This window comes from Sciurus carolinensis, chromosome 1 (genome assembly GCF_902686445.1).
Source record: "Sciurus carolinensis chromosome 1, mSciCar1.2, whole genome shotgun sequence".
In the NCBI taxonomy this organism is placed as follows: domain Eukaryota; kingdom Metazoa; phylum Chordata; class Mammalia; order Rodentia; family Sciuridae; genus Sciurus; species Sciurus carolinensis.
The window spans coordinates 59940163-60012251 of NC_062213.1; positions in this window are offsets into that span (position 1 = coordinate 59940163).

Here is a 72089-nt window from a genome sequence, read left to right on the forward strand (position 1 = left end):
CATCAGTCAGGACCTGTGGCTATAAAAAGAGATAGCTACTGCCAGAAACAGCAAGAGAATGACAGAGAGGTGAAACAGTGCCAGAACTTTCTTTCTCTCCTCCCACCTTCTGTTCTGCTGCCATTGCCTCACACCAGCCAGATCAAATAAGAATATAGAAGACAAGAGAGCCCAAATGAGGAACATGTGGATGTCAATCTCTTAGAGCAGAGTAGAGAAGAGGAGGGCAGTAAATGATTCATCGAGGCCACTGAGAAGTCATCACTCCAGTAAACTAAGATACACAGATAGGGAACATAGTTTTTATCCAATTTAGCCTTGACTTCCAAGTTTGCTGGGAAAGCAGCTATATTGGCAAATTAATAGCCAATGATGAGACATTTCCCACAACTTATAATCCAGCTAAGATTTGGCTTCATCATTATCAGCTAGGACGTGGAAGTGAAATTATGTCTTGGGACTGACCAACAGTCAGGGTCATTCAGTAACAACTATGCATGCCCCTATAAACCACAAGTTAAACAAAGAACATGGTACCATTTGCCCAGTTGGTGTTATGAAACTGATTTCCCTTTCTTAGTAGCAAACTAGATCTTATATTATGCCATAGAAACTGAAGGCTTTCGCTGAGATTTTGATAAGAGTTACAAAAACCATTGCAAGCTCAAACCTTACATTTGCTTGATGCTTATACTAACTGCTGTCAACATTAGCAGCATTTATTTTTTTCAAAAGTGAGAACTGTTTTCTAAAGTTACTTTTGTGTTTTTCAAATTCATTTCAGAGAAACATCATATCTATGAGGTAAAGGAATGGGTCATATGGTATGATGGGATCCTAATGTCTCATTATGCAAAATATGAAAGTGTAGGTCTATGGTGTTTAATGAGTAATGCCCAAAACACCACAAAAATTCAGAGACCACAGTAGAAGAAATAGTAATTAAAATTTGTATCAAATAATAAGGCAAAATCAAAAGTTTACAAATTATTTGTAATACAAATATGGTGAAGGGATAATTTGGACCAAAGTAAATATAACTACAAACTTTTTATTTTTTTTTTAAACATGTGTCCTCTGGCTTTAATATTAGCATATCACTAAATAAAAAAAAATTTTATTTGTGATCTCTTCATAAACTCTGTGCAAAGTCTCATATTCTAAAGGAAAAGCAAATCAAATAAAAAACAAAACTAATAATGAAAACAAATCCTGCCAATGTGCTTATTCATATCTAATTCTGATACAAATAAAGTAACCCAGTTTTTGCTTTCGAAGTTAATTTTAATGAATAAAATTAGTTCTATCCAACATGTGGTCTAATGCCTGACAATTTTGTATGATTCTTATGAACCATGCATTCTTGAGATCATGGTATGTATATTTTATAAAAACATGCATACATTACTATTAAGTACCTACAGACAACTTAAGAAAAATGACACACATATACATTGTAACATGGGATACATTATTGTAGGTTTTGCATTGTCCTATTGGTCAACTTAATGTCACTGTGAGTCCTTTAGCAGTATTGATGGTGTGGGTGGGGGAGGGGCACCTATATTCTTTAGAACAAGTCCCAAGAGGGCAGCTACTACAACTTCTAACACTTTATTATTGGTTAATTTGGGGCTTCTTTCACTCAGATGACATACTTAGAAGGATGTCACTGCACAAATCAATACCTAGTGGCTTGCATTGATGTGCCTGCTACCTTAAACAACAGCTGTGTCTACAACCATCTCCTGAGTCGTAAGGATACTAATTATGGTAAGCATGCTATACTGAGAAAGTGACTCTCCAAGAAAATTCTGAGCTCTTTGTGTAAAACTCAGACAGCTTGCTGCACACTCAGCAGCAGCTTTTGAGGTTTCTTTTCCTGACAGGCTAGACTTTGTCTTTCTGTTGTTAAGAGTATGCAGATTCCATTCACAGTGAAATTCCAATGCACCCATAAAGGACCTTAAGCAATAAGAACAGGTAATGAATTGATTAAAAGTAGATGATGCCTGTAATTTTGATGTCACTTAATTCTAGTTATGATAAATTCCTCATGAAAGTTTCATCTTTTTTTCCTAGAGTTTACTCTTATAGACTAATGCTTTTTACAAATAGTCAAGGACATATTTGAAAAGAATACGTTGTAATTTTCTTAAAATTGTTTTCTCAACAGATGTTTAAAAGGGTATGATGACTCATTTTCCTATTATAGGACTCCAAACCACTGGATTAAGCAACATAGTATAAGACTGCTCAAACAGTGCTTCTCATAGTTACTTGTATTACTCAACCCTACATTGGTCTTCATTTACTTACTCAACAGTGGATGTAAATTAAAATAAATGTACTAGTATATAATGGGATATTAAATATAAGTTACAAATTAATATAAGAAGCAAAAAATTAGTAAGAAATGTGACTACTTTCATCCTATAGAAATTTTATGATAATCCTTTTTGAGCCATTAAAAAGATTGCACCTTTAAAAGTTATGAAAAAAATAATCATACATAAGATGGAAAATACAAGAGATTATATAAAATTAATTGCATAATTTAACTCGTGTTTTTTCTTTTACTTAATCCTAAGCAATATTTTTGAAGAGTAAAGCACATATACTGCATGATTTCTATGTGGTTGTTTTAACATTTTCAATATAACCCCTTTAGCCCTGGAACTAGCTATCAAGTTTTCACATCTTTTTTTTCTTTTTTATCCTAAAATACATGACTAAGAACCTACATATTGTTTGCTTGTTTCTCATTGATTTTTTAAAATTCATTCATTTAATATATTATAGTATAGTATAATTTACATACAATTAAATACACAGAACTGAAGTGTTTAGATTGATGAATTTGAACAATTTTATATACCCATGTGACTGTTGTCCCAAACCAAGTATAGAATATTTCCAGCATCTCAGAAACTTTCCTTATGCATATTTACAATCAATATCTTCGATGCTGAAGGCAACCATTTTCTGATTCCTATCACTTTGTTATTTTTTTTAATTTTTAATCTCATAAAAATAAAAGCAAACTATGTCGTTTTCATGTTTCCCATCTTTTGTTTAACATGTTTTTTTAGTTTTTCCATGTTTCATGTATTATACTTTTATTCTTTTTATTGCATGCCATTATTTCATTATTTTAATCATTTAATTATTCATTTATCTATTTAATTATTTTAATAAACAATATTTATCCATTTTCCACTTGATGGACACTTGAGTGTTTTCAGAATGAAATGAGCACATTCTTCTACAAATCTTTTTGTGTATATCTTGAATCAATATCTAGAAGTAGAATTGTTCAGTCTTATTCTCTCTCACTCATTCTCTCTTTTGATTCATTTTTGTTGGGTTTATCATTTATACAAATCGTTTCAATGACCTGACTTTTTTATTTGTTGATTTTCAGTATTTTCTTTATTGTACGTTTCCACTCATTTTTACTTTCTTTTAAATATTTTTTTATTATTAAATGTATTTAATGGGACAAAAGATTGAGCTATCCATTTTGGGGGGTGTTGGTTTAATTTTAAGTATTTAGATTTAAAATGTATTTCTAACCTTTTTAATTTTTAATTAATTCATTATAGTTACACATAATAGTTATGCATAATATTGGAGTTCATTCTGATATAATTTTATAAGTATGGAATATAATTTGCTCCAATTCAGTCCCCAATACTTCTTTTCCTCTCCTCCTCCATTCCCGTTTCCCTTTGTCTATTCTAAGGGTCTCTCTACTTTTTAATTAGTGCATTATAGATATACATAAAGGTGAAATTCACTGTGGTATATTCATGTATGTTTCATAGGATAGTTTGGTTTGTGTCATTCTAGCATTCCACCCTTTTCTCCCCATTCTTCCTCACTCCCCTTTCTCTACTCCATTGTTCTTTCTTCTATTTTCCTGTACTTTCTCTCCCTTCCCTTTTTTTCCATATTTTGTTCTTGTCACCATATATATTAAAAAAAATTCAATCCTTGGCTTTTTGGGTCCGGCCCTTAGCATTATGTTCATTATGTTCCATTCATTTACCAGCAAATGCCAAAATTTTATTCTTCTTTATGACTGAGTAAAACTCCATTGTATATATAGACCACATTTTTTTTTTATCCATTCGTCTATTGACAAGCATTTGGGCTGGATCCATAATTTGGTTATTATGAATTGCAATACTTCAAACATTGATGTGGCTATATCCCTAGAGTATGCTGATTTTAGATATCTTGGACACATAACTAAGAGTAAGATAGCCATGCCATATGTTGATTCCATTCCTAGTTTTTTAAGGAATCTTCATGCTTATACTCATTTGCAATTCCACCAAAAATGTATTAGTATACTTTTTCCCCACATGGTCACTATTTGTTATTAGTTGTATTATTGACAATTGCTATTCTGACTGCAAGATAAAATCTCAATGCAGTTTTAATTGCATTTCCCTGAGTGTTAGAAATGTTGAACATTTTTTTTATATGTTCATTGGCCATTTATGTTTCTTTTTTTGACTAGAGTCCCTTTAGTTCTTTTGCCCATTTATTAACTTTTTTTTTTTTTTGGTGTTAAATTTTTTGAATTCCTTATATATTCAGAATATTAATCCCCTGTCTTAGGACCAGGTGGCAAAGATCTTTTCCATTCTGTATCCTCTCTCATCACCCACTTATTTTTTTTGCTGCGCAGAAGCTTTATTAACTTGATGCCCTCCTTCTTATTGATTCTGGGTTTAATTTCTTAAAAGTCTTTTTAAGGAAGTTGGTGCTTGAAAGAGTATGTTGAAGTGTCAGGCCTACATTTTCTTCTAGTAGTTGCACAGTTTCTGTTTTAAATCATAGGTCTTTGATCCACTTTCAATTTACTCATGCAGAGTGAGAGATAGAGATCAATTTCATTTCTAGCACCATTTGTTCTAAAGTCTGTCTTCAGCATATGTTTTTGGCACATTTGTTGAATTTCAAGTGACTGTATCTTTGTGGATTTGTCTCTGTCTTCTATAACATTCCATTGGTCTTCAGATCTCTTTTGATATAATACCACATAGTTTTTGCTACTATAATTTTGTGGTATAAATAGATATTTGCTATTGTGATGGCTCCAGCATCACCGTTCTTACTCTTATTGCTTTGGTTATTATGGGACTCTTTTTCTTCCAAAGAAATTTTAGAACACTGTTTTCTAGTTCTCTGAAGAATGTCGTTTGTATCTTGATGGGGATTGCATTGAATCTGTATAATGCTTTTAGTACTACAGCCTATCCAAGAATATGGGAGGTCTTTCCATCTTTTAAGATTTTCCTCACTTTCTTTCCTTTAATAGTTCTATATTTTTATTGTAAAGGTGTCTCATCTCCTTTGCTAGATTAATTCCCAAGTATTTTGTTTTGTGTGTGTGTATGTGGATATTGTGAATGTGATAGTTTTCCTAATTTCTTTTTTCAGCAGATTCATTATTGGAAAGTGATTGATCTATGTATGTTGATCTTGTATTCTAGCATTTGCAAAACTTGTTTATCAACTCTAGAAGTTTTTAAGTTTTTTGGTTCTTCTAAATATAGGATCAGGTCATCAGCAAACAGAAATAGTTTGACTTCTTATTTTCCTATTTGTATCTCCTTAATTTCCTTCACTTGCCTGATTGCTCTGGCTAGAGTTTATGTTCAATAAGAGTTCTGATAGTATACATCCTTGACTTCCTGGTTTCAAAGGAAATGCTATCAGTTTTTCTCTATTAAGAATGATGTTGACTTGGGTTTGTCATAAATTGCCTTTACAGTGTTGAGGTATATTCCTTTATTCCCTAGTTTCTCTAGTGTTTTAAACATGAATGGGTGCTGGACTCTGCCAAATGCCTTCTTTTTGCATATATTGAGATGATTATGTGATTCTGGTTCTTAACTCTATTTATATGGAAATTCACATTTATTGATTTGTGTATGTTGTACCAACCTTGCACCCCGGAATGACCCACTGGATCATGGTTTTTGAATTCAACTTATCAATATTTAAGTGTTTAAGTGTTTATGAATTCGATTTATCAATATTTTATTGAGGAATTTTGAATTTATATTCATCAGGAATATTAGTGTGACATTTTCTTTCTTTGATGTGTCTTTCTCTGGTTTTAGTTTCAGGTATTACTGGCTTCATAACATGAATTTGGACTATTCCTTCCTGTACTAATTTCATGGAATAATTTGAGGAGGATTGATGCTAGTTTTTATTTAAAAATCTGATAGAACACAGCTGAGAATCCACCTGATCCTAGGGCTTTTCTTTGTTGGAAGGCATTTAACAACTGCTTCAATTTCATTGTTTCATATTGATCTGTTTGATTTTTCTGTAGTCTCGAGGTTCAACTTGAACAGGTCATATGTCTGTAGGAATTTGTCAATATTTTCAAGATTTTCTCAGAGTACAAATTTTCAAAATAGTTTCAAATGTTTCTTTGAATTTCAGAAATATCTAGTTATATCTCCTTTCATTTTTAATGGGTAATTTTAATCTTCTCTCTCTTTCTTTAGTTTGGCTAAGATTTTATCAATCTTGATGATAGTTTAAAAAAAATAATTCGTTGTTTCATTAGTCTTTGTATATTTTTCTGTTCTCAAATTCATTGCTCTCAGCTCCGATTTTAATAGTTTTTTGTCTTCTACTGATTTGGGTGTGTCTTAGTTCTAGATTACTTATTTGGTATCTGTTTTTTAAATGTATGAACTCAGTGCTATAAACTTTATTCTAAGAACTGCCTTCATACACTCCCAGAGATTTTGATACATTGTATCACTATTCTCATTTATTTATGATTTTTTTTTATTTCTTCCCTGACTTCTGTGATCCATTTCTGATTCAAAAGTGTATTATTTAATCTTCAGGTGTTAGAATGGTTTCTGTTCTTTATCTTATCAACTTCTAATTTCATTCCATTGTATGATAGGACACAAGGAATTATCTCTATTTTTGTATTTGTTAATATTTGTATTATTTGTAAATATGATTTATTTTAGAGAAAGTTTTATATGCCACTAAAAGAAAGTGAATTCAGTGAGTGAAATATTACATAAATATCTATTAGATTCTTTTGATTAATAGTATTTTTTGGATCTGAAGAGTATTTACTTAATTTATGCCTGAATTATCTATCTAATGATGAGATAAGTGTTTTGAAATCACCCAGTATTTTTTTTTTTTATTGTGGTCTGTTGTTTTTTTTTTTTTCTTTGTATTGAGAAGTATTTGTTTTATGTACGTAAATGCACCATTTTTTTGGTCATAAATTGTTACATTCATTTTATATATATATTTGAATGTTCCCTTAACTAGTAAGAAGTAAGCTTCTTCGCCTCTTCTGTTTAATTTTGGCTTGAACTCTGCCTTGTCTGATAAGAAAACAGCTACTCCTGCTTGCTTTGGATTCCATTTGCATGGTATATTTCTCTCCATCTTTATACCTTCAGTCTGTGGATGTCTTTGCCTTTACGGTGAACCTCTTATAAACAACATATGATTAGGTCTTTTGTTTTCCCCCCCATCCCATCTGCCAATCTGTTTGTTTTGATTGGAGAATTAAATCATTTACTTTTGATGCTATTATAGAGAGATTATTCTTATTTCCTGAAGTTTTGATGTATTTCTGATGCTTAATTTAGACTTGATTCTCCTTTAATTGACCATTATTATTCTAATATAATTCAACCTTATACTGGCTTTTATTTTTCATTTCTTCTGCATGAAATATTTAACCAAATATGTTTTGCAGTGCAGGCTTAGTAGTTATTATTTCTTTTCATTTCTACTTGTCATGGGAGGTTTTAATTTCATCTTCAGTTCTGAAGGAGAGTTTTGCTGGGTATAGTAATCTTGATCGGCACACATTTTTTTCAGGTCTTGGTACATATTATTCTAGGTTCCCTGGATTTTAGGATCTGGATTGAGAAATCAGTTGATATTCAAATTTGCTTACCTCTAAATGTTACCTGCCATTTTCCTCTTGCAGCTTTTAAAATTCTAACCTTATTCTGAATATTAGGCATTTTCAGTATAATGTGCCTTGGAAAATATCCTATTTGATATTGCTTATTTGGGATTCTTTATGTATCTTGTACTTGGATTTCCATCTTGTTCCTATGATTTGGAAATTTTTCTGCTATTATTTTTTGGAAAAATTGTGCACTCGTTTAGTTTGTATTTCAGATCCTACTTTTTTATATAATTAATTACATTTAATTTATTGTTTTTTTTATTTTTATTATTTGTTCTTTTTAGGTATATGTGACAGTAGAGTGTATTTTGGCCTATTATATTAGAGCCTTTTTATATCCCAGTGAATCTTAAATTTGGGCTTTTGATGTTATCCCAGATTTCTTGAGTATTCTGGTCATGGTGTCTTAACATTTTTCTTTATTATTATTTTTAAGATTATATAATTTGTCTTCAAGGTCTTATAATTAATCTTCAAAGTACCCTAACTTATTGGTAGTGCTTTCCATTGAATTGTTAATTAGAATTTTTAAATCTTTCTTTTCTAGCATTTCTATGTGGTTCTTATTCAGAATGTCTATTTCTTTCTCGAATCATTTTACACGCTGTTTTCTCTCTAAATGCATCCCTTACATCTTCTTTTAACTCATTGAACATTTTGTCTATAAACTTTCTAAATTATTTCTCCAACATTTCCTCCCCCATGGTAACAATGGGATCTATTGTTGAGGTGTTGTGGACTGTTTGGGGTAGTACATTCCCTTGCATTTCCATAGTGCTTATATGACTAGCCATCTGTTGGGATAATTATCACTTCTTCTTTAATTCAAGGGACTATTTAGTGAGTTTCTTTCTCTTAAGAGCCCCAGATTGAGCAAATATCTATGTAAGGGTACTTTTATTCAATGTGTGTCCTTTGTTATTTCTAGTATCAGTACTATTTTGAAAAAATATATTAAATTCTATTTGCTACAATCACTTCAGAGCAAAGTCACATACTACTCAACCTTAGAAAAAATAAAAACTTGTTGATATTGTTCCTCTAATTCAGGTATAAATTGTAATGACTCAGATGGAGTGAGCGGTTCACTTGGTTTTACATCCCAGATGGTACCACAGGCATCAGGTTCTTCTTCATACATAATAGCTCCACTTCATCCCATGACCTTTGGGTTAAAAGAAACGGCAGTAACTCTCTTTCTCTGCCAGTTTGGTAATGCAATAGTGAATACAAGCTAGTGTGTGTATGTGTGTGTGTGTGTGTGTGTATGTGTGTGTGTGTGCACATGTGTGTGTGGGCACATATGTGTGCCCAGCACATGCATGCCTAGCCACTCCTGAACTCTCTTGTGGAAAAACAGTCCTCCCTAGTAAATAAAAAGTCAACTGCCATCCCTGCAGGTGGTATGTCCTACTTGCAACCCCAGATGGCACATCAACCAGGAGATGCCATTCTTTTTTTTCTTTTTGCTTTTTTCTTTTTTTTTTTTTCTCTTTTGAAAACAACTATATTATTAGAAGGTTATATTTGAAATAGATGAACTGGATTTTAGGCTATAAATCCACACATCATATGATCTTGGGCACATTATCTTAAACTCTCCAGGCAGCTGTGTTTCATATAAGAAATGAGTAAATAGATTACACAATCTCTAAAAAACCCCGAATTAAAAAATTCTAGAGCTTTGTCACTTTGTGGTCAGGATTAGTTCTTTTTTTTTAATAATTTTAATTTTTTTTTTATTTTTACAGACTGCATTTTGATTTGTCCTACATAAATTGGATACATCATTTTGCTTCTAGGGTTGTGCATGATGTAGATTCATAACATTCATGTAATCATACATGTACATAGGGTAAAGATGTCTGTCTTATTCCATCATTTTTTATATCACCCCCCCATTTTCCTTTATGTAATCTAAAGTCCCTCCGTTCTTCTCTCACCCCCAACTCCCCACCCCATCATATATCATCATCCACTTATCAGGGAAAACATTCAGCCTTTGGTTTTTTGTGATGCCATTCCTTACCTTCGCAACAATCACAATAATTGTTACATTAGTCAAGAGCCTTTAATAGAAACGAGTTATTGGGTCAAAGTGTGATGAGGAATAGTTATTTGCAGAGCTTTATGGATCACTTATTAATTGCAAAGAGTACTTGGTGATTTTATAGTGAAGAAATCTGATAGAAAACTCTCTGTGTAATCTATTTAATAGCATCTTCTTGGGTATAGTAATAGCATATGCTTCCTAATATGATTTACTAAGAAATGGACAGCACTTATATAATATTTCTGGCAAAATTTTATAATTTGATGCTGATTTTCAGAAAATATCAGAAAAACCTAAAATGATAGTCACAAAATACTAACTTATACTTTTAAAAAAAGGCTGAGAATTCATTCCAAAAGAAAGGAGATGAGCCACAATCCATGAACTTGGATTGTATCCTAGATCAAGGGCAAATTTCTACAGAAGATATCTACTTTTCCTGTTGCATGGAAAGCATAATTTATCACAATATACTCAAACACACAAGTGCAGAAATGATTTTTAAATCCTGTCTGATACCTACTTGACAAATCTGGCCTGCATCTCTGCATTACAATTATTTTAATCTATTTCTATAGTCATTTCCCCTCCTGCCCAAAGTACTGGTAGGCTGAGCTGAATAAATGTCCCACTACACTGACCACATAGTTATGCAATGATCTCATCACTCCCTAGCTGTTTTCAATTATCATTTTTTATGCACGTTTCAAATCCCCTGTCCATTGATATTTTGCTATGCTAAGGAAGAGCACTGATAGAAGTTTGAGAGTGAGTTAGCTAAGTTAAGAAAGAGGAGTAGGCAGAACTCCAGAAAGATGATAGAACCACATATCAGGATTAGGTGGGTGAAAAAGTGAGTCTGTTAAGAAGTCATATTCAGAGTGATACAAAGGTAGTAGTTTACATTCTGAAACACCATGAAATCTAAAGATTATATCAGTCAGCACACAAAAACAACCCTGCCAGCTGGGCACAGTGGCACATATCCGTAACCCCAGCAGCTCAGAAAACTGAGGCAGGAGGATCGCAAGTTCAAAGCCAGCCACAGCAACAGCGCTGTGCTAAGCAACTCAGTGAGATCCTGTCTCCAAATAAAATATAAAATAGGGTTGGGGATGTGACTCAGTGGTTGAGTGCCCCTGAGTTAAATCCCTGGTACCCTCCCCCAGAAAAAAGCCCTGCCAGACTGATGAAAGGAAGTCAAGGATTGGACGACATTAAATATGTGTAACCTTTGAGAGATATCATTCATATAATGTTTAAACTGAAGCCCGCTTACAAATGTTACTTATAATTAGAAATGAAACCAAAATTACTCTTTCAAAAATGTTAATGATAAATGGTTATAAAGAGATAAGTTAGTCATGTCTTGAAGAATTAAATGCATTGCAAAAACATCTTTTCATTTCAGTGTGAGAAAGATTCAACCATGCTGTAAGAATTATAAAATCAGGCATAATAAGAAGTAAAAATCTGAAATAAGGTTGAGTGAGAGTCTGACAATAGATAGTGAATAGGATAGATGGTCATCAGAATGAAAAAGTCCCTGGTTTTTAATCCTAGCTGTATGCCTGCTTCACTGTATGACTTGAGGAAGTGTTTTAGTGACCTTTCAATCTGAATTCCTTCATAAGAAAAATCTGGAAATAATCACCTCTCTTGATAGGTTTTGGTAATGAGCTCAAACTCTTCCTAGCAGTAAAAGTTGCTAAATAGATCTTTAATAAAGTGTAGAGTGGGTGGTCTTGGCACATTGTGAATTAACATAGGGAACAGTGTGCCAGTTTTAGCTTTTGAGTTGAGAGAAAACAGTAGGATTAGATGTCAAATAACTTTAATTTTCCCAAAGGAGGAGGAGATAAATAAGACTGCTGAAGGTCGGGTGCTGATGGAAAGTAAATGTTTGAAAAAATTACTAGGAAAATTTGGCAAAAGGTCAAAAAATGATTAATTAAAAACTGTTAAGTGGTTATAAAGTAAAATTTATAGTAGAATATTTTTGAGGTTCCCATATATGCGCATTAAACCAATAAACCATGTCTATGTAGTTGCTGAACTTGAAATCCAAAAACCACACCCAAAGATAAACATAGAGACCAGTTCCAAAATTTGTGTGGGTTGGCTGAAAATTGCCTATAAATGTTTTGGGAGGAAATTTTTTTAAATCAAATGTAAAGGAGATGATTTCTCCTTAAAAGTCCACTTAAGTTCTTAAGAAAAATTACCTTCCTTAACATTGTACAGAAAGCTCTGTGTTCAAAGAATGTTTACTGTATTTTTATTTTAGTTTTGTTTTAATTTTAATTTGGCATATATACAATTGTGAATATGCAAATCATATGTTCTGCTTCAAATCTGTTATTTTAAAACTTATATCAAACTATCAAATAGAAAAATAAATATGCTAACTTGACTTTTTATTTAACTAACCTTGAGATATTTGAGAGTTTATCTATGGAAAAGTTAGGCAAAGGTATTGCTATGATTATTATGTTAAGCATGAACTAATAAAACTAATAAATGTTTTCAGGTTAACTTAACTAGTTAGATCATGGTAATTAGCCAGCTAAGCACAATGGTAATTGAATTAACTAGGTTCTAGCTAGGTTCTTTTACTATTTATGGGGACTAAATCCCTCAGTTCTTCAATTTCCACATCTATAAATTATAAAACAATAATAATAATGTTTATCTCCTAAGGGTATAATAAAGGTGAATCCACACATTTATGCAAACCATTTAGAAAATGACCTGGAATATTACATGTTATTATTATTATCAGTTATAGTTACTCTGTTCTCTGACCCAAAATGCAACTCCAAATTGTGCCACAGATTTCAAATTTGAAGTCTATAGACCATGATTAAATCAACATATCCATCTTTAATATGTACAAAATACACTGCCAAAGCAATGAACAGAGGTTAGTAGAGTGAACTCTGCATTAAGATATCAAATATTTATGATTGATTATGCAACCAACTATGTTTGGTCTTTATTAATTATAATACTGACTCTTTAAAAATCTAATATTGAAATAAATGTTCAATAAGTAGTATAGTTATTTAATTTATTATTATGACTGCTAGCTAAGAATTATAGAGGGAAAAACAAAATAAATATGTTGTTTTGAAATGATCATCGCATGAACTTAACAACTACTTTTCTCCTTCCAGAGACTAAAAGAGGCTTATCAACTCACAGTCATAAAGCAGGTAATAAAACAGAAACTAGACTTGATGTCACATGACTGCAGTTTAGGGTTCATGCACAATGCTGCCTTCTAATTTAGAATTTACAATTGAACTAACATATGATCTCTTGTTTTCACAAAATATCTATAATATGAGTAGGCTGTTATTTGTAACCAATATATAAATATTTTGGATGTTCAGGGCTCACCCATGTTTTACCATATCTGGTAAGTGACAGATCCATTTAAAACTAAAACTAAACACAAAGATACAGACACACACACCCACACACATGGGGGTGGGTAGCAAGCACAATTAATAAACAGACCCATTCAACTGTTTCTGAATCCACTGGCTTTCCCAGTTACAACATTTTCTTCACTGCTATATAATATCTGAGTATCCAGAACTACGTTCTGTAATTAGCAAACATATATGAAACATAAATAGCTAAATCTGGAAGAAAACCAGGGTACTGAAATTTAGAATTCAATGGAATTTCAGATAATAACAGCTCAGGCCTGCAGGCTGTCACTTCATGTGGGAAACAATGATTCCCACTGTTTTCTGGTTGACACAATTTATTAAAACCTCTCAACATATACAAAATAAAATTATGATAAGCCCCCAAATCCAGCACGAAAAGCCTAGCATGAAACATTTGAGTCATAATTTACCTTAGAGTCAGAATAAAGAAACCCAAGAAAAATGGGAAAAGTTCAAAAAAGTCATTTCAACATCCCACCAGAGTTAAAGATCATTTTCAAGTATTCCCATTCAGATGTTTTTATAATTGCACGGATCCTACAGAGCTGCACATTCTGCCAGTTCTCAAGTGGCTGTACCCAGAAGGTGGTGACTGTTTCTGACTGACTGCTTGCTCGCTTTTATTTTCATTTCCTGTACGAGAGTGAGATTGCTGTTTGGGGACAGTTAAATCTACTTCAAGCATAAGAATCATTTATCCCATGTGGAGGCAGCTTCCATGAATAGCTTTTCATTTCTTCTTACTCACCCTGACTTTACAATTGCGATGCTTAGCGTGATGGGGTTTCATTTGTTTCCCCCTCTGTGTTACATGGTTTTCTTTCCGGATACTCAGGCCAAAATCTGAAGTATCATGGTTCAGAAGGCATTTTTGACAGAGATGGTCATATGTAGAGTGCGTTTGTCTCTGCTTGGTGTACTTCTTGATTTTGGTTTACTGTTAAATATGCACTGTTGTTCTCAGGTGTGGGGAGAAAAGGTTTCAGTGCCATACTGATATAAGGCAAAGCTTTTGCATTTGTTTTCTCAGCAATACAAAATGAAGTAAAAAAAAAAAAATGGAATCGATTTCTTGATAATAGTTTCATAGTTTTCTCTGCAGTGAAGAAACACTCCTTTGTATAATGGCTGAGCTTTGGATACAAATTAGCTCTGAGCAATGCATGATGGTACAAAACTGTGCATTATATTCAAAGCAATGGGTTTTGATTTAATAACAGCAGTGAAACAAAAGAAAACATTCATTGAAAAACTAATGAAGTTAGAGGCTCACATTATACCAATGAGATAATTCAGAGGGAAGAAAGAGTAGCTAGATGTAATTTTCTTTTATTAAAATCACAATGTAAAGCTTGTCAGAGACATAAGTTTGTAAGAAAGCATAGCTGTAACTACAAGCTGGAAGCTTCCCTATTTGGAAATTTGTATTTAAAACTTTGAAAAAATATTCACATGAGAGATGACATTTAAAACATTCTTCAAGGATAAGCAGATATTCTCAAAAAAATAAACTATTAGTGAGCAGGGATAAAAACATTCCCCCAATAAAGATTCTAAAAAAGCATAGAAATGTTGGACAAGTCATGTTGGACAAGAAAATATAAGCTTTTTCTATGTTTCTGTGTGCAGAACAAGTATTTAGAGAAGATATTACTGGCAAATATAATTACATACATTTCAGAGGTTCATGTACAAGATATTAACAGGCAGGAAATTCTTTGACCTTTAGAATGTTAAATTTTTTTGTTTACTTATTTAGTACATATTTAAAATTTTTAATTGACATAATAAGTGTACATGGTTTTGGGTACAGTGTGATATTTCAATACATGCATACAATGTGCAATGATCACATTGGGGTAGCAGAACATCCATAACCTCAAACATTTATCATTTCTTTATGTAGGAAACATTCAAAATTCTCTCTACTGGCTATTTGAAATATACAATTGTTGTCAACCACAGTTATCCTACTGTGCTGGGATAGAAATTAGAAGTTATCCTTCCTATTGTTATGGTTTGGTTGTGAGGTATCCCCCAAAAGCTCAAGTGTGAGGCAATGCAAGAAAGGTTAGAGGTGAAATGATTTAGTTATGAAAGCCTTAACCCAACCAGTAAATTAATCCCCTGATAGTGATTATCTGAGTGGTAACTGAAGGCAGTTAGGGTGTGGTTGGAAGAAGTGGGTCTTGGGAGGGATGCCTTTGCATATATTTTGATTCTGGTGAGTGGAGTCTCTCTCTTTGCTTCATGCTGGCCATGTCCAAAGCCACTTTCCTCTACTACACTCTTCCATCTGGCCTCAAGCCCCAGTGAATGTAGTTAGCAATCTGTGAACTAAGATCTCTGAAATTGTGAGCCTCGAAGTAATCTTTTCTTCCTTTAATGGTTCTTGTCAGGACTTTTGATCACCACAAAAAAAAAAAAAAAAAAGAAAGAAAGAAAAAGGATAAAGAAAACTGACGAAACATATGTCCAACTGTACCCCAGTTCCTATTACCGTCCTCTTTCTTTCTTCCCTCCCAGCTTCCCAGCTCCTGGTAACCACTATTCTTCTCTATACTTATAAGAGATCAACTTTTTAGCTTCCATGTATGAGATGTTAGTGAGGCTGTGACTGACTTATTTCACTTATATTTGTGGGATTTTTTTTTTTTTTAATCAGGCAGTAGTGTTCCACATTATATTTTAGAAAAGTATCTCTGACAATCGCCTGAAGAATACTTTGGTTTGAAAGAGATTTTGGTGACCATACCTGTTTTGAGCTTACTACAATAATCCACATAGAACATGTTAAAGAACTGAATGAAGACAGTTTTAATGTAGGTAGTATGTGAGACAATGCATGACTTTTAGAAAGTTGTTCAAATTTGGTAACTAACAAGAGTTGGAATATAAGAAAGGAGTTACGTATGAAATATATTTCAAACCTGTGAAATAAAATGAATAATTATATTGAAACAATATTTATAGAATATTGGAGGAATTCGATGAACACATTTGAGAGTGGGGCTGTCTTCATTTGGAAATATTGATATTGTGTAATCTTTCAGAAATGCTCAGAAGAAATAAATTATAGGAATGGAGTACAGGAACTGAGAGGGCTGGGAATACAGATTTGGGACTTTCTGGGCATAAATAATAGTTTATATCTCAGAAGTAGAAATATTTTCCCAGGAAGATTGTACAAAATAGGAGGAGAAATAGGTATGGCATGGAATCACAAATAGTCACATTGTGTGACTGAGAGAGAATAATTGAGAGAAAACATCAACCTAGTAATTAACATGAGTTGGAATATAAGAAAGAAAGGAGGAAGAAGCAGTGTTTCAAGGTGTTTTACTCAGTTTTTTTTTTTTTTTTTTGATGCTGTGACCAAAAGACCTGACAAGAACAATTCTAGGAGGAAAAGTTTATTTGGGGGCTCATGATTTCAGAGGCCTCAGTTTACAGACAGATGACTCCAATCCTTGGGACCTGAGGTGAGGCAGAACATCAGAGTGGAAGTGTATGGCAGAGGAAAGCAGCTAGAAACATGACACCAGAAAGCAGAGAAGCAGAGGTGGGGAGCTCCCCTCACCACTGACAAGATATAAATCCCAAAGGTATGCCCCCAAAGACCCACCTCTTAGCCTACCTGCCTATTGTTACCATCCAGTTAATTTCTACCAAGGGTGTTAATGCATGGATTACGTTCAGACTCCCATAACCTGATCATTTCACCTCTAAACCCTCTTGCTTTGTCTCACACATGAGCTTTTAGAAGACACCTCATATCTAAACCATAACAGAAAAAGAGAAAATTAATAATTTAAGGTCTCTGGAGAGAACAAGTAAGTAAATAACTCTTCCTCCTTGAACAGGTCTTCCCTTCCCTGCTATTTTCCTGTGGTTCTTTTATTGTAGTCCATTTCTTAAAATCTTTCACAGTATCATCTAATTTTTATCTCCTTCTTTGACAGTTTAATTAAAGGTCTTTTTTCTTTATATTCAGACATTCTCCACTGTCATAGCTTCAACTCCCATTTCATATTATCTTTTCCTAAAAATAAATAATTTTATTCATTCAAAAATCCTTAAGGATTACTACTCCTGAAAGTAGTAATAATGAAAAACAACAATATAGGTTGTTTCTTCTTTCAGGAAATTTAACATAAGGAGAAACATAGTTGAGCGAACAGATGGTTAGGTGGTTGACTGTGAAATGACCGTATTGGCATTCCATATTGTCACTCAGGTAATTGTATGGGAAGCAAACTTAATAGTGTAGGTGCAAGGACTTCTGGTCAAAATTTGTTTCTGTGATCATAATGGAAAAAATTAGGGTGTAGGCTAATAGGACTCTCGAATGATTCACAAGTTTGCGTATGTGTGTTTTGTTTTGTGCTGCTGTGATTTAAGTTGCCTGTGTCTGGGTGATAACAATGACATTTGTAGGCACTTCCATTTCCTAGACTTCAGAGCAGAATTAGCTGGAGAAATAAAAATGGAGGCATCCATTTTGGATAAGCAGAATTTGACAAATTTTTTAATCTCTGGGTATGTCAACAAATAGGTAATTGAAAAATTGGGGATGAGTCATGGAGATACATATTGGGGAGTCATTCCTACAAGCATGAATAGGAGAGCTTCTGGGTTGTTTCCAGGTAGGTAAAAGGACTGAGGACCAAAACCTAAATATCACCATATTTGCAATAGTCAATCACAATTTCAATCTCTCTCCTGAGCTGCAGGTTCATGAACTTTATATATACATATAAGTACCTATGAATATTCCTAACCTAATATATTTGACTAATTACCTCCACTCTATAAAAATATATTACACTTATTAAATGGTATGTGTACTTTATACTACTAACATTTTCTCAGTCACAAATTTCTGAAATTTTGAAAATTTTTTCTCTTTCTACCTAGAACACTTAAAACTCCAATTACTGACTAGGTCTCTTTGATTCAATTTCTAGAATGCTTTTTCATGTTCTTTGTTCTTTCCTTTCTCACTTCTATCAACCAAGTCTAATCACTTTTAGTCCATAGTGTGCCTTTTCCTAAATAAAGTTCTGAGGATTCCATGTTGTAATCCTACAATTAATGTCCCAAATTATCTTCTCAGATGTACCACTCAATTAATTCCACCAAGAAGTATAAACCCCGATCCACACCAAGTGCTTGTGGCCTCCAAATGCCCTGTACACTTTTCTGAGTTCTTTTGTGACTTTGATTGTTTTTATTCAGACTGATATACTCTTCCTATGGTTTTCATTCTAGTTAAACTTTACACATATTTTAATTTGATCTCAAATCTTCACCAATGATTTAATCAGAAGTAAATATTTCTTTTGCTCTAGTCTCATAGCACTTCTGTTTAGGACCTGTTTAATTCTCTATCATATTATACATTACAATTTCGATCTTGTGGCTAATACCTTACCTTTCATTTTTCTCATTAAGAACACAAAAGAGAATAAAACTGTTTAAGATTTAAAGTAACTTGGTCCAGTCTCATACCAGAATCTAAGTTAGGGCAGGGTAGGGGTAGAGTTCAGTGGTAGGACTCTTGCTCAGCATGTATGGGACTCTGGTTTTGATCTCTACCAACAAACACACCACACACATGCACACACATACACAAACACACACACACACAGAATCTAAGCTAACCTTTACTGTAATTTTAATGTGTAGTGAAAAGAATTCTGAATCCTACGTATTTTCAAGGAACAATGAACCTTCTTCAAATTGCTTAAATACTTCTGTATTTAGGAAAGCAAGATTATGTTTGATAAGAGATAATTTAACCACCTCACCTAATAACTGTTTTTTTTCCAATCAGATATTTAATATATATTTTCTTGATGTCCCAGAATTTCCCTGGAGTAGGTAGTTAAAAATTAAAGGTGTTTGGGCTAGTGAGTCCTTGACTCTAAGGGGAAAAAAATTTCCCTTGAGGTAGATAGCTAAAGAATAATAAAATATTAGAAGAGAATTTTGCCTATCCCAGATCCCATTGCATTCTGGTCACTACATCTAATTCACAAATGAAAAGGTCTTTGGGAAACTGGATTACTTCTAGAGCAACAATCTTGGACACAGGCTGTGTTCTTTTCTCTCTTAACATATCAAACCAAAATTTATCTTAGATGCATACAGTGGTCTATGGTTCAGTCCAAGTGTTCCTGTTTGAGTAGAGCTAATTTATTCTTTCCAACCATGCAAGATGAAGTTCTCTAGATTCCCAGGTTGTTAAAACAGAAGACTGTTTTTTCAGGGGACATGAAATCAATTTTTCTCTTCTGCAGACATAGGTCCTGGAGTTGAATACATCATACAGACAAAGTACTGCAGGTTTGTTACACATGAAATGCAGTAGACAAAAGATGTGTTGGTAAGTGTCCTTCCCAGAACAAAACATGCATACTTGGCTATAGGCCACTGTAGTCAAGGTTCAGGAAGGAATAACAGACAAATAATTTAGATTCTGAATGGGTATTCCCAGGACAATCATGAATTATCAAAATAGAAGACCCGCATCCTCATGAGTTGTGGAACGGCAAGAGTGTATCTATGATCCCCAACTTACTGGCCTCCACAGGTGGAAAACAGGCCCAGGTTGTTTTGGTTCCTTGTTCAAACTGAGGGCAGAAAGAAAATCCTCAGTAATTGGAAAGTTCCTTCTGATTCTTTATTCTAATCCCCTGACTGTAATGTTTATACAACAAATCCCTCACCCTTTCTGTTACTTGTCTCCCTCAGGACTTTTGGGATTTCTTTGTTTTATTTCATCCATATTAACCTGGCATACATCCTCTGAGTCACATATTTTCTTAGAATAGGACTTCGTACATTTACCTAGAAAATAACATCTGCCATGAAATAGTTTCTTAATTATTTATTAAATCTAATACAACACAACTTCAGAGAATAAACAATATAGTGACGTGCACATAAAAGGTAAACATTTTCTAAGATTTTTCTTTGTTACCTTAATTTCAAATAATCAATTAATTTTAGCTAATATTTACTTAAATGTTGCATAGCATATACAAGGAGGGTGAAAATCCAAGTATTAATTAACTAATCTATGCCAGACATTATGTATGTATTTTCATACATGTTTTTTAATCTTCAAAGAATGCTATTTGATTATTGGTGAAAAAACTGAGACTGACATAAATATTTTTTCCAGCATCAAAATGACAGTATTTAAATCCAAATCTGTGTCATTCTGTAATTATCAGGATCCAGGAAAAGAACAGAAGCCACTTTAAATTCTCCAAGAAAACTTCATACAGTTGAATCACAGGTGATGGAAATTCTCAGGAGTCAAATAGGCAACTCAGAAATGACAATTTATGAGAATACCCATCTCTGCAGGTTAACACTACCCTTAGGTTGGAGGGAAATAGAAACAGATAACATGACAAGATTCAAAGACACAGAGCCCCCAGTAAAAATATGAGGCCATAAGAGGAAGGGGTAAACTGGTTGAATCAGGGAATGTGGAAATACAGGTCTTTCTCTAGACTCTGCTTGAGAGAAAGAAAAACAAAAAGTGCTGAAGAACAGTTACTTTCTCCCTCCTTCCACTTTCCAGTTTTCTGTCAGTGCCTCCCATTGGTTAATTTTACTTAGAATCACTTACTAAAGGAATCTGGGAAATATAATTGTCTGTAATTTAGTGCAAAAGAGAGTAAGGTCAGGAAATCAGTTTGAGAGCAAATGAGCAGATGAGCAAATGTCAGCACAGATTCCATGATGCTATGTACCACAGTAGAGAGGGCAGTGGAAACAAATATATACAGGGGAGAAAGTATGCTCTATGTTCTGGAATAATAAACAGTGCGATTTGGCTATTACATATAGAACGTGTGGAATCATTAGGCTGGGAAAGTAAAGTTATGTAACAGCATAAGGAAATACAAATAGTGGATTAAGCTGTTCAAATTTAATTTAATGAGAAGACAATTTAGACCAGGATCAGGATGCCACTAGCATTTGTTTGGAAAATAATAATTTGGAAATTGCATGTAGAATGGCATTAAGAAAAGTGGAGAATATTTTGCAGCAAGGAAGTAATTGCAATAGTTCCAGGTATAAATAACAATGACAATGTGGTGGAGAGCTAAAATTTATTATTCATCTTATATATTGCAGCTACTGTTCTTTGTAATTTATACATAAACATTATCTCAGTTGATTCTCATGACAATTGTTCAAGGTAAACATCATTATCTGACTATACAAACTGAGAAACAGGGAATTGAAGTGAGATTCCCACAGTTACATAATGAGTAAGTACCAGAGTTTAATAAAAACTACTGGTAATGACATGAAATAAATAGAATCATTCTGGAAGATTAAAAATAGAGGTGTTTATGAATACAATGCTTGGTTCAATGTTGATACATAATACTTTGCCAGATATCAATTATCTGCTTTTAACCTTAAATTTTTTGAAATAGTATTACTTCAAAACAATTTTTTGGTTTGTTGTTGATTTTGTTATTTAGTGGAAAAATAGATACTATTCCAAATTGCTGTGGCATTTCCCCCCTATTTTCTATGTAGTCATATTATTCATTTAATTTGAAGCTGTCTTATGACAAGTGAAATATGTGTTACAAACATGTTCATGTAAAATTAGTATTTTCAGGTTCATAAAGCCAAAAGAATGTTATTATGAATGTCAATCATCAATTATTTTTATGGTGAAATGTTTTATTAGTGCCCCCACATAAGGACTTACTTTTTCTCCAGTGTTTTTTAATTGCTGTGTATTAATTACTCTTACTATAGAATATACATATAGGCTTTCTCTTTAATTTTAGTCATAAGATCCACACTAAGTGAACAATTCCATTACAGGATATTATTTGTTCAATGTATTGGTGTGCATTCATTCATCCCAAATCATTTCTATACCATCCCTGAAATTCTTATTCCCTCTTCAAGTAATAATCACTTAAAAATTTTTTTCTGGAGTTGTACATTATCTAAGAAAAAGTGAATAATGTGAGGCTTATTTTGATATTTTGGTTGAAAACAATTGATCATCATTATTGGGTCTAGTGTTTAAATTTTCTTTGCTGTTTTGTTCAATGAACCAGTGGTTGTAAAGACTCAAAGAGGGCTGAATAAGACTCCCTAAAATTAGAAAATTCTGAATTTGACATTTGTTCATCCATATCCATAAGATGGTGGGATGAAATTCAATCCACCCCACCACACCTCTCCCAATATCTATTGACAAGATGGTCTTGGAAATCCAAGGCACTCTGTATGAGTCAGAAATTGAGTCAGTATTGTTATTTTCAAAATGACTCATTTCAAAATTATGATTGTTTAGTTGAATGCAGAATGACTCAGTATTTATGTTCTTACTGAAATTTCCAATACCATTCTGTTTCTTCTGAGAATATTAGTTTGATGGGGATAATAGTCATCACTGAAGTAGACAGCGGTGCTGCATGTAAAGTCGTCAGGCATATTATTTTCAATACATTTGACTCATTGCTGCCCAAATAACATAAAAGTCCATAAAATCACTGCTTGTGAGGCTATTCATCCTTATGAAAATTAAACCCTTCAACCTAAAATCTATATACTATTTCTCCTAAAACAATTCTACTTTAAGCCAGAGAACTGTACTTTCCAGTTTCTAAATGCCTTGATTGTTCTAACAACCTCTTGTCCAAGTTTTTCAGTAGGTGACATTTCTATGATTTCTGTCTATACAAGATTTTTCTTCCCTATGACATTTGCGGCCTTCCCAAATATTTACCAAGAATTCCAAATACCATTTAAACTGGTAAGAACTGAAATGAAAAGGTATCTTGTAGAGCACATGAGGCCTTAGAACCTTCAGGCCATAGAGCAATAGATTAAATGACCTCTTAAGACCCCCTCCAGTCCTTTATTCTATGGGGACTGATAAACCACAGAGATAACCAAACAAAAGGGATACAATGAAACTGGTTCTATTATCCCAGCATTTAATGGTTTTCTGTGTATGAAGTTCAAAGCTGAAAGTTCCAACAAAGATTCTACCAACACAGTTTTCCTGCATTTGCCACTTTTCTGCTTACAATACTTTCTTAGAACATTTTTCAAAAGCCAAGAAAATGTTCTTTCTTTGTAATTTCAAAAGTAGTTTTAAGTAGCAGGAGATATTATTAGAGATAAAAATATGACAGTAAAATCATAGTACTAAAGTTGGATTTGGGGTTAGGTCTACCAGATCCACCAATGGAATACAAAAACAAACAAACAAACAAACTATGATTTTCAATAGAAAGAAAAGTAAATTTGGAGCAGAGACATACATGCTAACCAAATGAAAAATAAAGGGATGGAAGTTAAAGGAAAAAGTGAATGAAATATACTGAAGGGTAAATTAAATTATGTTTGAGAGCTATGCATATCATCAAGAAATAAATATGGTTTTAGTTAGAATAAAAAGTCAATGTGAAGAAGGAGAAGAGTCCAAAAATTAATCAAAGCCAAGAAAGAAGAAAATGTACAGTATAAAACATGAGGTAGGGGGAACACCGAGATGACAGAATGAAGTTAAAAGTGTAAAAAATATGATAAGAAAATTAAGGGTAGAAAATGAAAGGAAGATTGCACAAGAGTTTGAGATAAATCAGAATCCTTTCAAGTCGAGAAGTAAGAAGGGGTCAGGGCCAGAGATAATGGGACCTCCATGAAATGGAAAGTGTAATTTATTCACTGAAGTGGTGGATATTGCTATCAATTTTAATGACTTCTTTGCATCAGCTTTCAGATGAGAGAATGGAGGAAAGATATTAGCAAAGAGACATATTTGCATATCTCAGGGAAAAAGGATGAAATAAATACCAGGCTAGAGCAATGATGAAGTTATTAAACTATTTAATTTCTGGCAAACTACAAAAAAAAATTGAAAGTAAACCTGAATTTCAGACAGTAGCAGCAACAAATAAGACCTATATCCGGCACCTTTTAAAATCTCGCAGACTTCAAAGAGTGAAAAAGAAAAAAAAGAGAGAGAGACAAAATTCCTAGACTCACTTATTTTCATATCCATGGTATGAAATAAATCTTGAAAATGTAATACTCTGGCAGGTATATTTATAAATTTAGTCAGTCACAGAAAGCTTAATTAGCTTTCTCTCATAGAACTGTGGTGCATGCACGCATGTGTGCACACACACACACACGCACATACACACACACACACACACATTAATTTAAAATGCATTTTACCCTGCTGTACTAAAGCAGAATTTTTCTCTTCCAGGAAGCTTTTCACCGCAACATAGTATAAGCACTCATGGAAGTCCTTGAGGCAGTCATTCATACACCCACTGCTGTGTGAATGATGAAAACACACACAGAGATGGCAATGGAGTACAGAACATGCTGTAGCCATCACTGCCTCATGCTGCCTAGCAGCTTGAAGAAGCCAAAAACCTCACATCAAATTATCCCAGCCAGAGCTTCATACTTATCCAGAGCCTGATGGGGAATATTAGTTAAAAAAAAAAAAAAAAATACTTTCCCATTCCTAAGCAGTACGCGGCTAAGTGATTCATTAATGGGCATGAAATCAAAACATCATCTGCTTCAACTAAAGAACTGCTCTCACAAGGTGTTTGCTACATTTTGCACGATTTGATCTCAGATACTCCTGTTAAAAATCTCTGCCTCTGAAGATCTCATAAAATGCTGAAGATGGAACTGATCTCGGAGTTGATGAGTTTGATTTCACAGGAGAATGCAAGGTTGCCTGGGAATTCACTGCACTGAATGCTTGCTTCAGCAGTTTCTGATGGGCATCCCAGCTGGAACACCACCGCTGTGAAGATCTTGTTTTTCATGCAATGTTTATTTGACTTCTCTCAAAGGCACAAGACAACCAAGCCTGTGTTTATCTAGGTAGTAAATGTTCAAACAATTAAGATAGTAAATTTTAATTTACTCCCTGGGTGTATGTGCTGTGTAAATATGTGCACTAGCTTAGGATACAGGAGAACTAATTTCTGTATTCTGCCACTAAGTAGCCAAAATCCTTAGGAAAATCTTTTTATGTTCCCATTGCTAAGTGCATCAAAATGGATACAGAAGATGAAATAAATGTAATCAAATTTGTGAAACTTGTTCATATCTGTCTAGAATAAGCAGGAAATTGTTAGAATTGCAGATAGGATTTCAGCATAGACCAAATTAGATGTGGAGGTGGAAAGGCAGTCGATGTTCTAGGTAGATCAAAGAACACAAATTAAAGCACAGGATTTAGGAAAGCTCTAGGTATTCAGGACAAAGTACCACTTTAAAAGAAGAACTCAAGGCAAGATATGAGGGGATTTAAAAAGTAATTGGAGAATAACTTATAGTGGGAGTTGCATGTCACGTTAACTTCCTTAGCACTTGTTCAAGAGGAAATTATTGGACTTTGGATTTTGAACAAAGAGATATCATGGGATATTTTAAAAAATTCACTTGGGATGATGCGTAGCACTGGAGAAGCTATTCTAGAACCTAACTTCAGTGGGTGTTATCAGGGGTGCAGAGAGAGATTGGCTGGGAAGTCATTAGGAAGGAAGCAGCAGGAGGACATGTAAATGAGTACAAAACAGGCAAGGAGAAATTAGGCAAAGAGGTAAAATTACACGGAAATATGGTTATGTCATTCACACAAACGATGGCAGGAGGAGAGCAGGAGAATAGTCAGTTGGGTTTTAAAATTGTATCTTTGAAGCAATAACCAAATTCAATGAGGAGCCATGCACATTGTGCTACACGGCAAGATGACTGAAAATGATTGTCCAACAGGCAATTCCAATGGGTACTAACCAAGCAATAGTACCCTAAATTACAAGAATAAATGTCAATTTGAAATTCTGAATATTAAATAATATTCTATTTACATACCCTGCTTAAGGGATTAAGAGTACATTCTTTCATGCAGAAAAAGGCTAAGTTCAAAGTGTTCACAAAAATACTCTAAAATTGAATTGAAAAAAATGTGATACAGATATTAGTTTAATCTAATATTCACAAAAATAACATAAATTCAAGATTATTCAGAAGTACTTTCAAATGTACTACTCTTGACACATACACTCAAGTTCAAATATAATTTCATTGGAACAAGATTGTGGGAGACAAAAATTACTTCCTTCTCAAATCTGACCTAACCTCTCACATCTATATTTGTTTTCTGAGCCAAGCATTCAAAAGTCCAGCACGGATGTTTCCTTGTGTGATTTTGGCTGAAGAATTACTTTTATTTGTCAATTTAGGAAACTGAGAAGACTGAAAATTGGATCAACTGTTCCCAACTGTTTTTTCAAGAAATAAGACCCAAAGATTTGCTTTAGCAGGATTCCGCATTCAACATGTGTATACAGTAGATCTGCATCTCACTTTTCCTGCTGACTCAGCTGGTATCCATTTATTGAAATGATCATCACCTTTAAAAAGAGAAATTCATGGAAATAGAATTGCTGATTTATTTGATTTGATATGTTCATTGACAGCAAATCTGACAATTCCTAGTGTTTTATTTTTATTCTTATTTACTTTTCCTCTTGTAATGCAATCTAAATTATAAATTATAACCACCTGAATTAGGCATCAGGTTTATCTTATGAATATTCTGTCATCTCTTTGGAGGGGGGTGTGTCTAAAATGTGGAATAAAGAAACAAGAGCTTTCAAACAAAAGGGGGCTTAATTGATCTTGGCAATCCAAAAACTTCATAAGCTTGTAAGATAAGCACCAATAAAGAATGACAGATCCTCTTTCATGGGTAAGACACCTCTGAACTCCCAAATCAATGTCTGATATTGCCCCAAATCAGGTTTCTCTGATGAATATAATTCCTAGAATACTTTCATTGACCTTGAGTAAAATACAAGCTCTTCGAGTTTCTAGTTTTCTTATTTGTAAAATGGACATTTTAAGACTTCTGTGACAGAAAAATCTGAAACTAAAATAACTAAATAAAATACAACTTCTACAAAGTAAAGTCTTAATATAGTAAGTAAAATCAGTTAATGGGTGTTTCAGTCAGCTTTGTATCCCTGTGACGAAAAGACCTGACAAGAACAACTTAAGAGGAGAAAAGACCTAACAAGAACAACTTAAGAGTTTCAAAGGCTCAGTCCACATTTGGTTAATTCCATACCTCTGGCCTGAGGTGAGGCAGAATATCATGGCTGAAGGACATCACATAAGAAAGCAGCTTAGGACTTGACAGCCAGGAAGGAATTGAGAGAGAGAGAGAAAGAGAGAGACAAAGAGAGAGAGAGAGAGAGAGAGAGAGAGAGAGAGAGAGAGAGAGAGAGAGAGAGTTCTGCTTATCAAGAACAAAATATAAACCCCAAAGTCACACCCCTAGTGATCTACTTCCTCCAGCCATACCCCACCTGTCTATAAACAACACCCAGTACAGTAATCCTTTCAAATTAATAATCCACCAAATAAATAAATTCACTGATTAGATCACAGCTCTTCTAGTCTAATCATATCATTTCTGAGCACTTCTGAATTCTCACACATGAGCTTCCAGGGAAAACCTCATATCTAAACCATAACATTGACTAAAGTTTTCATTAATCAACTTAAGGTTTTTTTGATACAATACTAGTTAAACAGTTTAATGTTATTGGTAGCAAATGTACTGATTTTATTAGAACTGATGAGTTTTTCAAAGTTATTTATTAAAAAATAAAAAAAGTGCATCGATAAACCATTAGGGCAATGAGACATTAAAAAAGAGAAAGAAGAAGGCATATGCCCTCTCTGCCTTACTAAAATTGATGAAAATTGATCATAGACTAATTCTTCTGACAGTCTTTGAGGGCACTTGAGCACTTGATCTACCTCCTAACTTGTAGACTGCTGCAAGGTGACCTCCATTCATCTAATACAAACTGAATGAATTATAAAATAAATAAAGCCCAACGCCCTGCCTTGTAATCTGTCCCTCAGTCAGATTTTATGTTTATTGACAAATTTCTTCATAATTACTAGTTGGATCATAATTGCACTCTTTTTAATCCTGTAAACAGCTTTTTTACTTCAAGAAATTTAGTAGTCTTCCATTTGATAACAGATATTTTAAAATTTTTACCAAGCTAATAAAAAAAGTAACCAAAATGTTTTCTGCTGATCTTTACATGATTTTAAATGTCACATTATTTTATAAATTATAACAGTATCCACAGTGTGTGTATATATACATATGACAAAATTTATAGTGTATACATTCTCAAATTATCCAATAAAAGGCCTCATTTTGCACAAACAATTTGCATAAATATTTGTATATTTAAAGACTATTTTTTGAGAGGATGGTTCAAAGATAATTGCAACTAAGAATGTTGCTCTCCTCCAAGTCCTAACTTGGCAATATATGTGCATTAAACCAACAGTACTTCAGAGCATCTAAAATAATGCTTTTAAACCACTATTCTCCAGAAGGTCTTTGTAAATCTGTGAAGACATTTTAAATTATAACCACAAAATAAGCTGTTGTGCCATTAAGGTGGCAGGAATCTAAAATGTCAGATGCCCTAAACAGTCTTATGCATATTTTAAAGTTTGTACCAGACATTCATGTGTATGAATAATTTTTTTTTAAATTGATCTTTGTCTTGAAACCAAATCCACAATATTTGGGGCCAGTTTATTTCAATATATATTGAAATGTCTAGAAAATGTATCACCATGTAAACTGAAGGAAGATTATTCTTTGTTTAATTTAAAATTTCATTGAGAGTTTAACATTTGACTAACAGGTTACTAAAGGCAAAGTTGGAAATGATGTCTGAGTACTCAGTCAACATACATGCATCGGTCTTCATTTAGAAACGTTAGATTTATGATACTGTCAGATTTATTATAGCATCTAGATATAGGTGCTAGTCTATGAGCACTTATTTATGACTTCCATTATAATCATAACCAAGCTTTTTCAAATTAAAAGTATATTATTTTGTGGGCAGCCATCCATGTTTGGCAGAATCAGGCTTGGCTGAGCCATGGGATACAGAGGTCTGACTCCCAGGAATTGGCAGTCATGGGAGACTGTTTCAGAGAGCCAAGGAGTAAGTAGCCCTGTACTGAGTGGTTCACACCTGAGGATATGCTAATTCTCTAAGCAAATGGCTTCCCTAACTCCACCCCATTCTGTTCCTCACTGAAGAAGCCCCTCCCGGTTTGACCCCTTTACCTTTGTGACCATAAATAAAGATGAAAGTGTGGTCCTCTTTCTTGTTGGAGGCCAGATCTGGTATGGCCCAATCTGTCATACACCCCTTCCATTGAAAAAGAGTATTGGCTCTTGTGTTTAGTGATTAGATGTTTATTTGTAATTAATTGATTGCCAGCACCATCGTCCTCCAACAGAAACTCTTCCCCTCATCCAAGGAGGACATGGAAACTCCTCACATTATTTTAATAAAGGTTATTTTCTTTTACAATTTTTTAGAGTTAAGATTTTTTTGGCTTTTTTTTTTAAATCATTGTGTTATTCAGTTTTTCCTTACAAAATACTCAAGATAAATAAATTACAAGGAATGGTCCATTTAGTTCATGGTTTCGGAGTTCATGGTCTACTGACTCAGTTGCTTTGGGGACTTGAGCAAGGCATAACAGTACAGACTGTGTGGTGGAGCAAAGTTGCTTACCTCATGACCATTTAGAAGCAAAAAGAAAAAGGAGGGGCACCCAAAATCCCCTTTGAGGACACACCCCAAAGGCCTGTTATTCTTCCATTAAGCCCCACCTACTAAAGTTTCCACCCCCACCCAATAGCTCCATGGTCTGGAGATAAAAATCTTCAATAAAACCTTCAACTCATGAACCTTTGGGGGATTTGAGGTCCAAACTATAATGATCATACATATTGGTAAGTAAAAATATGTGTGAGTTTTATTTCAAAATAGTAAGGGTTATTCCAAAATATTCATTATTAAAAATGACATTTTAGTTCTGAAACTACTGCTGCAGAAAAAATAACACTGTTTTCATTAAATTAAATACTTTCTATAATTAAGAAAGCTTTCAAATTTCTCTAATCTAGGTCATTTAAATCTGCTTTATCAAAATAAGGATTTTCAGAATCTATCCTATATCAGACACCCCATATCTCTTTTGTCTAAATAGGACTGACTTGCTATCTAGAGATATAGGAAGCATGAAGGGTTCTTTTATGGTACAAACTCTTACAATAGCCCCCTCAAATAACAAGGTGGATCATGAACAGATGATGCGCTGCCTGAGGACAAAGAAAAATCAATAAAATTCGTAGCTGATTATGTGACACTAGTTAATAATTCACTATATTAATATATAGTTGTACAAGAAAATACAGCTATGGGAAGTCTCATATATGCACATAGGGTAAAAAATTAGCACAACTTAGAGTTGCTACTATGGAACTTGTCTCCAATTTTGGTGTCGACAATAACCTTGAGTTATGAACTTCAGAACTATTTGTGAAATTGGCTGAAAGCTACATGTTATAGCTTAGATATGAGGTGTCCCCTAAAAGCTCATGTGTGAGACAATGCAAAAAATTTCACAAATTAAATAATTTGATTATGAAAGATATAACCTAATTAATGGATTAATCCACTGACATGGATTAACTGGGATGTAACTGTAGGCAGGTAAGGTGTGAATGGAGGAAGTAGGTCACTTGATGTGTATCCAGGTAAGCATAGTTTTCTCTCTCTCTCTCTCTCTCTCTCTCTCCTTTCTGGTTGTCATGTTCTGAACTGCTTTCCTCTATTGCACCCTTCCATCATGATGTTCTTCATCATTTTGGGCCAGAGTTCAAACGGGGCTCTGACTGAACCTCTGACACCATGATGCCAAAATAAAATCTTCTTCCTCTAAATGGTTCCTTCAGTTTTTTTGGCTGCAGCAACAAAGAGTTGACACCATAGTTTATTTATTGTAAGTTATAAAATACAGAGCCCAAAAAAGTCTCTATTTGGTTATTTCTTGACCAGAATTTAAGGTAAATAAGCTGAGTTATCCCCAGAAGATGCTAAAAGCCAGGGTAACTCCCATGTGAAGCTAATGTTAACCAGAGTAATCATACCCTGGAGCTATATGCAGGAATTCAACTCAACTAGCAGGTCCTGCCTTTTTTCTCCTGCTTTACTGGATCCATTAGCAGGACTCAGTTCCCAAGTAAGTTCCAGCCCACTTCTAAATTCCTTATTACAGTTTTCCTCATTCCAGCACTCTCCCATTTCAGTCAAGTCAGAAGAGCAGAAATGAAGTATTGCCCACTTGTGTCTTGAGTGACACCCTGATTTGTTTGACTTAGCCCCCACTGAGCTCTTCTATCTAGTTCCTCTGCACTTCTATTTTTTTTTTTTTTAACTTCATACATGGTGTTGGACTTGCCTCCAGGATCTAATGCTAAGCAAAAACAGTCACTGTCTAAACTCTTAGAAAGCATGAGACCTAGTGTATGTAGAAGACAGACAATGAAGTTAGTTCACACATAAAATGAAACTTCAGTTAAAATGAAGTCTACAAAGTAAAGATGAATAGTGACCTAAGAGTATATCAAAGATGATTTGAGCCATTTCCAGAGATAAGGAAGAATTCCATATGGAAACAATACCTAAACTTGTAAGACATGTGGGTGTTGCGTAGTACAGCAGATGTTCTCTGGTTCTGCCCAGATCCCTGCTCAGGACTAAAGCTCTAATTCCCACACAGCTATTAGGAGGAAAGGTGACTGATGACATAGCCAGACTGTTCTCCCATAAAAAACAAAGTGGGACAGGGGAGGGGACAAGAGTATTAAAGACTTGCCTAACATCTTCAGCCATTTCTCATTTTCTATATCTTTGTCCATAAAATATAATTAATAATTCTACTCTAGTCATCTAAAAAATGAAAGGGAATTAAGTTAAATAACTTGTGTGAGATACATAGTACAGGGTCATCTATGCAGGAGATAGTTGAGCATAATTGTTGAGATCATGAACTCAGTGACAGATTGCTCTGACTTCACATTTTGACCATACCATTTAGTCAACATATGAACTTGGGAAAAGTGGTAAAATGGTTATAAATTTCAATAACATCAGTTTGCTGAAGTATACTAGCATGTAGTAAAAACTAAGCACTCGATTCTAATAATAATGATTAATACCAAGTAAGATATCTTATCAAGCTTTCTCTCAGTTTTTACTCAACTTTTTATTTTCATACTTGGAGTAACATTAGAATTTCACAAATATTTTAAAGGAATAAATGACAATCTTCCACTAGCAATTTATTTAGCAGTACTTGCACTCATTAAACATGCTGATGAAATGCAGTCTATGTGCCTGGGACAGTTACAAGTAATGTTTTCCTGGTACAACTGGAGAGCTGTTGGATATTCAATATTGAAAAGAGGGTTTAAATACTGACATGAAATTCCTGTTTCTTTTGAAGGTCATGGGCTTCTAAAAGAGGTTAACACCAAGATTAGAACAGTAAGACAAGCTTACCCATCCATATCCTGTATAATTTTGTGGACTTTTTTTCAATCCCTCTTTTTAATTTTTTTCTGTTTATATGGAAGAATTAAAAAAAAAAAAAAAAAAGAATTTTAAGTTATCTTCTCGCATGTTGCAAGGTGATGATATATATCAGCTATGGATTGCAGAAGATATGTTGAAAGCTATAGTTACTAAAAAGTTTTGTGCTACAAATTTTGGGTAAAATATGACAGTATCAAATCAAAAGCCTCTTCTAGATTATTTTCCCTAATCTAATAGCATTTCTTCATGAAGCTGTCAGTCACGAAGAACACCATCAAAAGATGCAAGTAAGATCAGTCCTTACTCTTTCCTCTAAAGACACACTTTAACAAAAGTTTGAATAGCAGTTTTGTCTTTCTGGCAGAGCAAACAAATATTTGAGTAAAAAGACATTTGAGGCCTTAATGATCAACCTGAAAACTGTATTGGGAGATGTTATGAAATAAACTTAAAAATATTAAAACAGAATAAACTACAAGATTAATCTGCAATTCATTTTGCCTAACACACAGCTCAGAGTCAGTGTTCTTAATTTGAATGGGTTTACTTTCATTTAATTTCATAGAGTCAACATTAAAACAGTAATAGCTCCTCTTCATTATTCAATCCTGACTATAATTTATGACGCTAATGGTTTAATGCTGAGACCAGCTGCCCCTCCTAGAGAGCTAGATTTTGTGCTTGGCATAATAGCAGTATTTATCCTCTGATAGCAGGTTAGTGCTGGGGTAATATAATTAATATTATCACACAAGTAAAATTCAAACTATAATAACTCTTTGAAAGATAAGAATGACTGACAGTGTGTCACACATTTCAAAGTCTAAAATTAGGAAATAATTATTTCTGGATTTTCTTCAATAACCATGGAAATTTCAATAATTGTTTCATAATATTGTACAGCATAATGAAGTACCTGAGAAATTCAGTCATCTCCCAAAAACCATGACAGCAGAGAGGTCAATCTAAGGTTTTAGAATAACCTAACCAGCTAACTTTTTCAAATCTCTAGGACAGAATCCTGTGAGGTCTACAGTTTGTAGAAACAGGGAGCACACCTAGAAAACATTCATTTAGAAATATTTTGGGGGTCTCATAGTAGTATTGACTTGTCTTAATGAATTAAAAAAAAAAAATGTACCAGGATGGTTTTTTTCATTCTTTTGAGGTCCTGAAACAGTTGAATGTCACTTAAAATTACCACACATTAACAACTATAAAAACAATATTCCATGCCAGGTGTGGTGGTGCACACCTGTGATACCAGAAGTGGCTCAAAAGTTCAAAGCTAGCCTATCAGCAACTTAATGATGCACTAAGCAATTTAGTGAGATCCTGTCTCAGGTAAAAAGAACTGGGGATGTGGGGATGTGACTCAGTGGTTAAGCATCTCTGCGTTGAATTTTCCTGCCTTTTTTTTTTTTTAATACTCCACTAACAATTGTAACAGTAAAGAGGCTATATCTATCATGAGCTAGTTGCATTAAGTGATCCTTAAATGATCTTTAATGTTTTATATCCATTCCTCCATTGCTACTTTTATAGGAATAATGAAGAGTTATTATTAGCACTATTTGACAGTCAAAAAGATCATACCTCAGAGAAGTTAATAATTTGTTCAGAATCATTTAAGTGGTAAACTAGATTTGACCCAGGTTGTCCAACCCCAGAGCTCTCCATGTAAATTAATAAGAAATTATAATATGTAATGTAATTATAGATATTAAGTTCAAATACATACACACTACTGAAAATATCTGTTAAGTAAGTTTCATATTCAATTCCAAGAACCTACTGAGAAAAAAAAAAAAAAGAATCTTTTCTATGTCTTCCCTAATATTTTTCCAAATTTGCTTCTTAAGATCAGACTTCCAAAACATAGAAATACTTCAAAAATTTATCTTGGTAAGAGAAATTCCAAAAATAAAGTATCTGTAAAATTTTTATGTTCTAACAAAATTTTTGACTCCTTTAATAACCCCTCTCTTCCAGAGATACATTCTTAGCAATTCTTTTCAAATTCATCTGCCATAGCAATTGCACAGAAAACAAACTGCAAGCATAGAAAAACTGATTTCCATTTACTTGAAACACTAAGTAATTATCTCATTCTGCTATACCAAATCTGCTCAGTAAGTTAAAATAGACTCAACTTGATGAAGTATGTAATTTGAAATTCTTAAGTTTGTAATATGAATGATTACTTTCTCCCATAAGCTGCTTAGGGATTTTTTTTCATTTGTAAAATCTAAAACATTTGGCTACCCACACACAGCATCAAAAGAACTTGTCATGCAATCCTTTGTTTATTAATCATCTTCTACTGATAATCTAAATGATGATTAGTCCTGCCTCGGTGAATTCTTTACTCTTCTAATACATGTTTAGTTTAATCCCTGCTACATATTCTGATTTGTCATAATTTGAGAAGTGGAATTCAGGAACAATCCTTTCAAAAACTAAAGTGATTAAGGCAAAAGAAAATGTTTTAAATGTAAAAGAAATTTAAAAACAAATATATTTAGCAAAGGCCAGATGTCATATATAATAGGAAAATGCTTATGGATTTTACAGTCACTAATTCAAAAATACAATCATAATTTGAAAGCATCATTCAACTAGAAGATTTTTCATTTAGATACACAACCTATTCATTTTCTTACTCAGTACAAAGCATTTACAAATTATAATAGATAGCAATAACAACTATCTAATTAGGGCAAGCTCTTTTTCATGCAAAATGAAATTTCAAAAAAAGATTTGTGTGCACATATATCCAAGAAATACATTTGTTCAGATAATTTTCAAATTAATCACCATTGTTGTTTGTGAAAGGAGTGTAGTTGAATAGGCAGAACTGGCTGACCCTCAGACAACACAGATTCAGTTTGGCAAAGCATCACTTTTATTTTAGAGTAAACCAGCCTTGTATGTATTGCTAAATCAGCTCTTGACTCCTGAATTCTCGACATTCCTTTTATCTACGTAGACTCATTTGTTTTACATTTCAACTCTCTAAACCAACTCTGCATTTCTTTCTATTTTTTTAGTCAGGCTTGTAACAATCCATCTTCCTCTTTTCTATAATCAGTCTATTTTTACGTTCTAAAAGAAATCTCTTCAGAAAGTAAAATTTTCTACGATTCTTGTCAGAGGCAAGACCTAACCTCTTTCTATATTCTGATATGACTGAAGGGTGAGAAACAAAGGTATAGAATATAAAAAAAAAATAGGCAAACAATTTTTCAGTGTTTGAAATTCTGTATTTTAGCAACAACCACCTGCTTGGCTAATATAATTGTCCTTGCCTGTTTAATTTAATACGGAAGTACCAAGGGCAAGGACCAAGCCCTTCCATGTGGTTTATAAACTCTTGGGCTCATTTAGTACTCAACAAACAGTAATGATGAGAACCTTGACCTTTTGAGGTCTGTGCATCCTTAGTATTTATCAGCATTCATGCCACTGCTATTAGTTGTTTACATGATTTCACTGGATTTGGAGAGAGTTCAGAGAAGGTATTATGTTTTCTGAGCACTGACTGCAATCTCATATCAGGTATAAATACACTCAAGAGAGGAAACAATATTGAAACTTAAAAATAATTTCAATTTACCCTTTTGCATTCAGAAAAGAGACTCAGACAAAATTGTATACTGTGGGCTCTTGGTCTCTGTTGATTAAATCATAGTGGCAAAATTCTGTCCCAATTAATAGATTTTCTTTTCCTAAGTCACTGGCTTACCCATAACACAAGCAGATGACTAACACATACCTTAGTCAAAAGGTAAGTGTAGCAAGAGTTAAATAGATCTCTAAAAAACTGTCACTACTATGTAGGAAATTGGTGTGTGTGCACAAAGTTTTAGAGTAAAAAAGGCAAATAATTTTCATAATGGTGAGTGAAATAAGTACCTGAGTAGTTAATAAAAAACAGCTGATTTGTCAGTTTCCTGTTACAGTTCAGTTTAACCAGAGCAGTGCTAATATACTTGTTACACAATTGTGTAAAATTCTAAGAACCTTGCATAATAGAAAACATTAGGGACATAAACAAATGACAAATGACAAAATAATTGCAATATGAAATGTTTGCACACTTTAAATGAGGAACTACTTTTGGTTACTAAGACCAACAGGCATACCCCTCAGAAATTGATAATAATCAGTGTTTAAATGGCCTCAAGATCATATTTATAACACAGCAAATAAAATAATGCAATAATACTATTTACTATAAATAGCACCCCTCATCCAAGAACCGTACACATGTGATAATATTATATTGATCACAATAATAAGTATGTCTTATGCTGGTGATTTCTATTTCGATGCAAGTAAGATACGGTACCTACTCTTGGGGCTATTTTAGTACAGTTTTATAATCAACAAAATCCCCTGAGGATGGTTCCACTCATCATTGGGACCTCAGTGACTAGTTCAATGCTTTAGAAAGAATCAGTTCTCAGAATATCTTAATGGAATTTCACTGAAGCTATTGAAATACCCTTGATTCTACACAGAGCCACCAGCACATACATGAACGGTATGGCTGGTACTTCTTTGAAATCCTGGCTTCCTAGTGAGTCAAACTTTTCAAGTTTTTAATCAGCTCACATGAAAAGCAGTTGAGTATACAGAAATGATGGTATAAATCAAAAGCCTGTAGGGGACAGAGAAGCAATAAAAATAACTAATGCAAAGAAGAACGTGAAAAGTTAGAGAATAATGGAAATCAGACAGTTGACCTTGGTTTCTGTAATTTGAGGGTTGCTACTTAACTTCAGCCAAATACTACCATGTAGTCATAAGTGCCCAGAATTGCCAAATCATCTTATTTCTAAGAAAATATAGAAATCTAGATTTTTATATGAAATCTCAGCATGTTAAAGTTCAGAAACTACTAAAAGTATTTAAAATTCTCTGTTAGAGACAAAGCACATCTGCTGGTTGTAGCCAGCCTCTAAGCATAACTTTATGACGATCTCTTGTGAACTACAAAATTACATATATATATATGTACACATATATATGTGTATAAGAATTATGAATACCTCAAATCTAAAAATAATCTTATTTTTAATATTCTTATGTAATATAAATATTAAATTATATTATTTATAAGGTTCCTCTGGCTGTATTAATGTATATTTTATTATATTCAAGAAAGATTATGAAATACAGATTTATACCATGAAATAAGGATGTTCACTTTATAGCCCTTGGAATTCCTAACAAATACACTTAGAGGAAGAGACAGGAGAAGGTTATAAAAGAAAAAGAAATAAAGAATACATCCGATGCCATTATACAAGGAGGTTCTATGGGAAATACAAAACATGCCTGAAGTCAGTTTGCCTGTGGCAGGAGTAAATTTATACAGTCAGTGACAGAGAAGAGAAGATTACTTGGAGGACTGGTGAAGAGTCTGTTTTGGTCATTAGACTTTAGAAAAAGAAGGTCAGAGGATTTATTTTGAAGAAGAGGTTTAGGGAATTGGCAATGAAGCTCAATAGTAAGAAATATATTGTCAACAAAAGAAGTAGAAGAGAAAAGTTGAGAAAAGGATTGTTGGAAATGCTAGAGTCAAAGGAAGTGTTTTAGTTATGGGATAAGAAAAGTCTTATTTCAAAGCAATGTCCACAAATAAATCAGAGGTAGAGCAATCACAACAAGAGCTAGCTGAGTGATTTTAAAAGACTCACTCAAACTCAGGCTTGAAAAAGAGTTTATTTTAGCAATACTTTAATTTTAAAAAAGCGTTTTTTTACTAATGTACATTATTATTTATTCCCCCACATTATAACATTTTGGGGTTATTTCTTACAAATTAAGAGTAACATTAAGAATTCTCAAGAATTAATTAAGAATAATTGAGAGCAAGCAACACATTCCCTTCCTTCTCACCAGCTTTTATTCTGTCTCTATCTTCTCCAATTTTGAATTATGAATGTAAGAGAGAGAGAGAGAGAGAGAGAGAGAGAGAGAGAGAGAGAGAAACAAGAGTTAATTGCAAAGACAAGCACACTGTATTTGAAGATTAACAAATAAAAAATATATTGGATTGGTAATTAGCCAGTTAATCTTACACTGTAGAGGAAGAAATGAATCAAAAGAGGGTAAAATGAACCCTGTTAACTATTAATCTATATTTTGTACATTTGGGGCATTTATGATATCATTACTTTTTAGAAAAGAGAAAGTCGAGCATCTGAATACTTAAATATCCTGCCTAAATTTCTGTGGAGGTTTGACAAGAATTTGAATCCAGATTGATTGCCAAAATTCTATACCCACAATTGTTCCACTGTGTTTTCTGACTCCAGTGGAGTAAGAAAAACCATTATTCTAATTTTCAAAATGTATTAGGTCAAAATGCTTCTGGGCTTTTATGCTTCCTGTTCTTCGTTCCTGAAATTCAGCCCTGCAAGTCCTCATTAGTTTGCTTCTTTTTATCATCCTGGTGACAATGCACATGCCGCCTTCTCTGAGAGACCTTCTCTGAGCTGTGAAAAGAGGCTACCCTGTCCCAGTCTTTCTGTCCCATAACACTATTTTGTTTTGGTCTGTTTCTTCCCCTACCCACATAGCCCCTTCACTATCTTACTTCAACTTCTTTTCACTTCTCTGTCATTTACTTCCTTCCCCTATTCTGTAAACTGTTTGCGAGTGTTCTTATCCATTTCGTCCTTCCCTGTAAACCTAGCACATAAAATCATGCCTTGGATATAGTAGGCAATTCATAAATTTGTGCCAAACTCATGATCAAGGAAAAATTATCCAACTGTGATTTTTTTAAATGAAGCTGATGTTTTTGTGATATTTGAAAAAAAAATTCATTTTATTATGTCAGATCCTGAATTCTCAGGGCAGTAAATAAAAATTACTTATTAGAATTTACAAAATCCTTGATGGGTTTCATTTCCATCCATTGTCATCATTCCCCTCACCAAACACCACGATCATGAACAGTGAGCTCCAGTGTCCCTGGGTCTATTTGCTTCTTTGACACCCTCATAACCTTTCAATCTCAGTGCCTTGCACATCTCACTTCCTGAAAAACCCTACCTCCACTCCTTGGCTGGAAATTTGCAACTGGTGCATTCTGACAGGTTCAGGGTTTCCCCCGTCTTTCCCAGAACTTTGCTTTTGTTTCAAGTACAGTTCTTACTTTATATCACTGTGCTAATTATTTTCATATCTCTCTTGTCCACCAAATTTTGAGATCTGGAAAGATTGAGACCAAAAAATTGTTGACTTGAAACCCACCCAATTAATCCATTAAGTGGATTAATGCACTAGTTAGCTTAAAATTCTCATAACCCAGTCATTTCACCTCTAAGCTTTCTTATATTGTTTTACATGTAAGCTTTTGGGGAAAACTTCTAAACCACAACAGATGCACATGAAATTGTGTTGTCTGAAACCTCTCTGAAAGCCTTGACACCCTCTGATTACCATAGAGGAAGGCCTCTCTCTTCCAGTGCTTGTGCACGTGGACTCAGGGCCATGGTGCTGCGTGTATGTAGGTCGCCCACTCACGGCACCCAGCTTTGTTTCATGTCTATACAGTGTTGAGCCAGTCTTTGTGACTGACTCATTTTTGTCTACATTTTAAACTGAGGTGATCACTCAAAATTGCAAACCTACATTGATATTCATGATAAAATTTCCATTTTCATATCTAACATCAGTTTAAACATTTTTCTGACTACTATTTGTCCATGACTTTTTAAAAAGTGCATGATGATTGCTACAATTAGGATACAAGAGAAAGAGTCAATAGCAATGTGCAAATAGCATACATGAAGTGGGTTAGTCATGGAATTTCTTGAAGTCCTTGATGTACTGCAAACCACAACTCAGGAATTAAAACCACAGTGTCCTAAAATGTCAACAATTTAATGTAGTACAACTGGAATTTTTATTTTATATTTTTATATTCTGTTTAGCTGGAATATGTGGGTATGGGCTTATGTGTGTGTGTGTGTGTGTGTGTGTGTGTGTGTGTGTGTATGAAATTTGAATCTGTGCTAAGTGACCTTTCTATTTCAGAAAAGACTTTCACCACTCCCCTAGTATATCTTTAAGAACAATCTTATCTGTGGCTAATAATCTTTGTTTAGGTTTATGTAAGAAGAATTAGACTGACCCCTATTGTCCAATTGTTAAGTAAATAGTGGCCTTCTTTCTCAAGGGAACTTTCAAATGCAAATTTTAACTTATTGCTTACAATTTATAATGAAATTTAGAATCCCTTGCTTTACTTTAAAACCATTATTAAACTAGATAGAAAAAAGGCATTTGATGAAAGTTTTCCTCCAATAAAAATGTATGCACCTAATTTAGTCTTACTACATATTTTTATCATGATGAGAGGGTTTTTTTTTTCTAGTTAAATTATAATAAGGAAGGGAAACGGAAAGAGGAGATGAGGTGAAATGTCAACTTGTCAGTAAAATAGGCATTTGAACAATTGCAATTGATTTTGAATGTAAAAGAAATGCAGAAAGATCTGAACACAGAATTGTCTAAAATCAAGATTTCAGTAATTCTCTATTTTAAAGACTAAATTAGAAGTTCTGGTTTCCTTTCACAATTTTTCAGTTTTAATGGACATTAAAAGTTAATAGCTGGCCTGACTGTAGATAACAAAGATTTCTGTCATTTGTTGAAGTAGTACAAATCAATATAAAACCCAGAGACTATAGTCACAACAAAGACCTCAGTATGGGGCTACCAAGAAAGATGACATCTCAAATTTTCACAGAAAAAAGAAAAAAATATATAGATATATATAAAAGAAACTGTTCTTTGAACTGCTAGAAATCCACTCTACCTTTTTTGATAATATGCCTTAATTGGATTTAAAAAAAATATCTTTGGAGACCTTAAGAAGTTTTTGGCACTCACTTAGGTTTTAGTCTTGAATGTATCTTTTCAGAAGGGGTAATGTACCACATTGACTCATATTAAAAATTAAAACGCTTTGAAAACTTTTTAACCCTTTCAGCCAAAATTAAAAGTATTGCTGGAGAAATCTATGCCTCATGTTGCGATCAATGAATAATTGATTTATCTGTAAATAAAATTATTTTGCAAGCATAATTTTCATAATTGTAGAAGTAGCTATAGTTTGGATAATTTTTTTCATAATCATTTTCATCATAAGAGCCATGCCCCAAACTTTGACAACAGTTTAAAGAACCTGTCCTCAAGAATCTCAGAGCCTAAAGTTGTGATTATAAAATATCCACACAGGCAAAACTTAACACGTAATGTAACATCTTAGTCTAACCTCATAATGACTAGTGTTGGCTTCTTCAAGAGCACCAACCAACCAATGTACTCTGCCCATTCATTTTAGCCTTGGTGTTTAGAAATCAACATTGTGTCGTAGGTAGTTCTAAAAGACCCAAGTCACCACAAACCACCTAAATTGCAATTTGATATATTGAAAATACACAGCTTTAAGAAAAAACAGGAGGCAGTGATAGCAAGAAGCAAGTTAGAGATATTAACATTCTCTACTGTTACTAAATGAATTTGTTCAGTACGGTTTATTTACTTTCTGCTTAAATTATATTGATTGTTACAAATATGATATCATACAATTGTTTTTTCTTCTTATAACTACTAAATAATTTAAGACATGTTATAAAGAAAAATGCCAACTCCTCAAATTTAAGACAGTTCTGATTTTAAATCAACATATAAAATTAAAATGACTTTCCTGTTTAACAATTTACATTTTAGGTAGAGGAATATTATTAGTAAATATTAAATTATTTCATAAATGTTATCAAATTATTGTATTAGAATTCATATCTATAAAAGGAGGTGCAAGAGCAGAAAATTCACACACTTGCTCTCAGCATAAACTTTAGTGGAAAAAAAATCCATAGACAATATACCATCTGTCTCCTAAATCATGTGAAAAGAAAGCTTTGAAATCCAGCCGTTGCTAATGTGACATGTTGAAACATTAATCACCCCCTTAGGCCAATATAATTGTAGCTCCATGTTAATTACCTAACAATTAACAGCAGTAATTTCCAAGGGGCAATCAATGAATTAGCTTGTGATTTTCCCACAGATTTTGGTCCCACACTGCCAATCTGAATGCATTTCAAACTCCTCACTGTGGTTCATCAATGACACTTCTGGTGTATGAAATAAAAATTCATTTGCACCCTTACTAATTAGGCTAGAATATATCCCTATGTGTATTGCAAACTCTATTCATTCGCACAAAATCTCTGCCACAGGCATTTTTCCCCATTTAAAAATTCATTTTCTATTAAATTAGAAGGTCACCTAGCAGGAAAATGTACTAATCAAGATTTTATCACTAACGAATTAAAGATTTTTAATAAGCAAGTTTAATTAAGTTATCCTAACAAGTGATAACAGCTATTTACAACTTATGGGGATGTATCCTTGTGCACTAGAGCAGGGTACATTTGAAATCATAGTCCTTGAACTTAACATATGTTCTTTATTCCTTATACATATGGAAGTTGACTAGGTGCATATATAATTAAAGTAACTTCAAACATCACAATTGATTTTGAAGGGGGAGACGAGTTTGTTTAAAACGAAAATTAGCTACCTATATTTTATATTAGACAAAATATTGGACTCATTAGAATATTTTGATACATTTAATCCTAAAAACATAAATATTATGGTTGATTATTATTATCTTTAAATGAAGATAAAAATGTGCTTCTAGGATAGATAGCAGTTTCCCTTCATCTATAGTTTCATTTTTGGGTAACCTCAGTTTCTTGTGGTCAAGTATGGTCTAAAAATATTAAATAGAAAATTCCAGAAAAAATTCAAAGTTTAAAATTGTTCAACATTCTGAATAGCATGAGATATCTTGCCATCCCACTTAATTCAGCCCAGAATATGAATCTTCTCTTTTTCCAGATATCTACCCTCTATACACTACCCTCTCATTAGTCACTTAACAGCTGTCTCCATTATCAAATCAACTGTTGTGTTATCACAGTGTTTGTGTTTAAGAAATTTTTATTTTAGTTAATATTGGCCCCAAAGTGTAAGAGTGATGATGCTGGCATTTTGGATATACCAATGAGAATCTGCAAAGTGTTTCATGTAAGTAAAAGATGAAAATACAAGGCATTTTGAAATTGAAAAAGATTACATTCCCATAACCTTTATTACAAATATATTGTTATAATTGCTGTCTTTTATTACTATATGTAAATATGTATTAGTAAATGTTTTAGTCAGCTTTTTCACTACTGTGATTAAAAGACCTGACCAAAACAATTATAGAGGAGGAAAAGTTTATTTAGGAGCTCACAGTTCCAAAGGTGTTGGTCCATAGATAGCAGCTTCATTCCTCAGGGCTAAAGGTGAGGCTGAACACCATGGTTGAAGAGTGTGGTGAAGGGAAGTGACTCATAGGATGACCAGTAAGCCCAGAGCGAGATTCCACTCCATTCTACTCACCAGATACAAAACATATGCCCCAAAGGTGGGCCCAGGGGAACTGTCTCCTCCTGCCTGAGCCTACCCGCCTACAGTTATCACTTAGTTAATCCCGTCAGGGAATTAATTCACTGATTGGGTTAACTCTCATTACCCAATCATTTCTCCTCTAAACCTTCTTGCATTGTCTCACACATGAGCATTTGGGGGTACCTCACATCTGAACCATAACGGTAAGTATAGAAAAAGCACTGTATAGACGGTTTGGTACCATCTAATGTTTAAGGCATCCAATGGAGGTTTGGGAACATATGCTTCATGTATAAGAGGGAACTATTGTATGTCATTTTAACAGATAAAAATATTATTTTAATGTAACTATAGTGTGGCCCACAAATGTCTTCTGAAAAAAATCGCTACTGTCAAAAACAGCAAAATTGAAAGATATATATGGTATGTAACCATCTGTTGGTTTAGAATTCTTGCCAAATTTACTAATACTGTTTTTGCCTTCATTATCTCTCTTGATATATACAAAAATTTTACTCTTTGAAGAATATTTCTTTTTTAAAATGATGGTAAAGAGAAAGTAGGGAAAAGTTTAACAATTTGGCAGTAGAAAAGTTCTATCATGATACTAATAGGCAGTTTTATAATTCCTCTGTTGGATTATTCTTCCTTTAAATGATTCATTCATGAGATTTATCAATCATGATTTATTAACTCATGGGGTATATAGCACTATAAATACTGTGTCAGATAATAATTATAATATGGAATAACAAATATTCTGTTATTTAAAAGTGTCTTTAAGTCTGTGTAAGGCATATACAAAAAAGGCATGTTTTAAAGGTGAAGACAAAATGGAAATAAAGCATAGAATTTCCAGTTGCAAGAACAACCTCCATGACAATATGCTATTCACAATGATTACTAATGAATAAACATAACAGTGTGCAATAATATAGGTCTCCAGGAATACAACCTTGAATATTTTGACACTCTCAAATCCTCTTTCTTTGGCCAATGTTTAATGAATTTTGACAAAATCTTGTGACAAGGCACCCATCATAAAATCATAGAATTTTTAATCTCAAAAAAACCTTAAAAGGTTAATTTAAAAATGAAAGAACTACAGCTAAGTGACATAAATTGACCTATTTATGGTCACACGACCAGTTAATAGCAGACAGAGATTTACCGACCTGTTAGACCTATGCCCTTTATACCACATTATGCTGCCACACTGTTAGTAATGTCATTATTTTAGTCATTAATGTCATATTTAGCAATAATTAATACATTTTATAAGGAATTTTAGGACTTAGCCTCCTGCATCTCTGACCCATTCATTCTTTACCACCATTAACTGCTAAGTGGTAATAGAAAGAGCACAATAATACCTCTTTAGTTCTACATAATAATGAATGTCCAAGAAACCCTCATTTATTGGCTTTGAAGGCATACCTTAAACTGGTTCTAATTCCCTATTATCCATTTCTATTTCCCATCACTCTCCAGTAGCCTCATACACTCTATAGTCATGGTTTGACCCTTCTGAATGGGAACAAAAAAACAATACTATATCTCTTTATTGGATTTTTTTTTTTTGGCAAAACAACACATTCACATATAAATGCAATACACAAAGAAGTTCATGGAATGCTAAAATTACAATGGCCATTCCTTTTTTAAAGTTCTGAATATTTTTTATAAAAGTATGGACATAATAGCCACAGATATAACATAGTTATTCTTATGACTATGTCTTAACTCCATTATGCCAAACCTTTGCCTCTCTTTCTGTTCAAATTCAATATATTCTTAAGATACACATGCACCATGAAGTTTAGCATCACTATTCTAGACTTAAAGTCTCTTTTTCCCCCTAAAACACTTATAGCATTTTTAGTAAGTGTGGGTCATCATTTTTATTTAATGAACCATTGTACAGCCTTTTCTCTTACTTTGATATTGTTTATGATTGATTTTCATCTCTCCATCTCCACTATTACCTCTTTAGAAGAGCTTATCTAATTGAATCTATGTAAAATAATACCTTGATCAGAATCCTACTATTTGTATTTTCTTTTAAAATTTCTAATTGCATTTAAAACTCTGAAATCATCCTGCTAGTTTGGTTACTTGCTTCTTTATTAGCTTCTATCTGTAAAATTCAAATAACATGATAAAGGGAATCTTGCCAGCCCAATTTACTATTATGTCTCCAAGAAGTAAAACACTATGTGTCACAGAAGCAGACATTCAATACATATTTGTTGTATATTACCTACAATTAAATGTGTAATGTTTAAATCTCTAGACTGCAAAATTTGGATTTTATAGTGGGAGAACCAGACTTTCCTGAACTTCATATCTTCACTGTGCCATTCATTCCTTGAGTATTTGTTTACTCAAAAAACAAATGTGTGATGTTTAACATGTAATAACCTATCTGTGATAATTATGGGAATAAGAAAGAGAACAAAAATTGACTTACTCCCTGCAGATCAGGAGTCTAAATTTCTTAAGAAAGTCATGTTAATAAAATAACCCTCACTCCTAATGCCAAGTTACAGCTCTCAAGTTCCAGGAAAAATAAGTCTACAAATGAAAGTGTATGAATAGTGAAAATGTACTCAAAGTGGTCAGAGAGGACGTCTCTGGGGCTGTGACAAGAGTTGAAATCTGAAGAATGAGTAACTCCATGTGCAGGAATTGTTCTATTGTCCTGTAGAAAAAGTTGTGCAGCGTTTGTGAAAAACTGATAGTAGCAGAGAATAAAAAAGATGATAGGATATAGATGATCATCTATATAAACAAGTGCAGGGGCAGGTTATTCAGAAAGTTGTGGACATATTGAGTATTTTGTTCTTTATCCTGAGGTATTAAGCAGAGGCATAAGTAATATGAATAGATTTACTATTTCAGTATAACATCTTGACATATATGAGTGGTTAACAGGATTTCAGCAAGATGCAGATAGACCAGTTGTGGAGGTGACTTCAATATTCCGCATGAAGCTGATAGTATCTTGTACTAGAGAAGTGGGATGGAGAGAGGAAGAACTGAACAGATTTAAGTAAATCCAAGGATAAATGGCCTATGGGGTTTGGTGATGGAGATGATGGTGAAGGAAAAAGAAATATGAGGAGTGACTCATAGTTCACCATAGGACAGACAGTGACAATCTCTGATATACAAGTAGATTGGCTGTTGTGTCGGGGGCATCGTTTTCAGATCATGTGTTCTGTTTTGAACTGTTAAATGTGATAGGTCTTCGAGAACATGAAGAAGAGACGACAGTGAGACATATATATCTGGAATAATGAGGAAGTGTCTGAGTTTAAGACTTTCATTAGGCCCTGGGTGTGAATAAGACCATTTTATAGGAGACAGCATGTAATGAAAAGAGGACCTAGGTATAAATTTGCTTTACTCCTAACAGGTGTCCTTGCATTTGTCTGTTCCCCCTAGACTATGAGCACCATGAAAGGCTGTAAGATACTTATTTTAGCTTTACTATGTTCTCAATATCATTTACTAACTGGAGCATGGTAAATACTTGATTCTGAAAGAGTGGATGAATAAACAACTTTGAGAATATTAGTTAATTCCTTCAAATCTCAGTTTTCTCAAAACAATCAAACATCAACAGCTATATTACAGGGTTGTTCTGAGGACTACATAAAATGACATAAGCATATGATTTTGCAAAGTGTCTGAAAGAGTAGATCAGTAAATGTGTCCTTTTCTTCTTTAGCACAATTGTTTCAGGTCAAATATATTTTCTATTATATACACCAAGTGGTGTTGAATATAGAGCATATGACTATTGATTGAAATAAGCTAATGTAAAATATTTTAAGTTATTTCTTTTTGATTAAAAAGTATACTCTAACTGTTCAGGAAAGAGTTGACTAGCAGAGTATTCCAGTCCTGCATATTCCAAATAAAGTTCAAGCCCTTGACTTATTCCCAGGAGTTAACTTTTAGATCCTCAGAATATAAAGATAGCATCTTTATTTACCTAGGGCCTTGGGACCCATCAGATAGTTTATGTTAGCAATGTGATCTATGATGGGCTCCACAGAATCAGCGTGACTTCTGGAGGAGCTGGAGATTAAGTAAATAAGTTCAGTTTCCAGTAAAAGTCTAGACGCCAAGACTTGGGTGAACTTCCCTGGTTGGCAGGACTCCATATATGCTGTCTCACACATCATTGCTCTGATAATTGAGTGCTATTCATGACTCTTCTGGGAGAGAGAAACTGGAAATTTGTGTCCCTGGGTCCTGCTCTATATACCTTTTTCTTTTGCTGATTTTCATAAGTATCATTTCACTGCAATAAGCCATAACCATGAGCATAACTATTTTCTAAATAAGTGGATCATTATACTGAATTACTGAATTTAAGGGTGGTCTCAGGCATCACCAACACACTATACCATTCAAGAGTTTCACAGCTTCTACTTTCTGACTTTTAGGAGTATTATAGAAGGAAGGTAAGAAATGTAATCTCAGTTATTTTTATTAGTATTTTATTGTTGGTTGTGGTTTACTTATTTCTCGATGTTTCCATTTTTCATGATTTAACTAGTTTTGAGGTATAAAAATGAACATACATTCTGTATACATTTTACCTAAAGCCCATTTTACTGAGCATGTTTTTTTAAATGTCAACCACTATTGTCAATATCCTGATTTAAATTAAGGAAGCTGTTTATGTCCTATGAAGAAAGTTGAGCATAAAGCACTAAGTTCAGATTTACTCACTCTATCACTTGGATGCTTAAGGAAAATTAAGTTATTTTTTGATTTTTTTGGTAAGTGTCGCAATTCTCATCCTGAGTCTCTATTAACCAAATGATGATAATAACAACAATAGTGGTAACTTACTCTTTACTAAATATTATTCTAAAATATTTACATGTGGCCTGGATATATAGCTCAGTGGGAGAGCACTTGCTTAACATGTACAAGACCCTGGGTTTGATCCCTAGACTCACAAAAAGGAAAAAAAAAAAAACAAAAAGGTAAAAATAAATAATGAAATATCTGCATGATTATCCCACTTTACAAAAATTGTATTGAGTACTATTTTCATCTTCCAGGTGAAGTTTGAGTTTCAAATATCAAGTGTGCAGTCCAAATTCATCAGTTAGTAAATAGCAAAGCTACAGTGTGATCCTAGACAGTGTGATTTCAGAGCCCAAACTATGTTCTAATCACTCTGATGTATTTAGTCACACTGAGTCTGAACACAGAAAAATCAAAAATCTAATATTCAAGGAAGTAGTTGCTCTAAATTTAGCTACCCCCTTTCCTTATCCTATGCAAAATTGTATCAGGACTTATGCAGGGGGAAACTTCATAAAACTCACATTCACCTGGTTTCTTCACAATCCTCACTGATCTTAGATATCTCCAGGTTATTCTGGTTTCCACTGCATTTCTTCTCTTTCATTCTGCTGGCATCCATCCATCCTTGCCATCTTTAGTTATTCCCCCTTCCATTCTCTTCTTCCCTAGTGTAGAGAAGACTAGGTGGCACCTACCTGCTAATAGCATCTCCACTAGCTTCTGGTGGCTGGAGAGATCTCTTGAGTCTCTGACACATCTTAATCAGCTTCCTGGTCAGGGTAATCCATTCAGCCTCTGTTTCGGCACATTTGTTTCTACCTTAGTGATTCCTGAGTAAAGTTTATTGGCCACAAAAGACCGTAAAGCCTAGTGAATACAAAATAGATTCTTCTTCTGCCTGAGCATGACTCCTGATCTCAACTCTTTTGGGGCCTATCAGATGAAGCAAATGACTCTGAACAGCAATTGTATTCCAGAATTCCAAAAAGAGTTGAGAAAATCACATATGGAAAAAAAAAAAAACACTATGTTCTATAGATAAGTAAGTAAATATTGTAAAGATGACATATCTTACTTTAATAATTTACATATTACATCAATTTTAATCAAAATTCTGATGAAATTGGGGTATAAAATCATAAAATGAACATGAAAATCTCTGATAATATAAACAGACAAAAATACCTATACAATTTGGGGAAAGGGAGACAAATGAGAGGAGACATATTCTCCCATATAGCCAACTATATTAAGAAAATTCTGTACCAATGCTGTTTTACTGAATTTGATAGTTTTTTATTATGCAACTTGGCAGAGTTAACCTACATCTAAAATCTCCCTTTCTAGTATTCTTCTCAACATTTTTCTAATATTAAATAGGAAAAAAGAAATGCAGAATAATCAAGTGGTCAATAGATTCATGGAAATATTCTCACTTCTGGGTAACAATAAAAACACATGTAAAAGCAATGGAATAGATTGTTGTTACATTGACAAGGAACTGATAAAAAGTATAATATTCATGTTGTTGAAAATGATGTCAAAGAAAAGCGTATTCTAAATTTTTTATGAGATTATAAATTGCCAAAACTTTCTGGAAACTGTTGGCATACTATCTCAGTGTGCTAACAATGTTAGAAAAATTTAACTCTCATAACAACAAAAAGAAATAGTTAATCATTGACTCACACTTCAGGATTTTTATGTCAAACTTATTTTTAAAAATAAAAGTTTGAAATCATATGTCCTCTAATAGTTCAATAATTCAATAAACAATGGTATATTAATATGATTTAGGCTTTAAAAGTGAGGTTTGACAAATACAAGGCCATAGATAAACATACATGAAAATAACAGTACCAAAGCAATTTTCCTAGCATTCACTTAATTATAAAAATGAAAGTATGTGAACAGAAGGAAATAAACTATAATTGGTTGCCTTGGGGATAAAAAATATGTAATTTTATGTATGCATTTTAATATACAATTTTCATAAAATATACAATGATAATTTTAGAATTAAGTTAGTAAATCTGCTAAATGAACCATATTTCCACAGTCTCATCTTCATCTCATTGATTAAAAATAATTTTATTTGATGTCACATATTAATGACAGATTTATTATTAATATTCTGAATTATGTCTTTTGCCTTCTGGAAAGTATATAGAAATTATAAAATGTTGAAGTAAAATTCAAAGCAGACAAGAAATGTTAAGAAATGACTTTGTACATTTTCCAGAGTTAAGAAAACAGCAATAAAATGCATTTAGAATAGAAGATGTTGGGATATATACTATTAGTGTGTCATAAAGTAGATGGAAGTGGTCTCAAAGAAAAAGTTATCAAAAACTGCTTCTTCCACCATCTAGCTATTGTGAATTGAGCTGCTCTAAACATTAATGGAATTGTAGAATATCATGCTAAGTGAAATAAGCCGAGCCCAAAAACCAAAGGTGGGATATTTCCCTGATAAGTGGATAATGATACATAATGGGGGTAAGAGGGTGGGAGGTGAGAGAAGAATGGAGGAACTTTAGATTACATAGAGGGAAATGAGAGGGAGGTGGGGGCAGGGGTATGAAAGATCGTGAAATGAGACAGACATCATTACCCTATGACAGGATGATTACACGAATGGTATGAATCTGCATCATGCACAATCATAGAAACGAAAAGTTGTACCCCATTTGTGTACAAGGAATCAAAATGCAATTTGTATAAATTAAAAAAAAATGAATTTTTAAGAGGGAGGAAAAAAGCTGCTTCTTATCTAGTGTATTAAAAACAGTAGCATGCTTCATATGTTTATGATGAATGTGAGAGATTCTACATAAGGAGAGATGAATTTGTCAAATACCTGTGACTTTCTAGTCTCCTCAAATATTGTGTGATATCTGATATAATACTCATCACTCACTTTAAAATGCATATTTAATAATAAAAATTGGATCAAATCCTTACACATCTTTGTATCAACCCAATCTCTTGTGCAATGCTCAATAAATTCTGGAATTCCAAGATAACATTTTAATTACATTTTTTCATATTTATACACTTGTAAATAAATATTTGACATTTATTTTTAGAATAAAGTGGTAAAAAGGGGTGTTTTAAAACCTAACTCTATTGCCTACACAAATAAATAGAGGGGAGTTACTTTGAAGCAGGTTTTTGGTGCTGACTGCCTTAACACAATAGTACTATTTGCAGTTGTCTCTAATTCTAGTCACAGATCCTCAGTACTTCCCTCTGAACAATGTAACACAGTCCAAGTGTGACTGTAGCCTGAGAGAAAAAATTAAAAGTGACATCTAAACAATTCTAATTTTTAGTATTCTTACCTTAAAATTTGTCCAACTTGGTAAATAAATGAGTAGATTACTATTCAATATTAAGTCATTTAAGCTTGTGAATGTCATGATGCTTAATAACATTTAAACATATTTCATTTAAACATATTAAACAAATGTATACATATATATGTATGTGTGTTTGTATACATATATACATATCTTTTACATCAGGTTTCTGTATTCTTCACTATTTCTATACATCATATCAGCTTTTACTGTTACTGGAGACTGACTATATGACTACAAAAGAATTTATCAATCTTATTATTTTCATCACCAACTTCTAAAATTGTCACTCTTTTGAAATCTACCCCCAAGATGATCCCATCATTTTGGAGCCAGCATGCTAAATAAGTTCATATTTAAAAGTGTCAATGATGGATGAAGTAGAAAAATACATATTTTATGTATTCAAATATATGTACACATTTTATATCACCTGCAGGGATTTTTCCATTACAATCTTATCAAAGATCACTCAATAGAGCAACACTACTCCCTGGAGAACTCCCAGGGTTGTCTTTGAAATAGAATGTTTTAAGCCACACACACACACACACACACACACGCACACACAAAGTAGGTTTAAAAAAAAGGAACTTGAGAAACCAAAGTAACTCCTTTTTAATGCAAAGTACAAGGAAATTGGAGGTATGTATGTATTTAGTGGAAAACAAATTCCCCAAATAAACACATTTTCTTTCAATTTGATTTGAATTTAATGATTCACAGAATTTTATTCCACCCAGAGAAATGGAGGGTACCTCTCTCACTTACTAGTAAAAATTTTCCAGTTCTGAATATGTTGCTCAATTATGGGACCTTTTAATTTTATGATTACACATATGTTCAATGCATTAGAATAAATATAAATAGCAGAAATAAACCAATAGTGATTGTGTCAGTCAGCTTTTCATCATTGTAATAAAATACCTGATCTAATGAACTTACAAGGAGGAAAAGTTTATTTTGGCTCTCAGTTTCAGAGGTTTTGGTCCAGGGTCACTAGGACCCTGTTGCCTATGGATCTATGTCTAGGCAGTACATCATAGTGAGGAGCACTTGGTGAGAGCAAGCTGCTCACTTCATGGTAGCCCAGAAACAAAGAGAAAGGAAAAGGAGGGATCAGGATTCCAATATCCACCCACAGGACATATCCCTAATTGCCAAACTTTCTTGTACTAGATGCTATCTCTTAGAATCTCCATCATTTCCCAATAGCACCGTACATTGGGTACCAAGTCTTCAATGCATGGGTCTTTGGGTGACATTCAAGAGCCAAATTGTAACAATCATGAACCTTTTTTAAAATATTAAAGTATTTATTTTAATTGGTGCATATTATAATTAAACATGCCAGTGGGATTCATTATGCCATGTTTTTTATTTAATTTGTTATTAAGCTTATATTGTATGCATTGCAATCAGGCTAAGAGTTCCAATTCAATCTTTATCCAAAGATTATATGCAAAATGAAAATAAGAGCACAACAATTTTTATGGGGTGTGACAATACAACCTTTTTTGCAAATACTGAGAGTTCCATACAAAAAATAAATATTTTAAAGTGAATTTTTGTCCCTCATAAACTCAGCAAAATCAACTAAATTGTTGAAGAGCTACAAAGGGAGGTATATAGTTTAGAAGAGTTAAGAACTAGCAGATAAAATATATCAAATATATGAAGCAAATAGAAAAATCACTAAAATGCAAATTGTTGCATAAGATTTTTATGTTATATGCTTTGTGAACAGAGACAGAGATTTTGACTAGTTAGGGAGAAATACAAGAAAATTAAATAAGTGTAAACATGTTTAATATGAAAACATTTAGAAAACTGAGGTTCTAAAGAACTAAGAGAAATTTCATAAACTATTTGAGTTGATAAAATTAAAATGTTTTTATTAACTGTCCATTATAATTATTATAATTTTCCAACATACTTATAATAATCCCAATATTTTAACCCAATCATAAATTAGACTTCTAGACATTTTGATTTTTTCTTTTTACCTCAAAAAAAAAAAAACTATGATAGTTGACAAAAAGAAGAAAATGGAAGATTAGGGTTGCTCCTCAGTTCCAAATTCAAGCAGCAAGAGGATGGTTTTTGAGCAAGGTGGGTGACTGAGGAAATGCACTGAAATTCAACATTGGGCAGTAAAATTGTCACAGAGACACAGAAATTCAGAAGTTTTGAACATAATACAATAAAAAATATATTCTAGATGCATCAGCTTTGCAGTGTCAATGTGACCAACCAACCAAAAAAGGAGGGATAATGCAGGCAGAAAGAGAAGAGAGCACTGTAAATAAATTTGGCTTGGGAGAATCTACGGAATAGAAGGAGAGGATGATTTTAACCAGCCCAGCAATGGTGGGGGCAAGCTGATGGTTAAAAAGTGTTGAGAATGCCTCCTCCAGTAAGTGGAGTGTCACAGCTGAGACCCTCTGTAGGTGGCCTTGCTGCAGTTTGCAGAGGTGGGAGACTACAAAGGGCCTTGCCAGCCTGACCTGGCAGTAGCTTGTTGTGGGATCCGGAGTGTGCCTGGACCAATGTAACTGAAACACACAGAGAGGATCATGCCCAGGGAGGTCCAGGCTGTGGATTCTGAGTAGGGAGAGACTTGAGTTCATTTATTGCTGGGGACCCATGTGAGCAGCTGGAAAGAGGTCTGAAACTAGTCAGAGAAGCTCTGATCCTGAGAATTTTACAAACTTGGTGTTGAACTATGTGAGACCTGAGGTGGGATAGATCTCCCACTGAGTGGAATTTTTAGGAAGCCAATGAAATCCACATATCCATCAGAGACTGGCATTTGTTCAGCAACAGGCGTTGAGTATCCAATCTCAAATACATTCCGACAGATTTCCAAAGGAGAGCCAGAACTAAATCCCAGGATCTGGAATTTCCCATTAAAACTCTGCATCAGCCCAGCTCCTCTAGGAGTGCATTGATCTAGTCTGTTCAGACAGAATTCCGAAAGTCAGTATCCTCCAGTTTATCCTATCTTATACTGTTAGATGGGAAACTAAGAGCAACTACATTCAGCTCTGGTTCAAGGTCACACTGACTGGCAGCTTGGTGAGAAACACAATGAAGTCAAATTTAACAACCTTTACAAGGGATACATAGCCCAAAGGGAAATGCAGAGGATAGTGCAAGAGCATAAGCAATGAACATCCATCCTTGCCAACAGTTTTGAAAACATCAGTGGAAACAAGCTCTTCATTTTTCACTAAGTTTTTTTTTTCCACTTTTTCCATTCTCTGTGTATGTGTCTGTGTGTATTCTCACTGTGCTCAGAGGTTCAACACATGTAAATATATATAAACACATTATATATATATATATATATATATATATATATATATATTTGTGTGATTTTTCTTTCATTTCAATTGCTTTTTTTTCACCCATTTGTCATTTAGCTTTATTTTAACTTTCGAGGGGTACAATTTTATGTGTGTTTATTTTGTGTTGTTTTTTAATTTGATTTTGTTTTCTTACCTTTGTTTTTGTTCCTCTTATTACACCATCTTCACTTTCATCCCCATATAATAGACAAATTTTCTTGTTCCCACTTTCTCTCTCCCTTTATTTATTACTTTTAGTTATTTTTACACCTCTTTGTTTGTAGCCATTACCTGCTACCTCTCTCCTTTTCCCCCTCTGCTCACTTTTTAAATATTTTGAACTTTCATTTACATAACTTCCTACTTCATTTTCTCTTCAATTAATGGACCATCATTTCACTATCTGTTAGATCTACTTACTTTATAAAATTTCTACACCCACTATTTATGTTGTTTTGGTTATTAATACATGGATAACATAGTTGACACTTGATGTTTAATGTTAAATCTAGTTCATGGCTGGTTTTTGTTAGTGTTGATATTAAATGCAGAACCCCACCATTCCTTTTCATGTGCCAATTAGTGTTATAGATGTCATAGTAGGCACCAGGCATTTATTTTAAGGTTGTATATTGGTTGCTACCATTATTGCTATTTCTCACTCCCCCTTTTACTATGGACCTGGCAAATGACTGGGTCACTACAAGTTCACAGAGATATGACTGAATTATAGTCAATTCAGCCAAGTGATAGTGAACTTCATACACAAACCAGCTCCACTTGAACTTCCATAACACTTCAACACATAGAATAGGGGAAATAAAAACCACAAATCAATTACCTGGCCCCAAATAAAAACAGTTAGAGAGAACCTCAGATCCTACTCCTAGACATCTGCTCATACAGCAAAAGTAAAGAAGTTCCTAGAAAAAATAAAATAAAATAACTACACATGAGAGGACACATGCATAGAAGAGGAAGAGAAATCCATCTCAACAGATACATAATTTTAAGACTTCTGAAAACATGAGGAAATGGGCAAAGGAGTCTCTACCCAATATTTACTATTCCTCAACAAAGGAACCCACAGTACAGAAATGAATGAAATTCTAGAGAAAGACTACCAAAAAAACCCTGATAATTAAAATATTCAATGAACTAAATAAAGATTAAAGGAAGAAAGTGAGAGAACAAATATAGGAAGTTAAAGAAAATTTCAATTAAAAAATAGAAATACTAATATAAACCAATCATAACTCCTAAAAAAAGACACAATGAATACAGTGAAAAATTCACTTGAAAGTGAATTTAAGAGATTAAATAATGTAGAAAATAGAACTTCAGGCCTTGAACACAGAGTAAATAAAAGTGAATGCTCAATATGAAAAGGGAAAAAGAATAAAAGACTGTGATCCAAATATACAAGAATATACAACTCTGGAACAAAAATCAAGAGACCAAACCTAAAAGTCACTGGAATTGAAGAAAATATGGAGATACAGGCTAAAGACATTACGAAACTCTACAGTAAAATTATAGCTGCAAAATTTCCTAAACTTAGAAACCAAATGAACATTCACATATAGGATACATATAGAACCCCAAATAGATATGATCAAAAAAAAAAAAAAAAAAAAGAACCTCTCCAAAACACATTGTGATCAAAATGCCTATTATAGAAAATAAGAAAATAATATTACAAGTTGTAAGATAAAAGTGTCAGATCACATTTAGATGTAAACCATTGTGGTTCACTTCTGACTTCTCAGCTCGGATTCTAAAATTAAGGAGGGCTTGGAATGATATATTCCAAGATCTGAAAGAAAACAATTACCAATCAAAATTACTATAACAAGCAAACTTATCTTTAGAATCAAAGAGGAAATAAAACCTATCTGTGACAAGGATAAAGTAAAAGAATCCATGACTACTAAGCCAGTACTCCAAAAAATAATTAAAGATACACTACATATGGAAGAACTCTTAAAACAAAATCTGAAACTCCAAAATAGACAAAGCTCTCTAAAAGAGAAGTAAATAAATAAAAATTAAGACCAAATTAAATATAACAAACAAACCAAAATGGCAGGACATAATAAATACCTAACCATAATAACACTGGATGCAAATGGACCCAACTTCCCAATTAAAAGACATAGATTGGCAGAATGGATTAATAAACAAGGTACATGTATGCGCTGACTGCAAGAGACTTATCTTATAGGTAAAGATGTGTACAGGTTGAAAGTAAATGGATGGAAAAAAAATCCATGCAAGTGGAATCTGGATTGGCTATCCTCATGTCTGCCAAAGCAGATTTCAAACAAAAATTAATCATAAGGGACAACAAAGATCACCATTTATTTATAATGGGAACAATCCAACAAGAAGATATAATGATAGTAAGTGTTTATACCCTAAATATGGTTGTATAAACCTAAACATATTTTAAAATACTTCTTGACATTAAATCCCAGATAGACCCCATACAATAATACTGGATGATTTCCACACACCCCCTTCACCAATAGAAAAGTCATCCAGATATAAAATCAATAAAGATATTTCTGATCTAAATGATAATGTAAATTAAATGGACCTAACAGGCATCTATAGAATATTTCACCCCAAAACAGCTGAAGTCTCTTTTTTCTCACAGCTCATAGATCCTTTTCCCAAATAGGTCATGACATAAGTCTTAACAAATATTAAAAATATTGATATAATTCCATGCACCTTATCAGATCTTAATGCAATAAAATTAGAAATCAACAGCTAGTCAAATTATAGAAACCACAATATCATGGAGATTGAACAATACTCTTTTAAATGAGGAATGGATCATAAAAGAAAAGAGAAAAGACATAAAAAAATTCTTAGAAACGAATGATAACATACAACATATAAAATTCTCTGTAGCAGTATGAAGGAAGTTCTAAAAGGAGAGTTTACAGCATTAAGTTCCTACATTCAAAAAAAAACAAAACAGAATGATCCCAAATAATCTAATGAAACACTTCAAGGAAGAGCAAACTAATTACAAAATCAGTAGAAGAAAGGAAATAATTGTTATCAGAGTTAAAAGTAATACAATTGAGAATCAAAAACATTTAGAAAGGATAAATACAACAAAGAATTGATTCTTCAAAAAGATAATGAGATTGACATACCCTAAAACAAAGTACCCAAAAGAAAGAAGAAACACAAATCAAAATTAGGGATTAAAAAGGAGATATTACCACAGATACTTCTGAAATCCAGAGAATCATTAGAAATTGTTTTGAAAAGTTATACACATATGTACTGAAAAATCTAGAAGACATTGACAAATTTCCAAACTCAGACTACCTACCCATATTCAACAAGGATGATATAAAAAGCATAAACAGACCAATATCAAGTAATGAGATTGAATCAGCAATTAAAAGTCTTCCAACAAAGAAAAGCAGGACCAGATGGATTCTCAGCCAAGTTCTACCAGACCCTTCATAAAGAACTTATGCCAGTCTTTCTCAAATTACTGTGTGAAATTGAAAGTGAGGAAACATTCCCAAATACTTTATATGAAGCCAGTATAATCCCGATGCCAAAACCAGACAAAGACACATCAAGGAAAGAAAACTTTAGACCAATATCCCTAATGAACATGGATGCAAGTATTTTCAATAAAATAAAAGCAAACTGCATTCAAAAACACATTAAGAAGCTAATGTACCAGATGCAAGATGGGGTCAATGTACATAAATCAATATATGTAATTTGCCACATAAATAGAATTAAGAATAAGAATCATATGATTATCTCATTAGATGCAGAAAAGGCCTTTCATAAAATTTAGCACAAATTCATGTTAAAAAACATTGGAGAATCTAGTGATAGAAGAAATTTACCTTAATATTATAAAGGCTATATGTGACAAATCCAAAGGCAACATCATACTGAATGGAGAAAAACTGAAACCATTCACTCTAAAAAGTCAAGGATGCACACTCTTAGCATGCCTATTCAATACAGTCCCTGAAACTTTAGCCAGAGAAATCAGGCAAGAGAAGAAAATTAACAGGATCTGAATAGGAAAAGAAGTATCCAACTTAACTCTGCTGATGACATGACATGACCTTACATCTAGAAGACCCCCAAATCACCAGAAAACTTCCAGAAATGATAAACAAAATCAGAAAAGTAGAAGGTATACAAGGTCACCATACATAAATCAATAGATTTCCTGTACTCCAATACTGAATCTTCTGAGAAAAAAAAAATCAGGAAAACTACCCTGTTCACAAAAGCCTCAAAAATAAAACAAAATACCTGGGCGCGGTGGCACATACCTGTAATCCCAGCAGCTTGGGAGACTGAGGCAGGAGGATAGCGAGTTCAAAGCCAGCCTCAGCAAAAGCAAGATGAAAAGCAATTCAGTGAGACTCTGTCTCTAAATAAAATACAAAACAGGATTGGGGATGTGGCTCAGCAGTTGAGTGCCTCTGAGTTCTATCCCCCGTGCCCCTGCTCCCTCGCCAAAATAAAAAGTAAAATAAAATACTTGGTAATAAATCTAACCAAGGAGGAGAAAGACCTCTATAATGAAAATGTAAAAACACTGAAGAAAGAATTGAAGAAGACCTTAGAAAATGGAAAGGCCTACCAGGCTCTTGAATAGATAGAATTAATATTGTTTTAAAAAGTGGGGTGGGAGATTCTATTTCTTCTGTGCCTGGTTTATTTCACTACACATAATATCCTCCAGATTCATTGACATTATCAATAGTGAAAAGACTCCTTTCCTTTTTAATGTTTAATAGTGTTCCATTGTATACATGCCACATTTCCTTTATTTATCCATTGATAGACACAGGTTAATCTTTTATACTGTAAATAATGCTACAATGAACATGGGAGTGTTGATATGCCTGTGACATACTGATTTCAATTCTTTTGGATCCCTACCCAAAAATGGATAGATGGATTTTATAGTGATTCTATTTTTAGTTTTTTGAGGAACCTCCATACTGCTTTCCACAATGGCTACCATAATTTACATTTCCACTAACAGTGTACAAAATGACATCTGTCACAATCTCTAATACTCTTTCTTTCACTTCTTCCTCATCAAAGGAATAAACTAAAAAAGAACACTTAGTGTTGGATAGCCTTACACCAAAATATTGAAATTTTTTTTTTTTTTTTTTTTTTTTTTTTTTTTTTGTGGTGCTGGGGATTGAACCCAGGGCCTTGTGTTTGCAAGGCAAGCACTCTACCAACTGAGCTATCTCCCCAGTCCAATATATTTTTTTTTTTTTTGGCGGTGCTGGGGATTTGAACCCAGGACCTTGTGCTTGCGAGGCAAGCACTCTACCAACTGAGATATATCCCCAGCCCCTGAAATTTTTAATATGCCTTAGAGCAAAAATAAAAATTTCTTCACTCATTGTAGAAAAATACATTAAACATTTGCCTCATGGATCATCCACAAAGTAGATTAAGTTAAAAAGTTGGAAAATGTCTTTTGCCTTCCCCTCGGTCTTGAGACCCAAGTACCAGCAGCCAATGTCTGCAACAGAAATTGGAAAATTATATCTTAATGCTGCAGATGAAACCTCCCAAAACCAGAGTAATGTTTCCAAGTGATCTGCTTGCCTCTTTCAATACCTAGGAAAAACATTTTCCTAAGAAGAATTGACCATATAAAGCAGGCAGCAAGAGTGATGGCACAGCAAATTCAAGTAATCAGTTGTTTGGGAGAAAAGAAATAATAAGAAGACAAAAGAATGCTAAATTTAAACCACTAAAAGTAGAAAATTATATAGGATAGTGCATGAATTAAGCTATCTTTAACCAGAAGACCTAGGAATAATATCTGGTCAAAATGCAAAAACAAAAGAGTCTCAAGAAATATTATAATTGGAGAATTTTATACATCAGATGGTCACTTTAAAGTACTAAGTTTCAGTTCCTTTAGTTTTAAATTAATTTGCTAAGGTCCCTCTGTGTTAAAAAATATATATACATAATGTCTTTTTAACATAAAATTGGCATAGCTATTACAATCTTTTCTTCTACAGCTGGTATCAAGGGTAGAGTTAATAATTATTGCTTTCTTCCAGCATTTCCCCTAACCACTGCCAACACCTTGATTAGTCTGTATTTTTCCATCTTACCTGATGGAGTGACCCAAATTTTTAATTCTAATGAATCTAGATCCTCAGTCATTCATTCATTATTGAGTTGGCATATTTTTTGTTGATGTTAATACACAAATAATAATGTTAAATCACATATGCCAACTTAGTAACCATTTTCCTCATTGATTTATAGGCATGAGCAACCACAAATGGCCCAGGGAGGAGCCTCTACTTCCAATTTAATGGCACTATGGTTGTTTTCTTTCTTTGGAAAAAAGAGGCCACTGTACCTATAAATTCCAAGATGGGATCATAAAGAAACATTCTGTGAGTGAGTTGTTAAGTACAATAGTAAAAGGGTATTTCCATCTCCATTCCCTGGTTTCCAGGTGAATATTTTGGCTATTGTTGAACTAGCACCATATATTGGTTTCTAGTATAAAGCATGTACCACATTCCATAGGAAAAAGTCCCCACTCACATGTGCTATTCAAAACTCTGCCCACTAGAAAGATTTAAATTCGTAATTTCTTTCAGGGTTACCACAAGTTTAACTGTGCACAGTGTGAGCTACAGACATTAAGGACCAACATACTATGCAGATCCATTTATATATCGGGCATTCAAATCTTTTGTTACCTGGCCATAGGAACTTCCAAGAGCCAAAGAGGAAGCAGAGAAGAATCAACAAAGTAAGGGAAGAAGGGATGATGGGTGTCTAAGCCAAAAGCTTGTGCATTCACTTATGTCCTCTGGATCTAATTGTATCACACGTTCTCATATGGCATCCCAATTTATTGGTACTGCATGCCCAACTTAATAATTTATTGAAATAGAAAACATCAAGTTAGTGATAAGCAACTTAGGTTTCGTATTCAGTTGATTTATGTGATCAGATATTTGGTCTTTAAAAGGATTCATTAACCAGGAGATGGTTCCCATGAAGAGAAATGTTGACAGAGGATGATGAGACTTCGTTCTGAATTATGGATCCTATCCATGTTTCTCCTACAGTAGCTCACTAGTCGCCACACAACTTCCCAACATAAAAAGGACTTTTGGTTGAAGTACCAGTGGTCCTGAGATTAAGGGCTTCACTTAAACAGCTGCTTGGACCCAAAGAACTCATTTTTTCTGAGTTCCACTCCAAACTGGAAGACTTAGAGATCTTGAAAAAAAAAAAAGGAAGAGATGGTCATAAGTGTAGGACATATTGCCTCTGAGATCAGAAAGACCCACCAAGCACAGTTTCTTTCTTTGAGGTAGTCAGTATGAAGTGCAGTAAGTAAGTTACCTTTGGATTAGTTCAATTAACCAAGAAAACTGAATTCACTTTACCAATTAGGCAGGACCTGCATTTTCTCCTTACTCTTCCCCTCTGGCAAGCTTGTACTTTTCTAAAGTATTTAGGAAACTTATTTTTTCTTGCTTCTCAAATCCTATTAGTATATCGTCATTAAAAGAATTGAACCAGCATGAAGTTCTATGGAAGATAAAGAAGCTCAAGATTTCAACTGATTATATCATGACTAAATGCAGAGTTGATAAAAAATGTAATTTGAATTATGAAGATGTACTACTCTGTCATTCAGTCAAAGTGATCTACTCTTGATTGTCCTTGTTAATATAGGCAAGAAAAACTGTTCCAAAAATCAAAAGCTTCATGCAGGGTGCCAGAGGTTATATTATTTGCTAAACAATTAGAGTGTAGACACCACAATTGCAGTGAAAATGGCAACTACAATTGAAGTCACTTTCTTATAAAAGGTTATGATAATCTGCAGTCATTCCTAAAACCCATCTGGTTTTAAGGAAGGTAGAAGCCTTCTGTTGTCTCTGGTTTGTGATGGCCATATTCATCTCAATTATTTTCCTCAGGAAATCACTTTGGGTTTAGTATTATGTAATGGAGGAGAAAGGAAAGCATTTCCTTTTCTTGGTTAATCTGTATATCTTAAATGTTTTCTGATAAATATTGTTTTTAGTTATAAATTAAGTAAAGTATACACATATATTATGAACAATTTAAGTAAGTAAGTCTATTCTTCAAATAGGTTTTTTTTTTTCCTTTTTGCAAGTTTTCTCTCTTCCTTGGTCTTTGCAATAGTCTACACAGAAACTATTAAAATATTTAAAGCATAGAAAAAGATCAACAACTGAGTCATTAAATATATTAGACATTCATAGGACTAATTTTTGCCATAATTTTAAGATAATAAATTTCAAATGATACAACAGAATAGTAATGGATATCTGGGGTACTAGGTAGAGAACAGTTGAGAAGACATATTTGGCTTTACCTGGAAACTCTGCTGTGATTATTTAGCTGGGAACTACTAAGAATATTTAATGATAAATAGCATGGAGATTGGAAAGAGTACTATTGATCTATATTCATATATTTGTCCTCTAGGCCTTAATGAGGCTAGCTACAGAATTTTCCATTGTTTTATAAAACCTTAAATAACCATGGTGTATGAAATGCTTTCTGGAAACAGAAGATTTTGTTATTGCTGTTGTTTAATCTGAAATATTTTCATGCTAAAATGTATTAGAACACATCAGATCCTATGAAAATATACAAATAAGAGTTTTATTTTAATCTTTATTTTTTTTCTGTTTCTTCTCCTGACTTTTTCCAGATTAAGTAGCATCCATATGATGCTAAAAGATTAGGAAAATATGACTGACACCCATACCTTATATAGACTAACGATGTGGCATAGAGCGATGCAGGGCTTGAAGTGAGCCTGCATTTTCTTTTGAGTCAAGGACCACCATTCACATTTTGCAGTGCCTTGGAAATGTTATGTTTAGTAATATAGGTGAAATACTAGTTAATTAAGTTATTGGAAGATCTTATATCAACCAATGATTTAGTTTCATGAAAAATGGAGATTAGTACATTTTTCAATGTCAAAATAAATTCACTCCCATTCAAATGTCTCAAACATATTTCTTCAAATTAAATAACTTGCCCACTTTATTGACATTGGGTGCTATGTTGGTTGTACTTAGTTCTTTATAGTAAGAGACGTTTATTGACATGAATATTTTAGAATCATTTAATTGAGATCATATTTTAATTTTCTTCTCTTTTACTTTGTAGTTGATGTTATTTGATATTCTTTCTTTAGAATGTACTATATCATCTTTTTATTAATTAATATGAATAAATCAGAGGTAATATTATTTAGTATAAGAATCTACAAAAATTAACAACCTATGTTTTATCAAGGGCACTTGATGAAGTTTTTTCTCTTATCTATCTGAAAGTTACTTTCAGGTGAAATTTCTCAACTGATAATCATTTAAGACTCATTTGAGAGGTTCACAGTATTATTTTATAAAAATCCATGATTTTTTTTTAAAAAGGCACTTCTATTCAGGCATGATATTTACACCAAAATCTTTTGTTTTAGTCTTAAGATTCTAATACCTTGGTAGCATATCATTAATGACAAGAAAAATCTGGGACAGTTTCTTGAAAATACTCTGATCATAGCTGCATAACTTTTGAATACAACATTTACGAATGATATAATAATTCTTGGAAAATATTTCTACCACTTTATATATTTGGGGAGTCTACATTTATCTGTATTTTTGCACACCTATTATCTAACAACCTTTTATATACTTGGAAATCTCCCCATCTGATAAGAAAGAGCCTTACTTTATATCATTTTCTTAAATTCTATGTTTTGTTGCCTACCATTGTGAACAGTTATTAAAAGAAAGTGCAGAAGCAAGACAATGCTGGTTGCAAGCTAATTTTAGAAATATTAGGCTTATTTCCATGAAGCAATTCCTGATTCCTGCACCAGGATATAAATTTCTTCCCACAGTTTCCCATATCTACTCCAAGACTCTAATATCTTTTAAGAAGGGAAAAAACTGTTTAATTCATTTTTATGTCTTTCATAATGTTTGTTCCAGTCCAAAATACATAGTAAATTATAAATTTTTTATGCCTAAAGTAACAAATGAATGAGTTAATGAAAGTAAGAAAGGGCTCATGTTTTATCAAAAATACTAATTTTGGTGATACAAGATGGCGGCCTAGAGGGAGACTGCACCCCCAGTCGCTCCAGAACCCAGGAGTTAAGAAGGGGAGGCATTGAGAGACTCGGACTGAAGTGGAGCCACGGGTGAGTCTGCCCACTGGGTAAAGCTCGGCCCGGGTGGGAGGCCCAGATAGAGGTGGCTTATCGCAGCCGGGCAGGGAAGCTAGAGTCATTCACAGGCAGTCCTGCGCACTCCGGCGGTGGGCCCCGCCCACACAGCCAGCTTCTCCAGGTTCTTGGAAAGGAACTGGCCCGCTAGTGAGAGCCTTTCTGACCAGAACAAGCTCCGAGTCCCGGAGCCACTGCAGCGCAGCGTACTCCAGCAACGAACCAGCGGAGAGCCTTGATCCGTAAGCAGCCTCTGGAAACAAGGCAGGGCAGCCAGAGAGCTCTTCAGGCGGCTCTGCCCACTCCGGCTGCAGGCTCTCTTCACGGGGCGATCCAAGATGGCAGCCTAGAGGGAGACTGCACCCCCAGTCGCTCCAGAACCCAGGAGTTAAGAAGGGGAGGCATTGAGAGACTCGAACTGAAACGGGTGAGTCTGCCCACTGGGTAAAGCTCGGCCCGGGTGGCAGGCCCAGATAGAGGCGGCTTATTGGAGCCGGGCAGGGCAGCTAGAGTCTTCCCAAGGTAGCCTTCCACACTCCGGCAGTGGGCTCCTCCCACATGGCCAGCTGCACGGTGCAGGCCCACAGTGAGAGCATTTCCGCACAGAGCCAGTTCCAAACCGTGGAACCAGTAGGGGGCTAGGGGCAGTTTTCTTCTGATGAGCTGCTTTAACAGATTCCTCCAAGACATCAGGCTACTGAAGGCTGGGAGGTGATACACTGGAAATCTACCGGGACACTATAAGCCAATAGCGGAAAACTGCAATATCTCAGGGTCCCACTGACAACTGACCAATATGAGAAAACAAGGGAAGAAAATGTCCCAAACAAACCTAGATACTACATCAATAAAACCCAATGACAGCACAGCAGAAGAAATGTCAGAAAGGGAGTTCAGAATGTACGTAATTAAAACGATCAGGGAAGCTAATGAGGAGATGAAAGAGCAAATGCAGGCATTGAAGGAGGAGATGAAAGAGCAAATGCAGGCATTAAATGATCGCACCAATCAACAGTTAAAAGACCAAATACGGGAAGCAAGAGATCATTTCAATAAAGAGTTAGAGATGCTGAAAAAAAACCAAACTGAAATCCTTGAAATGAAGGAAACAATAAACCAAGTTAAAAACTCCATAGAAAGCATAACCAATAGGATAGAACACCTGGAAGACAGAACCTCAGACATTGAAGACAAATTATTTAATCTTGAAAGCAAAGTTGGCCAAACAGAAAAGATGGTAAGAAATCATGAACAGAATCTACAAGAATTATGGGATATCATGAAAAGGCCAAATTTAAGAATTATTGGGATTGAGGAAGGCTTAGAGAAACAAACCAAAGGAATGAACAATCTATTCAATGAAATAATAACAGAAAATTCCCCAAATCTGAAGAATGAAATGGAAAACCAAGTACAAGAGGCTTATAGGACTCCAAACATACAAAATTACAACAGACCCACACCAAGGCACATTATTATGAAAATACCTAACATACAAAATAAAGACAGAATTTTAAAGGCCGCGAGAGAAAAGAATCAAATTACATTCAGGGGGAAACCAATAAGAATATCAGCAGATTTTTCAATCCAGACCCTAAAAGCTAGAAGGGCCTGGAACAACATATACCAAGCCCTGAAAGAAAACGGATGCCAACCAAGAATCTTATACCCAGCAAAACTTACCTTCAAATTTGACGATGAAATAAGATCCTTCCATGATAAACAAAAGCTAAAGGAATTTACAAAAAGAAAGCCAGCATTATAGAACATTCTCAGCAAAATATTCCATGAGGAAGAGATGAAAAACAACGATGCAAATCAGCAACAGGAGGCGCTAGCCTAAAGGAATAGCCAAATAAAGGAGAAACCAAATCATGTCAAAAACAAATATGAGTCAATTGACTGGGAATACAAATCATATCACAATAATAACCCTGAATGTTAATGGCCTGAATTCATCAATCAAAAGACACAGACTGGCAGATTGGATTAAAAAGAAAAATCCAACAATATGCTGCCTGCAAGAGACTCATCTCATAGAAAGAGACACCCATAGACTAAAGGTGAAAGGATGGGGAAAAACATATCATGCACACGGACACAGCAAAAAAGCTGGAGTTATCCATCCTCATCTCAGATAATGTGGACTTCAAACCAAAACTAGTCAGAAGGGATAAAGAAGGACATTACCTGCTGCTTAAGGGAAACATAAATCAGCAAGACATAACAATCATAAATATCTATGCCCCGAACATTGGCTCATCCACGTACGTCAAACAAATCCTTCTCAATTACAGAAATCAAATAGACCACAACACAATAATACTAGGCGATTTTAACACACCTCTCTCACCACTGGATAGATCGTCCAAACAAAAATTGAATAAAGAAACTATAGATCTCAACAACACAATCAGCAATTTAGACTTAACGGACATATATAGAATATACCATCCAACAAAGAACGAATACACTTTCTTCTCAGCAGCACATGGATCCTTCTCTAAAATAGACCATATTTTATGCCACAAAGCTACTGTTAGCAAATACAAGAAGATAGAGATACTACCTTGTACTCTATCAGATCATAATGGATTGAAATTAGAAATAAATGACAGAATAAAAAACAGAAACTTCTCCAATACCTGGAGACTAAATAATACACTATTATATGATGAATGGATAACAGAAGACATCAGGAGGGAAATAAAAAAATTCTTAGAAGTAAACGAGAACAAAGACACATCATATCAAAATCTCTGGGACACTATGAAAGCAGTACTTAGAGGAAGATTTATTTCATGGGGTGCATTCAAAAAAAGAAGTAGAAATCAACAAATAAATGACTTAACACTACAGCTCAAAGCACTAGAAAAAGAGCAGACCAATACCAAAAGTAGTAGAAGACAGGAAATAGTTAAAATCAGAGCCGAAATCAACGAAATCGAAACAAAAGAAACAATCGGGAAAATTAACAAAATAAATAGTTGGTTCTTTGAAAAAATAAATAAAATTGATAAACCCTTAGCCACACTAACAAAGAGAAAGAGGGAGAAAACTCAAATTACTAAAATTCGGAATGAACAGGGAAACATCACAACAGACACAAGTGAAATACAAAACATAATTAGAAGCTATTTCGAAAATCTATACTCCAACAAAACAGAAAACCTCGAAGACATCAACAAATTTCTAGAGACATATGAACTACCTAAACTGAACGAGGAGGACATACACAACTTAAATAAACCAATTTCAAGCAATGAAATAGAAGAGGTCATCAAAAGCCTACCAACAAAGAAAAGTCCAGGATCAGATGGGTTCTCAGCCGAGTTCTACAAAACCTTTAAAGAAGAGCTCTTTCCAATACTCCTCAAACTATTCCATAAAATAGAAGAGGAGGGAACCCTCCCAAACTCGTTCTATGAAGCCAATATCACCCTGATACCTAAACCAGACAGAGACACATCGAGGAAAGAAAATTTCAGACCAATATCCTTAATGAACATCGACGCAAAAATTCTCAACAAAATTTTAGCAAATCGCATACAAATATATATTAAAAAGATAGTGCACCACGATCAAGTGGGTTTTATCCCAGGGATGCAAGGTTGGTTCAACATTCGGAAATCAATAAATGTCATTCACCATATCAACAGACTTAAAGTTAAGAATCACATGATTATTTCAATAGATGCAGAAAAAGCATTTGGTAAAATACAGCATCCCTTCATGCTCAAAACACTAGAAAAAATTGGGGTAGTGGGAACATTCCTAAATATTATAAAGGCAATCTACGCTAAGCCCATGGCTAATATCATTGTAAATGGTGAAAAACTGAAAGCGTTCCCCCTAAAAACTGGAACAAGGCAGGGATGCCCTCTTTCACCGCTTCTATTCAACATCGTCCTTGAGACTCTAGCCAGAGCAATCAGACAAACCAAAGAAATTAAAGGGATACGAATAGGAAAAGAAGAACTCAAACTATCCCTGTTCGCTGATGACATGATTATATATTTAGAGGAACCTGGAAATTCCACCAGAAAACTTTTAGAACTCATAAGTGAATTCAGTAAAGTAGCAGGTTACAAGATCAATGCTCATAAATCCAATGCATTTTTATACATAAGTGATGAATCTTCAGAAAGAGAAATTAGGAAAACAACCCCATTCACAATAGCATCGAAAAAAATAAAATACTTGGGAATCAATCTCACAAAAGAGGTGAAAGACCTCTACAATGAGAACTACAGAACACTAAAGAAAGAAATTAAAGAAAGCCTTAGAAGATGGAAAGATCTCCCATGTTCCTGGATAGGCAGAATTAATATCGTCAAAATGGCTATACTACCTAAAGTGCTATACAGATTCAATGCAATTCCAATTAAAATCCCAATGATGTACCTTGCAGAAATAGAGCAAGCAATTATGAAATTCATCTGGAAGAATAAAAAACCTAGAATAGCTAAAGCAATCCTCAGTAGCAAGAGCGAAGCAGGGGGTATTGCAATACCAGATCTTCAACTCTACTACAAAGCAATAGTAACAAAAACGGCATGGTATTGGTACCAAAATAGACAGGTAGATCAATGGTACAGAATAGAGGACATGGACACAAACCCAAATAAATCCAATTTTCTCATACTAGACAAAGGTTCCAACAATAGGCAATGGAGAAAAGATAGCCTCTTCAACAAATGGTGCTGGGAAAACTGGAAAACTATATGCAATAGAATGAAATTAAACCCCTATCTCTCACCCTGCACAAAACTCAACTCAAAATGGATCAAGGACCTCGGAATCAGACCAGAGACCCTGCATCTTATAGAAGAAAAAGTAGGTCCAAATCTTCAACTTGTTGGCTTAGGATCAGACTTCCTTAACAGGACTCCCATAGCACAAGAAATAAAAGCAAGAATCAACAACTGGGATAGATTCAAACTTAAAAGCTTTCTCTCAGCAAAAGAAACTATCAGAAATGTGAAGAGAGAGCCTACAGAGTGGGAGAATATCTTTGCCAACCATACCTCAGATACAGCGCTAATTTCCAGAGTCTATAAAGAACTCAAAAAACTCTACACGAAGAATACAAATAATCCAATCAACAAATGGGCTAAGGAAATGAACAGACACTTCACAGAAGAAGATGTACAAGTAATCACCAGATATATGAAAAAATGTTCAACATCCCTAGTAATAAGGGAAATGCAAATCAAAACTACCCTAAGATTTCATCTCACCCCAATTAGAATGGCGATTATCAAGAATACAAGCAACAATAGGTGTTGTCGAGGATGTGGTGAAAAAGGAACACTCATACATTGCTGGTGGGGTTGCAAATTAGTGCAGCCACTCTGGAAAGCAGTGTGGAGATTCCTCAGAAAGCTTGGAATGGAAACACCATTTGACCCAGCTATCCCACTCCTTGGCCTATACCCAAAGGACTTAAAATCAGCATACTACAGAGATACAGCCACATCAATGTTCATTGCTGCTCAATTCACCATAGCCTGATTGTGGAACCAACCTAGATGCCCTTCAGTTGATGAATGGATAAAGAAACTGTGGCATATTTATACAATGGAATATTACTCCGCAATGAAGAATGATAAAATTATGGCATTTGTAGGCAAATGGATGAAATTGGAGAATATCATGCTAAGTGAGATAAGCCAATCTCAAAAAACTAAAGGACGAATG